General features: G+C 44.5%; 1 protein-coding gene across 3 annotated transcripts; it reads left to right on the plus strand.

The window, feature by feature from the left end:
• Positions 1–10,709: 10,709 nt before the first annotated feature.
• Positions 10,710–48,853, plus strand: LOC138303589 (zinc finger protein ZFP2-like). 3 transcript variants are annotated; one of them, XM_069242858.1, is made up of 11 exons: positions 10,710–10,906; positions 20,237–20,363; positions 20,978–21,091; positions 26,968–27,084; positions 35,539–35,625; positions 37,821–37,910; positions 39,328–39,417; positions 40,094–40,183; positions 42,734–42,850; positions 45,412–45,486; positions 47,559–48,853. In XM_069242858.1, the coding sequence occupies exons 1-11, from the start codon at positions 10,883–10,885 to the stop codon at positions 48,788–48,790; spliced, it is 2,163 nt and encodes a 720-aa protein (XP_069098959.1). In that variant the 5' UTR covers positions 10,710–10,882; the 3' UTR covers positions 48,791–48,853. The 3 variants fall into 3 exon arrangements, with proteins under 3 accessions (XP_069098959.1, XP_069098960.1, XP_069098961.1); XM_069242859.1 differs by lacking the exon at positions 45,412–45,486; XM_069242860.1 differs by lacking the exon at positions 26,968–27,084 and having other exon boundaries at positions 10,758–10,906.
• The last annotated feature ends 23,236 nt before the right edge of the window (positions 48,854–72,089 follow it).

Raw genomic sequence — 72,089 nt, forward strand, 5'->3', positions numbered from 1 at the left:
GTGCAAACTGACTGCCAACCAGAGACCTCATTTCTAACAGTGTCCTTTGGGGTTTTGTCTGTAATTGGCCCTCAGTTCCAAAGGTAATATATCAGGGATTGTGCTAAAGAAAAGTGTTTTGTTTTTAGAGTTATTAATTTTATTCCCCCCAGTCTAGTGTATCTCTGTATTGCTAGCAAGGCTGTCTCAATAGTTTCTCTCCCTGAAAGTAAATAAAAAGCTACATCATCTGCATGAAATTTTATTTTAGAGCTGCCCATCAAAGGAGAGTGTATTTCTGCATGCGAGAAAGTATGTTGGGCTAAAGGCTCTATAAATAAAGCAATCAAAATAGGGATTAAGCAGCAGCCTTGACACGTAGCTCTACTAGGAAATATGGTGCCCAACCATTTTTTATTTATAATGATTTGTGATGATGTATTTTCATACAATGTAGCAATAGACCTGTTGAGCAATGGAGATAAAGGATTGGATAACAGACCTGCCAACTCTACGGTGCCACTGTGTGTCACTCAATTTCGGCTCCTGTCACACGATCACCAAGTGAGGATCTGAAATCACACGGGGGCAGAGAAGGCGAGCTGGAAATCACTTCACAAAAGTGGTTTTTCAGCTCATTTTTGCTGGAGGTAAGCAGTCGATGTCTATTAAGGGGTGTCAAAACACCTTGGACCAGGGCTTGATGCACTTTTCCACCATCATGGCTGGTGCTGGCACTTTAGGTGTACTTGTCAATTGGCAGGCTGTGCACTCCCTCACCAGATCATCCACTGTGGTTTCAAGGCAGGGAAACCATACCTTTTCTCACAAGAGTGCCTTCTTTTTCGCTGTGCATTGACATCACCATGCCCTAAAATTGTCTCTTGTTGTTGAAGGCTAACAGGAATCACCAGCCGGTGTCCACACAGTATAAGACCATCCTGGGCTGTGCTGAGTTCATGCAAACCTTCCAAAATTTTTATAAGACTGTTCTTGTCCGAGCTTGTCCAGTCATTGGCGTCTTTGAGGAAGTCTTGCCACTAGCCACCATCCAGAATGCGTCTCACTTTCTCCATTACAGTATCATCTGTGGCAGCGGCCGAAATCTCCTTCAGGTTCAGGGCTCTGGAATAAGTGTTGTTAGCTAGCACTCATACATATTCCTTGATTGCCTCATCAGCGGTCATGTTTTCTTCAGCCGGTTGTAGGGAGTGTCAGGATAAGAAATCAGCCAGATTCCTTGCTCCAGGATGGTATGTGACCTCCATGCAGTAGCGTTGAAGCTTAATTGCCCAGTGTTTTATTGGCAGGGGAGGATGTGGAGTTGTACCCTTGAACAATAGCATTAGTGGTTGGTGTTCGGTGACCACTCTGAAAGGCCTTCCACAGAGGTAGAAGTAAAAATGTCCACAAGCCCATTTTATAGTAAGGGCTTCTCTCTCAATCTGTGCATAGCACTTCTCAGTTTGTTAGGGCTTTAGTTGCAAAAGCGAGTGGTGCCCACTGGCCTGCTCTACTTCCAGAGTCAAAACAGCTCCCAAGCCTACTGGACTGGCATCCACCATGAGCTATATCTTTTTTGTTGGATCAAAATACTCCATTGTGGTCCTAAACAGCAAGGCTTCTTTGAGTGCCTGAACTGCCTCTTCTTTTTTGCATCCCTACATCCAGGGAGCATCTGTCTTGGTGAGGTCTTGGAGTGATTCAGCCAGTGTGGCTAGATTTGATACGAATCATCCACAGTAGGTGGTTATCCCAAAGAAGCTCCTCACTTCAGTTACAGTTATTGGCACTAGAGCCTGCTTGATTTCCTGGGACTTCTACAGGTCTACTTGTACACCTTCTTGAAAACGTTCCCAAAGAATTTAGCTGATGACTAGAAGAAGGAACACTTTTCTTTATGAAGAGTAAGGTCATGTTCTACCAGGCCCGTGAGAGTGGTCCTCAGATGTTGGTGGAGTTCCTCTGCAGTGGTGGAGTGAATAAGGATGTCATCACATACATTCATAACACCTTGAAGACTTAATAATGTCTCTGGATTGCATCCTGGAATACTTGTGCTGTGGAGGAGATGCTGAAGCTTTGGAATTCATATTGCCTCATTCTCATATGTGTTGAGAAGGTGGTTATGTACCTACTCTCCTCAGCTAAGCACAATTTATGGTAGCCTGCATGTAATTGTAATTAGGAAAACCACCAGGAACCATTTATGTCAGTGATCATGTCCCCTTTGGTAGGCATTATGCGTCTCTCCCTCTTGATTACTTGGTTGGGGAGGCTGATGTTGATATATAGCCATATCTTCCCTGATTGTTTTGACTCCTCTACGATCACCTTGGGGGATACCTATGGGGTTGGCCCTGACACCCTCTCTCTCATCCTCCAACTTATTCAGTTCTTGTTCCACCAGCGGACGGTGATGAAACAGGAAGTGCTGGTGTTGCAGGAAAGTGGGCTTTACTGATTTATGAATGTGTAACTTGATAGGTGACACCTTCACACACCCTAGGCCAACTGACTGCTCCGGGAATTGGTTCAATAGTTCTTTCAGCTGGAATGCTTTCACACATTTGGCAAACGAGATCAGTTCCGAATCTTCTGCTGAGTGACTGCCTAGAAGGGTGTCAGATCCCCTATCGACAATGTGGAATGTGGCTTGAATCTCCTTGTCCTCAGACTGGGCGCTTACTGCCACATCCTTTCAGTGGTGGGGTGTGAGACTTCCATATGTGAGAATCTTTGTGGTAGATGGTGCTAATGTTGGCTGTGGTTGAGGGCACCAATATGGATGCATGCCCATTACATTGATCGCAGCATATGTGTCTATGACGGCTTTTATCTTGGACCCCACTACTTCAATCACTCATTTTGGATGTGGTCTCCAGTGGTGCTTTAGGTAATTTCTGAACAAGCTGAGGAAGACTTCCTCTTCATCAGGAATAGGGGTGTACTTTGATGCCTGATAGCGTGTTTCCTGCAACTGCCATTCTTCCAGCTACAGTTGTTTTGATTCCCCTATGAGGGGAGGTGCATCTTCCTACTGCTCCTCCCTCTTGGGTGCCTCCTCTGCAGAGAGTCACGTAGAGTGATTCAATTACCCACAGTTGGAGCATTACCTTCCTTGTGCTGGGCAACCTTTTGGGGCATGTTCTTCTCATCCACAATTTGCGCTGCATGCCCCTTGTTTCGCTGTGGTGTAAAGCCTGGGTTTCCCTCCTGAGCTTTGTGTTTGTATCATGCTGGCACATTCCAACTTTATCATGGGAGTCTTTTCAGGTGTCTTTGTTATCGCCATGTCCATTTTGGTGGCCCTGGTTGCTGATAGGTCATGTGACCATGGCATTATTAGAATGCCATTCAGGCTGATGTTTGGCTGCCTCAAGATAGGCCTCTGAGTGTTTTGTCTCAGCACCCCTGGATTGTCTGCACTCACTATTTGGGTTGGCCATCTGCTGTGCACATGTTGCAAAGCTCCCTGAGCAGAGCATAACATTGATCCTTCTCTCTGGTGCACCTGGCAGAGATTAAAAGACTCAAAGTTTGGGTTCAGTTGTGGGTCAAAGTGAGAGTTAAGTGCCCTCTCTGCAGCTTCATAGTCATCAATGGCGATGGTGTTAGGGATGTTGGAAAGTAGATTATTGGTAAGGGCAGCCTGGTACCTACACCCCTTGCTGGGTCAGAAGGCCCTTGGCTCACTGGACCTCTATTTAAGAGTGGCCTACCCATTTTCTTTTTTCCCTTTTCTTGGGGACCCCTGTCTCCTATCTGTAGGGGCTGGCTCCCCAGAAAACTTTGGTTTGGGGAGCACCCTGGGTGATCTCTTCATCTGGCATCAGACTAACCTCTGGGAGGTCATTGCCCAGGATATAATCTAAGGGGAGGTCAGCACTGACCACCACCTTATACCAGTCAAAGGTACTATCTCCCTCTCACGGCACTACAGCTACAGGTTTAGTTGTGATCTCACCTGGAGTTACCATTACCCTCTTGGTTTATCCTGGCAAATACATGTCTGAACTGTATCCTAGGACTTGGCTCTAGTTGTATGGTGTTAGCTGCCTCACTGTAGCTTATGAGACAATGTAGTTAGTGAACAAGTATATAGACTAGTGGACAAGGGTAGTATCCACCCGGCCTGATTATTAGGCTTAGATGTGTTTTCATGGTTTGCTGTCAGTGGATGTACATCTCCTATATCAGGACATCTCCATGCCTGCATGTGGAGATGGTCACATATCAATGGCACATGTGTGACTCCTTCCTGACTTTTCTATGGATGTGAGCCTGTGTTTTACCCTACCCATTGCATATGACCTGGTCCATCCATCAGCATTTGAGCATTAGTGGCTCTAAGGTGTCAGTCCACTCCCATAGGTATTGCTCACCCGTATTAGCAACAGGGTGACTCTTGTTTTTTCACAGGGACTATAGACATCAAGTACTGGTACTGGTATTGACTCAATGTGTGGCAGCCATTACACTTCCACCACTAATATGGGCTGTATGAGACTGGACTCATGGCTTGGTAGTTGTCTCCTCATATGATGTTCATCTTCTATCTATGGAATATGTGAAGGTTGCAACAGTAGGACAATTTGAATTAGGTGTTTGATTTGGTACGATTGCAATCATCATGCATTTCAATGTGCCAGACTTGTGGGGATGCAACCTTGAACTAGTACTAGAGGTGGCAAGTGCCTAGGCAGACCTCGCCATTGACAATATGTAATGTAAATGCCACGTATGCCAATGCCCTAGCAATTACAGTGCGGCATAGCTTAGTTGCAGCCTACATCATGTCTCAGTGGTTACCTGGGGGCACATCTGATGGAGTGGAACAATGACTGCTACCCTTGGCCTAGCTGAAGTATGTGAATTGAACAGGATTCAGTATTGTTTGACTTATGAGATGTTGATGTAAAATATTTCTTGTTTCTTCTTTCATGAAGCAGTCCTATGTACAAGTGGGATCTGTTGTCAGAGCTATGGCAGTCGTGTTTAGTCCATGTGTGCATAATGCTTACATGTCTTTTTCATCTGTCATGTGTGTTGTCAGGACTTAGGCACAGGTATTCACATGTCAGGAATGATGTGAGTGATGGTGGTGTCATCATGTTGTAAAGTTCAACTAATGATACTGCTTGTCTGGTGGAATTGTATGAGGACCATGATGTCAGATGTGTGTTCCTGAAGTTTATCAGCTGTGACATTGCACTCATTGATTGAGTATAGATGTTTAATAGGTGCAATTTGGGCCATTGTAGATTAACTTAGTTGTATGAATAAAGGTGGTATAAATGGGTTTGGTGTCTGCAGATCTTCCTCTGTGATTGGATCTGACCTATGACATTCATGTGCCCCAGACCTGTATTTTACATATCAGATGTCACCTATATGGGTGTCGAACTTCTAGTGGTACATCAGTTATCAGTACACTATTGGATTTTCTGTACATAGGCCCTCATTATGATATTGGCAGTAAAAACTGCCTACTGCCGCGGTGAAGGCCGCCAAAAGACCATTGCCGTGGCTACCAGCCATCCACCGTATAATGACCACAGCCGGATTTCTGGCAGAATAAGGACGGAAATCCGGCTGCGGCCATGCCGGCGGATGGCAGTAAGGTGGCGCTACTGCCACCAGCAGCGCCAAGCCAATAGACCTCAGCCAGCTGTATTATGACCCATAATACGACCTGGCGGTGTTCTGCTGGTGGAAGCTGGTGTGGCAGCAGCGCCCCATCCCGTCTCCTGCCAGAGTACCCCCTGAACACTGGTAAGTGGGTGCTCCGCCAGGGGAGGGGGGTGGTGTGTGTGTGAATGTCTATGCATGTATGCTGGTGTGTGTGTCATGTTGAATGTGTGTGCATGTATGGAGGTGTGAGTGCATGTATGTTGTGCTGTGTGAATGCGTGTCTGCGTGCATGTATGAAAGTGTGTGCGGATGTGTGTGTGAATGGATGTGTGCATGCGTGGATGCATGGGGGAATGGGTGTGTGTATGCGTGTGTGTGCAGGGGGTGTGTGAATGTAGGGGGGGTTTGGAGAGGAAGGTGGTTGGGGGTATCTGGAGACGGGGGTGGGGGTGGGGAAGACCTCTATCAGTGACAGGGAAGGGATTCCCTGTCACTGATAGTGCCTACCGCCAGGGTTTTCGTGGCGGTAAGGAAGCCACGAAAACCATGGCGGTAGGTGGGGTCATTATCTCGCAGGCGGTACAGTGACAGCCACCGGGCTGGAGATTGATATCTCCAGCCTGGTGGCTGTTGCTGCGGTGGCAGATGGTGTGGTACATTGGCAGTTTGGCTTCAGCCAAACCGCCAATGTTATAATATGGTGGAAAATACCGTCAGCCTGTTGGCAGTACTTTCCGCCATATTACCGCCGTCCGCCACGGTCATAATGAGGGCCATAGTGTCATCTCAGCCATGTTATGTGACAGGCATGTGCTGTGGTGTGTGAGTGGAGTAGTCTTCACTATTGTGGAACTTCACAAAGGACATGGAGTGATTAGGTGTAGTAACTGTACAGGCGGAATGTGCTTTGTTCAGTGAACTGCACTTCCAATAGGTGATAGAAATATGGAAAGGTATGATGATGACTCAGGTAGTCATTTGTACTTCAGCCAGGGCATGATGTGCATGCACACATGGCTTTGGTGGTGATAATGTGGATGGCGCCAGTCGTGCTTACTTACTTGGATGTAGATGTGGGTGTGAGGGTTGGCATACAGGGATGGGTAGTAGTGACATGTTGTAACATGGTGTAGGATATGTTTTGGCACCAGAGATAGCCTAGCCAGGATGTGTATTCCTACAGATGTGCATGTCTAAATGTGGGTATGTGAGATATATGTTGACCCTCTCTCTCCCTCTCTCTCCCTCTACCTCCCTCTTTCTCTCTATTTGTGTTCATCAGCATTGGCAAGCAAAGGAGACGGGACCCAGACAAATGGGGATGCTGCAGGCCATGGGACCCGAAGTGCTGCTACCAGCGACAGCGAGGGAGCAAGTGGCATGGAGGGCTAGAGGAGTGCCATGGGGACAATGGATCTTTAATATCATCATTGGAATCATCCTTGAGTGGGCACTCCCTGGCAGTGGCAGACACTTCCGGGACTACCACAGCACCATCTAAGTTCACTACCCCTCTTACTAGCAACACCCTCCTTGTAGCTCCCCACCAAGTTGCCTGTGCCTGCTCACTCAAGAGGGTGGGTGTCTCCTTTGCCACAGGCACCTCTGCCCCTGCCACAGTCAGCCCTGCTGCCCTCAGTGAGGAGGCTATTGACCTCCTGAGGTTGATCTCTCTGGGTCAGTCGACCATCGTGAATGCCATCCAGGGACTGGCAGCTCATGCTCAACAGAGCAATGCTTTTCTCGAGGGGTGTCCCTGAGACTTTCAACAGGAGGCAAGCTCTACTCCCAGCCCTTGGAGAACTTTGTCAAGCAGGATACACAGCAAAGATCACCCTTTGCACCCTTTTCAGGCAGAAGCCGCAACTGATGGTCAGTCTAGCAAAGCAACACAGCAAAGGGACAGTACTCCTCCTCCAGCCCTTCAGCTCTTCTCTTTGGAAGAGGTTCCTCTTGATTCCTGGAAGATTCTAAAGTATGGGGTTTTGGGTCCAATACTTATACCCCTTTCTGCCTTCGAAGTTAGAAAACTTCAAAGCAAAGTCTCAAGTGTTTGTAAGATCCTTCCTTGTCCAGGCCAGGCCCCAGACACACACCAGGGGGTGAAGACTGCATTGTGTGAGGGCAGGCACAGTCCTTTCAGGTGTGAGTGACGACTCCTCCTCTCCCTTCCAACACAAATGGCTCATCAGGATATGCAGGCTACACCCCAGCTACCTTTGCGTCACTGTCTAGAGAGAGGTGAAAACAGCCCAACTGTGAAACTGACCCAGACAGGGAATTCACAAACAAGCAGAGTCACAGAATGGTTTAAGCAAGAAAATGCCTACTTTCTAAAAGTGAACACACTTAGGGGCAACCCAGTATTCCCCTAGGAACTGGGTACAGACAATGTCTACTTAAAAATGCTCCTAGAGGAATTATTTAGATATAGTAAGGGTACATATGATCCAGTCTTCAATTAATGAATAAGACAACTCTGTACTGTTAAAATTCAATATATAACTCAATAGGATTCAGGACGTTCAAAAACACTGTATATAACCCCTCCAGATCCCAGCTGCAGATCCAGGAAGGGATTATAACCCTCCTCATGACACAGGTCTGCACAATATTTGCCTGGTTTTCAGTACCAGTTCAAGCAACATCATGGACTTTCAATTCAGATTGTCAAATGTACTTTATCATTTGACAAGCTGAATTGAAAGTCCATGATATTGCTTGAACTTATGATCTAGAAGGGTTATATATGGTGTTGTTGTTGATGAGATGGACATTCCCTGGAATTGTTATACATTTGAGTTGAACTTTCTGAATCCTATTGAGTAATATATTGAATTTTAACAGTACGGAGTTGCCTTATTTATTAATTGAAGACAGGATCATATGTACGCATACTATAGCTAAATAGTTCCTCTAGGAGCATTTTTAAGTGAGACATACTTTCTAAAAGTTGCATTTTCAAACACACTATCTAAAAAACAACTTCACTAAAATATGTATTTTTAAATTGTGAATTTAGAGACCCTCACCTCCAGATTTCTATCTGCTCCCAAAGGCAATCTGCACTTTAACAATATTTAAAGGCAGCCCTTGTATTAACCTATGGGAGAGATAGGCCTTGCATAGTGAAAACCGAATTTGGCAGTATTTCACTGTTAGGACATAAAAAACACATTAGTATATATCCTACCTTAAACATACACTGCACCCTGCCCTTGGGGCTACCTAGGGCCTACCTTAGGGGTGCCTTACATGTATGAAAAGGAAAGGTTTAGATCTTGCAAGTGGGTACACTTGCCAAGTCGAATTGGCAGTTGAAAACTGCACACACACACACACTGCAGTGGCAGATCTGAGTCATGGCTATAGGGCTACTAATGTGGGTGGCACAACCAGAGCTGCAGGCCCACTAGTATAATTTGATTTACAGGCTCTGGGCACCTCTAGTGCACTTTTACAAGGGGCTTACTAGTAAATCAAATATGCCAATAATGGAAAACCCAATCACCAATATAATTTACACAGACAGCATATGCACTTTAGCACTGGTTGGCAATGGCAAGGTGCCCAGAGTCCTAAAGCCAACACAAACAGGTCAGAAAAATTAGGAGGAAGGAGGCAAAAAGTTTAGGGATGACCCTGCAAAAAGGGCCATTTCCAACTGTCAAGCTAACCAGTGATCCTCAGCTGTTGTGCTCCACAAAGTCTCCGGCGGTCACACCTCTGTTTTGCAGTCTGGGTGTGTGTTGTAAGCTGCTCTCTTCCACTTCTGCACCTGTGCAGCAGACAAAACGGACGTCACGAAGAATGGCGATCAGCAGGCACCACATCATCCGCTGGGATGTGCGAGCTGGCAGCAGGCCGCGATGGGTCCAGGGATGCCCAGTAAGCATGCTTTGCAGAGACAAGTGCGTGATGAGGAGAGACACTCATTTGCTTCAGCCAGCATACGTGGTGGGCATATTAGCTACATATACTCAGGAACAACAGTAAATGCAGGCACAATCTCAACATTACAGGCCTGATGGATGCGGAAGCCTGGGGCCTGCTGTGTAAGGCTTTTCAGGGCCTTCGGCTGCCCCTCATCGCCAATGTGGTGGCAGCGATAGCAGGGTCAAAGACCAATGCCACAACCGTAGGGCATCGGAGGCCCATCAATAAAGGTACACACAGTGCTTTGCAACTCGGGTGGAAGTCCCCGAATAGTCACCCCCATTTATTTATAGTCTCTGGCCACGCTTGGCCAGAGGATGTAATTAGTGCACATCCGGGGCATACTGGTGACAATAGGTCATGTCCCTGGGAACTAGGGGCCAGATGTACCAAAGGATTTTACCCATTCTGTGTCTATGGGAAAAAGCTTTCGTACATATGGCCCTAGATTACACCATTGCACAGTCTAAAAATATTTATGACATATTGACAATGTAAGAAACTGGTGCTGGCGTCGGCCTCATCTGCAAAGGTTTCAATCTGTACCCCATCATGAACACCTGGAGGGAACAACTTCACATTATACACGGTGCAAAGAGTAAATGGAAGAAACAGTACTGAAAAACACAATCCAGAAAAGCAAACACTTTTAGGAACTTCGGGAACTTCAGGGTGCAGAGTTATGTACATCCAGGCATATCACCTCGCATGCATTGGGAAGAACCTCGCTTACTCCACATGGGTAGAGGGCCAGGGACAACCGGAGCAGCAATGCTGTCTGAGCAGAGAGAACGTGCTCACATCTTGCACATGCGCGGTGGATCTGCGACTCGACTAATTAGAGCATGTCAGGATGCTTAGTACACATCCGTAAACATGGGCAATGGATCAATGACCGGAGGATGCGGTGAGTCCGGGCATTAACATCCCAGCTGCCCACATGGGCAGCGGATCCCGGGGTGCCAGGATGCGGCAGTGCCTTCTGAACGAGGCTGCCTGGATGTTGCACTGCCTACTGCCAGGATGTAACAGTGCCCTCTGAACTCATCCAGTAGATTAGTGGCTGGGCTGGTGCAATGTGTGATGGATCTGTGGGTGACACTGGCAGCATTTTCCGACCTGTGTGGGTGATTAGTATCCCCTCTGTGCGCGTGCGCAGTGCATCCGTGCGGCCCGATGCACAGAGGATGCTGTTGCTCTGTGTTTGCTACATCCATCGCCTTTGTCTCTCCCCAACTAACCCTTCTTAGGGCCACTTTCACTCCCGCCTGCTTGCTTAGTGCTTAGATTACAGCACGTTCACCGCGAGAGTGAAGCCACGCACGAGGCGGAAATGTCTGAGCAGGATTCACGGAAGGTATGTCAATAAAAGTGTCAATTCGAGCGCTTCGACGCCTCCTCAGGGTTAGTTAGCGCTATAAAGATGCAATTTGCAATTACAAAGCTCTCTGGCATGACGTGGGCTGTGTATTGCATTTAATCCTGCACGATTGTACTGCGTGGTCTTTTTACAGTACTGTGACAACATATTTAGTGATCCACTTTTGACAGTTTTATTACGGAGTAGAGGTAATGTTTATTAATATGGTGTATGGATGTGATAAAGTGTAATGTTACGCCGAATATCTGATTTATTGAAGTAACTGCATTCAGAGGTCTTCTGGCGTCACCAGTAGGTCACGAGTTCCTAAGACTAGCACAGCCTTTCATCCTTCTCATGTCGTTACATTGATTGACATTAAATACCGTCACACAAAATCCAGTGAAACTATGTAATAGTAGTTATCATGTTTATAACTAATATTATTATTGTTAAAGTTTATTATTGTTACTAATAATATTTTGTTTTCACAAACAGTGCCAGTATCTGGCTTCTGCTTGTTTAAAACCATTTCGAATAAAACTCAAAACAATCCGTAAATGAGTACCGGGCTTAATTTGGCTTCGTTTTATTTTGTAAGCTGTACATTCACTTTTTATGGGTGTTTCGGTTAAATAAACCTCGCCCTCTCTTGCCAGATTGAATTTTGACTTTAATTGCGCTGTTCAGGGGAATTTACAAGGTTTATTAAGACACCTCAGAGCTTTTCACCTGTTTCCTATTCGACTGGGAGTCTGGCCAACATGGATTGCATTTGGTATTTATCTTGGGTGCAGCATTTGTGTTTTCTTCATGTCCTTCTCAGTGCACAAAGATGCTTTTGGCAAACTAGAGACCCCTTCTGCCCTTGACTTGCACCCGTGATGCAGTCCCGTTTAGGTGTAGGCTGGAGCGGCTGACTGCAAGGCCTGTTCCTACCAGTTCTGTGGTATGTACACAAGGAGGGCTTAGGCTCAGCTGGGAGGAATGTTTATCTTTGAATTCGAGCTGTCGTCCACTTTATATAGAGGACTTACATTGCAGTGCATGAGGGGTTATTTTACAGCTTAATCTGCATTCATTCCTCACATCTTAAAACCCTGATGTAATAGTCCTATTTTCAAACCAATTAAGTGCAGTTTTCACTCCAGCTGGTTTGCAAATGGAAATGCAGTTTGCGATATGACATATACGAATAGATCGCATCGCAAATCATACAAATACAGGGGTAACAACATGGCCTGCCTTATGAATAATAATTAGGTACGTCACAGCTTGTGACTCCCTATTATTGGCTGCAAATGCAGGAATGGAGGTCTACATGGGACAGTGAACATCCGTCCCTGTATTTGCATTCCCAAACAGGAAGCACTTATTCTTAAATGTGGTCTTTGTCCACTAAACGGACCGGCGCTACTTTATAGAAAAGTTTTTGAATTTTAGGAGATATTGGAGAAAGATGGCAGCAGTCCTTTATTTCACTACCTATTCTCCCCAAAGATGCAATCATCATCCTAAATGGGAAAATGTCTCACATGGATACATTCCTCTTTGAGAATCAGGTACCACACCCTGTGTGGTGTTGGTGTCTGATTCACCCACACATTATTGACAGATTGCTCTCTAAATCGCAGGCAGGAGGGGCACATCCCTTTCAAGCCCTGTCTTGTTTGTTATTCTGACAGGATACAACAACCTTTTTCAGAAGTCAGAAAGACTCTTCAGACTTGTAAAAGAGGGTTTATAGGATATTAATCTGTGATTTTGTAAACCAGATTCCAGCCTATAAGTCTGAGGTGCTGAACCAGTAGCAAAAAACAAGGAGGCCGGTGACAGATGTGCTGTACAACAATACTGCTTGTGTGCAGTATGTGCTCTGTTGTCCTGACCAGACCAGACCAGGTGGCCTGACATCACTGGTGTGTGAATGCATGCGTTCCGGCCCATCAGTCTTTGTTCTGAAACGGCTAATACCGCCGAGTCTAACGTAGCCTGGATGATAATGTATCCAGGCGGAGTGTGTGTGTGAAATGGGGTCCAAAGGTCTACCGATTCCTTCTCAATAATAACACCTGACCGGTTGAAGCAGAACATTATGTACTCCATCCCCTCACACAGTGCAGACAAGACATCAGTATGAAGGATAAGCATTTGAAATCGTGCTGCGTGGCAAGTAGTTTCAGGATTTTAGATCAAGGTTATGAATTTACATTCTGAAAACTCCTTGTTCGATTATAAGCCCTCATGAAGCTCGATGTATGTGAGCGAAACACGTTGGCTGTGTTTTATGAAGTGTATTGGAAAGATAATAAAGGGTTGGATTTTATCATCACCATTTCAAGACATGTGAAGCTTTAATTTCTGTACTCATGAATTAGTTGCCTCTCATTTGGTTGTATTAAAAAAAAATATATATATATATATATCCCACAATAATGGGCACCAGGACAGAGCAGAACAATCTGTTGTACAAAGAGCAATATACAAGTTATTATAATGAGGTCTAGGATATTACTATATCCCTCCAGTGCTTCTCCTTTTTATATTTTACTGAACACCTCATGAATTAGTTGCCTCTCATTTGGTTGTATTAAAAAAAATATATATATATATATATATATATATATATATATATCCCACAATAATGGGCACCAGGACAGAGCAGAACAATCTGTTGTACAAAGAGCAATATACAAGTTATTATAATGAGGTCTAGGATATTACTATATCCCTCCAGTGCTTCTCCTTTTTATATTTTACTGAACACCAGCTTTGACATCAAAACATGCTTAAAAGAAGGTAAAACATCACTAGTTAGATGCCCTCAAGTATGCTACCAAGCTCCTGCAGTCATAGGCAGTGCATAACTCTCTGAGGTCCCAGAGGCAGAGAGCAAACTGCTACACTCTACAGAAAGAAAACAAAATGCTTTCAAGTGGCACATTCCCACCACGCCTCTGAAGAGGGGGCACATTGGCCCTCATTCCGACCCTGGCGGTAAAATCCGCCAGGGCCGCGAACGACGGAAAGCACCGCCAACAGGCTGGCGGTGCTTCCTGGGCTATTCTGACCGCGGCGGTAAAGCCGCGGTCAGAAAACCGGGTCCGGCGGTTTCCCGCCAGATTAACCCCGGTTGGCCCAATCCGCCATGGCGGCGCTGATGGGGATTCTGACCACCTTCCCGCCAGCCTGTTTCTGGCGGTTTTTACCGCCAGGAACAGGCTGGCGGGAACGGGTGTCCTGGGGCCCCTGGGGTCCCCTGCATTGCCCATGCCATTGGCATGGGCAGTGCAGGGGCCCCCTAACAGGGCCCCATTAGGCTTTTCACTGTCTGCCCAGCACACAGTGAAAAGCGCGACGGGTGCAACTACACCCGTCGCACACCTGCAACACCGCCGGCTCCATTCGGAGCCGGCTTCAGTGTTGCAGGCCGCTTTCCCGCTGGGCCGGCGGGCGCTATATTGGCTAGCGCCGCCGGCCCAGCGGGAGAGTCAGAATGGCCCCAGCGGTCTCTCGACCGCGGAGCGGCCATATGGCGGTTCCCGCCTGGCGGGCGGCGACTGCCGCCCACCAGTGTTGGAATGAGGACCATTGTTTTTTTAAAATTCTATTACATCTGGTGTTTGGCGTGAATGCACAAATTCTATCTGGTTTCCTCTGTTCCTGGACAATAAAAGGAAAAGAAGAAGAAAGATCTGTGTTAGGAGATGTCTCCCATGCTGTGGCATACACCTGAGCCTTACAGGGCTTGCACCAGAATAGATGCGTTCCTGTGCTATGGGGATCATGTCTTCACTGATTCTTTTTGGGCATGGGCAGAGATTGCTTGCAAATTCTGACTATTCTAGATAGGTGGCGCTTGCTTGGATGTCACCTTTTGGATGTCAGCTTTTCTGGCCATGAGGTCTTTCCATCTCCTGAATTTCTGCAGTATTAGCTGATAAGGATCAACATCTAGGACACTGCAACATGGCCCAATGACACGAGGATGGGTAGGTCCCAAACTTATCTTGCTTATTTCCTGGTTGGAGTTCTGTTTCAGCCTTAAGATAATTTCCTGATCAGCACCTTCTTCATTTTTCACCTCTGAAGGGTAGAGTTGATGTTGTGGTTTGGTGATCAGTGGCTGAGAGTCTCCGTTTCTGTTTTGCTGCTGGTTGACTTCTCTTCTCTGTTGGTGTTAAAGCCCAGCAGATCATGTGCAGTGGTAGGACAAATGCATTAGAGGCATCTGGGTCTAAAATGTAGGATGTTGCTTTGGCGTGTATGTGCAAGTCCTCATAAATAAATATGGCAAGAGTCTGTAAGGATGATGAGGAGTTAATATGTTGTTTACCTATAATGTCACAGTTTGTATCTCCTTTATCGTATTCCATATGCCTTATATGGGCAATAAACCTCAGAGGTACCATGGGTGAGATGTTTCCACTGCAGCTTAAATTGACTCACAGATAATTAAGGACTAAGGGCCAGATGTATGAACTTCCTATTTTGCATTTCTAAAATAGCGAATCCTAAGAAATCGCTGTTTAGGAAATGCAAAATGCAATGTACAAAAATCGAGATTTGCTAATAGTGATTCCTACAGACAATGAATCATTATTAGGAAATCGGTATTTAAGAAATGCTACACTATTCTTACCTATGGGCCTAAAGGGCCATTGGTACAAATGGTTTTGCATTTCCAAATTTGCAATTTCCAAATAGAAAATAGCAAATTGGGAAATTGCAAAAGCAAGGGTGCCTAGGTGCTTACGACCCCCTTTGGTGTCCCCCCCCAAAAAAGTGGTGCCCATGTAAAGCGCACAAATGCCCTAGGGGCATTTGCGCTAGATGGCACCTTAAAAAATGCATTTTCTAAACTTGCACAAGGTTACCATCAACTCCCAAGTCGATGGTAACAGCATTTCCTAAGTGGCCACTTTGCATTTAGGAAATGCTTTGTACATGTGCTTAGGAAATCACAAATAGGAAATCTCTATTTGCGATTCCCCTTTTGGCCTTTGTACATCTCAAAAGGCAATTTAGCATTTCTTAACCGAAATTGTGACTCAGGGCCATATGTATGAAAACTGGAGCTTGCGAATCCCAAATAGCGATTTTTAAGAAATCGCTGTTTCCGAGTCACAATTTGCCACGTAACAAAATTGCGATTCGGAAATAGCAATTTCTTTAAAATCGCTATTTGTGGTTTGCGAGGCCAATTTACCAAATCGCAATTTGCATTATCGCAAATTGCGATTTTTTTGCGATTCGGTAAAAAATCGCAAATTGCGAGAAAGTTCGAGAATGCACACCTGGAGGAGCCTGATGATGTCACCAGCAGGAAATTAGTCATCCCAGGCAGTTTCAGGTGCCACACCCAAACCAGCATCCTGAGAGAGAGCAGCCTAGCCACATAGAGCAGCACTCAGAAGGAGCAAGAACACCTGAGCCAGGATGGACACCCCAGGACAAGCACAGGAGAAGGCTGAAAGGAAGCGCAAACTGAAATTCAGCAAACAGGAGCTTGAGGTTCTAACTGAGGAGGTGGTGAGGAGCCATGACCGCCTGTTTGGAAAAAGCTCACTCCAGGTGCCTGAGAGTGAAAAGAGGAGATTATGGCTGGACATACAGTCCAAAATCTGCACCATTGGAGTGGCACAGCGATCCATCGAAGAGATCAAAAAAAGGTGGTACGACCTGCGCTCCCGTGCAAATGAGAGGGTGACAAGGAGACTTGCGGAGGCCAGGGGTACAGGTGGCGGACCACCAACAGAGGCATCATCAACACCATTGGAGGACCTAGTGGAGTCCACACTCCTCCCTGAAGCTGTGACTGGGGTCACAGACATCGACACCTCTGGCACACCGAGTACCAGCCAAAGTAGGCGCAATATTGTATATGTATATGCAGAAAAGCCCCTTAGGAATTAGCATGTAATGTGCAACAGTGTGTGAAGTAGTCTAGTCCACATCTTAGAAGCAGCACAACAATGCATTATGGGAGTGGCAGTCCACAAACTAGAACTGAAAGTAGCACAACAATGTAATTAAGTATAGTGACACCCAAAGTAACACAACACACACAACACCGTGTAGAGCAGTACCTGTCCCTTTATTGCCATTTTCTGACAGATCATGTAACATACAGAACTGACATGCTGCATATTGTTGTTGCAGGTGGGCCAGGCCCAGCAGCCACACCATCTAAATGTGTAGGAGAGACAGACACCCATCAGCCCTCAGATTCCAACACCAGTGGATCCCTCCACATGTCAACTGTCCGACGCAGGCCCAGGGCACTGCCACTGCCAGAGCTCAGCAATGACTCTGATGAGCAGCAGGAAGGGCCAAGCACACCATCAGCACCAGACAGGCGCAGCCAGATTCCGGAGGGCAGGGGTCAGCCAACCACAGCACCACGCAGGATTGCGACGGAGTTTCGGGCTCACCAGCATGAGGCAGGTGAGGGTCCCTCCTTATTCGGGGGCCTTGAAGCTGCTATGTTGCAGCAGCAGCGTCTGCAAAATAAGCGGATCCTTAGTTTAGACCGAAACCTGCGCAAACACAACCGCAGCATGATGGGCCTGCATCGCCAACTGGACGCACTCAATGGTAATATTGTACAGGTGCGTGAGGGACAGGTGCAGGCTTCACAGGACACCAGGGACCTTACAAGTGCTGTCCGTGACCTCTGCCAGGAGGTGCGCCATGAGAGGGTGAGCCGGCGCAGACAGGAGCACAGATTCCGGACAATGTTTGGCAGCTACTGCCGGTCCTCTAACAGGATGGCAAATTCTACTGCATTGATCACCCGTCGCGCAGTGGCTGCGCAAGTGGAGGCTGCACATAGCAGCAGGGCCGTTGTCCAGAGACTTGTTCAGATCACAAATGTGATAGAACACATAATGGGACAAAGATCAGCCACTCCAAGTGAGGTAGCACTGGGGGACACTGAGGACAGTTCCAGCCTCAGCAGTGCTGCCGTACCAGCAGCAGACACCAGACGGCACAGTGCCAGGCACAGCACTGCCACTGAAGGTGACAATAGAGGTGCCAGTGACGTAACTGGGCACCCGAGTGGTGTGCGTGGGAGAAAAAAATGACTCTTGCTGCCATTAGACTGCTGTTGCCACTATGAGGAAATAGTGCAATACTCTGGTCATTAGTTGTTTTGCGTTTGTCACATCACCTGTTTCATTTATTACTCACTCATACATTACCTGACGTAAGGTAATACATTTATATCACTACAGGTACAGTTGTCAGTGGATTTGTGTCATTCATACTCACGTCTGAAATGGTTGTGTGTGATGTCGACACGCCTCTGCCTTTCCTCTGCTGCACTGGTCCTGTCTGCTGGCTGTAGAGGTGGTATGGGATCGTCATCCTCATCTGATTCAGTGTGGCTGATGTCTACAGGTATGCCCCTGGTTGTAGCTATATTGTGCAAGATTGCACAAGTAGCCACTATTCTACATATTATCTCTGGACTGTACTGTAGTGCCCCTCCACTTTTGTGGAGGCACCGGAAGCGACTCTTCAGCAGTCCAAATGTGCGCTCCACCACGTTGTGGGTTGCCCTGTGTGCTGCATTGTATCTTCGTTCAGCTGGTGTTGTAGGATTGAGGTAGGGCGTCTGCGTAGGCACTGTCTCCTGGAAGGAACAGAGGGTATAATGAGTAAGTGAGCCATCTGACGTCACAACAGCATCAATGCGCCAGTGTACAGAGGGACAATACCTAGTAGATATCCTTCACCAAACTCCCCAGCTAGCAGTCTTGTGTGAATACCGCTGTGGCGAAAGATGTACAAATCATGTGTGCTCCCTGGCCACGAGATCAGTTATGATGTAGGAGGCATTGCATATCACCTGAATATTCATAGAATGTTGGTATTTATGGTTTCGGTACACATACTCTGTGGCTGATGGTGGACATATTGCCACATGTGTGCCATCTATGGCACCTAGGACGTGGGGGAACTGTGCTATCTGGTAAAACTCTATTTTTGTCTGCTGTATTTCCTGTGGGTGTGGGGGAATCTGATGTACTGTTGTAGTTTGCGCAGCATGGCGTTGATGAAAGAAGTAAAAAATATGGAGAGGGTACTCTGTGAGACCCCTCCAGCTGCTGCTATGTCCCATTGATAGCTCCCTGAGGTGAGTAGGTGTAGGGAGCATAATACCTGCACATGGGTGGGTATGCTATGACTCCTATGTGTTGCGCGCTGCAGTATGGGTTGTAGCTGAGCTATCAGGTCAAGTATCATGGCTGAGTTCAACCTATACCTCTCATATATTTCCTCCTTTGTCAGGTCAAAAAGTTTAATGCGCACTCTGAAAATGCGCTCCTGTCTCATCCTCCCTCTCCTCAAACCTGCCATGATCCTCATCCTCCTCGCCATTACGTAGAGTGCAGCCATTGTTGGGAAGAGTCTGAGGCATTCTGGGCCTCTTTATATATGTTGCACCTGGTTACCACCTGGTTTCAGTGCATGGTATTTTGCATGTGGAAAATGCCATTCTGCGAAAAATCGCAATTTGCGATTTTTTGATGCATCTCTTTGCAATTTGGATTTTGCGAATCGCATTTTGCACCTCGCAATTTCCTACTGGAAATACCGAATCGCAAAATGCGACTTGCAAAACCAGCTCGGAACGCAAAAAATCGCAAAAATTGCGATTTCTTATTTTTGGTCTGCGAATGCCTTTCATGCATCGCAGACCACGTTTTTGCACTCGCAAACGGCCGATTTTTGTGATTCGCACCGTTTGCAAGTGCAAAACCTTTTCATACATCTGGCCCTCAGTCCATGAAGGAATGCTAAATCCTTTTATACATCTGGCCCACTGATCTCAGTTTAAAGAGGGGAGAATATGGACAATGTAATTACTGGTACATAAACGTCCATTAACGCCTTTGACCATGTCAACTAATGCAGAAAGCCCTGATGCACTGTTTGTTGCATCCTTCAATATGGACCACCTGTGCTGAGTTAGTGGGCATTGTAAAAGTTGTGTGAGTCTGGAGTTAGCGTCATGCATGTGACATGTACAGCTGGAATTCATTAAGGTTCAGAAATAGCGATGTTGCCTGACTCTCCGCCCTCCCTACCCCATACCATATTATGCTTGTCTATTGCAAAGAGATCTGTGTTAGCTACAGTTGCTGTCTTTTATGTATGTTTATGTTCACACGAGTAATGCATCACAGCCATGAGGAGAGACACATTTCATTTATTGTGAGAAAAATAAAAGAGATCTAACTTCTGTGATCACCATTTTCTTTTTGCATTCATTAAAGTGCATCTTCTGAGTGTCTGTTGTCTAACATGTTATTTCAGGCATCAGTTATCTTTCGTGATGTTGTTGCCTATTTCACTGAAGAGGAGTGGACACACCTATATGAGTGGCAGAAGGAGTTTTATAAGGGTGTGATGATGGAAGTTCACCAAGCCTTACTCTCTCTTGGTAAGAAAAAAACATACTTAAAGCTAGAATCAGAAACATGGTCTCCCAGAACAAGTTTAGGAGGACCCAGTACATTGCAGATTTTCAGGATCTCCACAAACAAAACACACATTTGCTGTGAATCTCAATAGAATCAGCTTACCTGTTTGTAGATCTGGTCTATCTGGACCTACACTGGATACTAAACACCTTAAATAAGTTTAAAGAACACCTTACATGCACAGACAATTTCATTATTTGCCATCATTTGATCAGTGTAGAATAAATATTATGAAGCCCCTTTTGGACAACATATGTAACTAGGTTTGACAATTCATGTTACATTTATGATGAACCATAAATCTAGCACCAATCTCCAGTCAAAAGGGTTACATGTTTTCACACTTTGAGCAGGTACATGGAGATAGTCATTTGCCCAAAATCAGATTTGTGGTCAGCGTCTTAGGCTTGGATATAAACCCTGATGTGTGAGTTTTATGTTCTGCAATTTTACCACATTTACCCTTCTAGATAACTAATCAATGAAGGGTAATATCCACAATACAGCTCATTTTAGCCATCCGCACATAACACAAGGTTACTAATGACAGCTTTACCTATGTTTACAATGACAGGCTACACAATTGTTAATCGTGACATTTTACTCCGGATTAATAGAGAAAAAGAGGCATCCTTCCTCGACCCTCCACTTCCAGAAAGAGAAGCAGACGAGAAGGAACCCGCTGCATGTAAGTTGGAATTTTTATGAAAGTCCCTTTGACCGATGAGCAAAATACTGGCTAAACAGGCACACGATGGGTGTAAAGATTGCTACTGTGCCTGATAAATACCCTGGTTCCTTACTGGTAATCTTCATTACTCCGAGTCAAGTCTTCCTTGCCACAGTATAGTTTTCCGTCCCTCTCGTCTCTAATGTAGTTGGCTTCATTTTTTTGTTTAAGGCTTTGGGAAACAGGGTGGGGTGGGGTTGACCTCTCTTTTATATGACACGGGGTAGAGGAAGTCGGCCATCTTGAAGAGATGAGATGGGAAGCTAGCAGGTAAAGCTTTGGGAGGTTTCTGATTGGAGGCTAATGCTCATCATGTAATTACTGTGGCAAGGAAAACAGATGAGGAGGTGTTAGAAATGGAGTCTCTAGTTGGAAGAGGTATACACTCTTGTCCAAGTAGGGACCACAATCCTAGTCAGGGTAAGTCACACACAATCCAAATAATCCTTTGCCCGCCCTCTGGTAGCTTGGCATTGAGCAGGCAGGCTTATTTTAGAAGCTAATGTGTAAAGTATTTGTGCAGTAAATCATACAGTAACACAGTGAAAACACCACAAAAATACACCACATAGGTTTAGAGACTTAGATATTATTTATCTGAATAAAATAAGGTAAAAATGACAAACATCCAATAAGCAAAAGTTGAAAGATCACTTTTTAAAAGGTTTAAAAGAGTCTGAATCCTTAGAAATGAACATTTGTCTGTTTGTTACACACAGTACCTGGTATGTGTCAAAAATATCACGCATGGAGACCGCAGAGGAGGAGATGCGTGGAAAAATAAGGTGTTGTGTCAGATTTTCTGTCGCAGCACAGACGATGCGTCATTTTTTCTACGCTACAAGGGGTTTGTGTCGTTTTTCTGCACACAGTCCTGGTTCCTCACTGCGATGCGGGGATCTTTTGATGCACAGGGATGATGCAGGGAAAATCCTTGACGCACTGGAAGAAGGCACGGGCGCTAGTCGATCCAGTAGGCGATGCATCAAATTTTCCCACACAAAGCAGGCGCTGTGTCGAATTTCCAGTCAGGAAGTTGGGCTGCATCGTTCCAGTCAGCTGTGCGGCGATTTCTCGATTGCAATGGAGGCTTCGCATTGATTCAGGCAGGCGGTACGTCGATTTTCGATGCAGAAGGAGGTTCCTAAGGAGATGAAGGTTTTTTGGCCCTGAGACTTCAGAAAACAGGAGGCAGGCTCAATCCAAGCCATTGGAGAGCCCTTTTGGGGATGGCAGATTCTTTCTCAGCACAGTGAGAGGCCAGCAGGGCACAGCTGGCCAGAGGTCCTTCGCAGCAAAGCAGTCCAGATGAGTCCTTTGGGCAGTCAGGCAGTTCTTATTGACAAGGTGCAGGTCGAGAAGTGTCTGAGTTGGTGGGGTCAAAGATCCAGTTTATATACACAAAAATGCCTTTGAAGTGGGGGAGACTTCAAAGAGTGGTTTTGAAGTGCACACGTTCCCCTTTCAGCCACGTCCTGTCTGCCAGGGTCCCAGTAGGGGGTTATCAGCCCTATTGTGTGAGGGCAGGCCACTGGCCATTGAAATGTAAGTGTCAGGCCCTCCACCCTTCCAGCCCAGGAAGATCCATTCAAAATGCAGATAAATGCAGGTGTGACTGGGTGTCCTGTGTTTGTGGCTGTCTGGGTAAAATGCACAAGTGAGCTGTCTACCAGCACAGGTCAGATGTTGATTGGAGGCAGGCTGTGAGGCACAGATGGGTTTATGTTCAGAGAAATGTTCACTTTCTAAAAGTGCCATTTCTAAAATAGTAGTATGAAATCCAACCTCACCAATAAGCAGGATTTGCTATGAGCATTGTGGCCATACTAAACATGACCTGATTACCCCTTTCAGATCAGAATCTACCACTCAAAAAGTATGTGAGGGCAGTCCTGATTCTAGTCTATGAAATGAGAAGGCCTCACAGTAGCGGAAACTAATTTAGGGGTTTTTCACTTCCAGGACGTATAAAACACATGTTGCACATGTCCTGCCTATTACCTACATAGTACCCTGTCCTATCGGTTACCTAGGGCCTACCTTAGGGGTGACTTATATGTAGAAAAAAGGGGAGTTTAAAGCTTGGCAAGTACTTTTAAATACTGAGTTGAAGTGGCAGTGAAACCGCACACATAGGCCTTGCAATGGCAGGCCTTAAACATGGTTAAGGGGCTACTTATGTGATTGGCACAATCAGTGCTGCAGCCCACTAGTAGCATTTAATTTACAGGCCCTGGGCACATGTAGTGCAGTTTACTAGGGACTTATAAGTCAATCAAATATGCCAATTGGGAATGAACCAATGTCACCTTGTTTAAGGTAGAGAACATATGTATTTTGGCACTGGTTAGCAGTGGTGAAGTGCCTAGAGTCCTAACACCAGCCAAAACAGTATACAAAAAGTGGAGGGAGGCAGGCAAACATTTGGAGGATGTCCACCCTAAGGCTGTCAGGTTGAGTAGGAGGCAATGAAATAAATCCACTCACAACTGTGTGTACCTGTAAAACCATTGTGCATGCTATCCTGGAACAAATGTTGCTGAAAATTCATATATAAGTGATTACTGTAACATACACAAGCAGCATCTGATACTTTCTTGGGATTTTATTAATATTTCCCTTTGATTGTCACCCGTACCACATCATGGTATTCTTACTAGGGCTTCATAGGTGTGACTATGCATGCAGGTTGATATACATATTTTGTGTCATGGTAGGAGTATATCTATATCTGCATTCATGAGCTATATAGAAGAGGCATAAGAAGATTACCCTGGTGGCTTGGTAGTTCCTAAAATTATGTTTACCAGGCAGCAATATCCAGTTATTACAAATTGAGCTCCCATCACAGAGGGCAGTTGCATGGCTCAGTGCCACTCTAGTGAATGAGATTTGCTTCCCTGCTATTGGTGATCAGTGACATAAATTACAAGCTACCACTAATGCTGCAAAGTAAAGCAGACACTGTCAAGGTAGATTGGAAGAGCAGTGTTTGACCCCTTTTGCCACTGCTCAGTGTCAGGCCGATCTAAGGACCGCTCACCCATTAACCCTTCTCCTGTCACTATGTTGAAAAGTATGGTCTCTTGCAATTAGGGTTCAATAGCCTGCAGTCTCCTGTGTTGTCAGTTTGGTGACATTTAAGAGGGAAATACTCTTGCAACAAAATGCTTGTTAAACCGTTGCTTTGTGGAACTGCACATATAGGGAGCACAGCCTTCGAATCTGAAAAAGGAACATTAGTTAGAAAGCAATGGACTTTGTGTGTATGCACTGTTATTAAATGGCCCTTTGGGTGCAAAAATGTAGAACCAAGGGTCAGATGTACGACCCTCAGTGTTTGTGACTCACAATTTCTGTTTTTTTGCAACTCACAAATTGCGAGTCACAAACACTGATGTACATTAGTGTCTGAGACACTGTGATGCCTAAATGGGTCGCAAGTGACCTGCCTCATTAACATTCATGAGGCGGGTCACAATTTGCAAGCAACCCATTGGGAATGGCCATCACTCACAGGGAGGGTGGCCTGCTGGGGTCAGCAGAGCACCATGTCTGTGACTGCCTTATAAATAAAGAAGTCTTCTTTTTTTTTTTTAAACGAAGCCTGTTTTCCTTAAAGGAAAGCGGGATGTATTTCAAAAATGAAAAATAAATGTTTTCTTGTAATTTTTATTTTAGAGTGGGCAGTGGTCCTGTGAGACCACTGCGTGCTGTGGACAATTTTTGGTGCCCCCATTCACAAATGGGAAGGGGGCCCTTGGAGACCCCTTGCCATTTGCAAATAGGTTACTGCCTCTTTCAAGGAGTCGGTAAAGTATGTTTTGCAACCGCATTCCTGGTTGCAAAACATTCATACATACCAATGAGACTTATTATTAGGAAGAGATGCCCTTTACACACCCCTTTGTGATAGCGACTCACGAACTCAGTTTTGTGAGTCAGTAATAAATACTGACTAACAAAATATGATTGGTACCTAGGGAAATGTATTTTACCAGTCAGAAACGGCCTAATGGGCCATTTGTGACTGAAAAAATGTGTCGTACATCTTGTCCTAAATCCCATAGTCCAAAACACAAGATCATTCAAATGAAATTCTATATCTTAGCTTACTAAATTATGATCATTGTATTTACCCTTAATGATGATCAATATCACTTCCCCACAATGATGTCAAGTAGGCTCACATCCTTTTACGTAGCCTTGATTATTTTGGGTAGCCTGCAAAGTCATATTTTGTAGCTTTAGCACTGCTGGTCATTCTGTTCTGTACTTGTGCTTAGGGTACCTTATGATGTGTTTTTGAAATAAGCCCCTGAGGTTGTGTGGAGAATGCTGCATGAGAGGAAACTGGGGGACTGTGCACTTATGTAGTAAGCCTGCCATTGCCTCAGGGTCTGTCCACCTGGGCTTTTTATATCCTCAATGCTACTTCCCTCATGTTTTGTTGTCTCAGTCTATAAATATGTGAAGCAGCCAGAAGTTACTCTACCTTACTGGCACACTTGGTGTGATGTAGTCTTTAAGTTTTCAGGTATCCAGAGTTTGCATTTGCTGTGTGGTGGTACATGATTTACTATTGCACTGATCAGACAGGCTCTGGGTGGGTCTGAGGCAATCAGGAGTTACTGGGCTCCAGTTGTAACAGCTAGAGTAATTTATCACTGATTTTCTGGGCTTACGCACTGTGCCAGAGGCAGACTAAATTAAGGCTTTCTGTAGGAGGTGGCGTGCGTCAGAAAGGTGTTACACGATAAAACACTTTACTATCACTCAATAAAGTTAACGCTTGAGTCACTGTTTTAATTTGTAAAATAAAAAGTGCCTGATACACATATGCCAAAGACTATGTATAAAATAAGGATAAAGGGGAAAGCACACGCTCTTCCTGGCCATAGAGCAGACACTAAGCATTATTACAGTGCCTAAGTGCTAAGCACTAATGTGGCCTCAGTGCTGGAGCCTTTGTGCAGTGTATTTAACACACTCTGTAACCTCAACAATTACAGGGGGGGTTCAGATCAGTGTGCTGGACCTATCCATTTGCAAAATACTGTCTGTGCTGCATAGGAGTATTGATAAACCCTCACTTTTTATGGGTCTGTTTTACACTCAACTATTTTAAATAAATATCTCATGGCCTCTAAAGGTGTATTACATCATCTTCCACTAGATGTTTGGTCACTCCATTGAAAAGACTGTAACCTGCAGTCAATGATATTTGATTATTTGACCTGAATGGATTCTGGGCACTTGTGGTGGTCCCACTATATTTCATGGTACTGAAAATATATTCGGATGTCAATGTGGAACCAGTAAAGGTGTGTATTAGCACTACTGTACATGTCCGATAAAGAATATGGTTATTTTCAGGAAAGTTAGGCCCCGGTTAGTGTATTACAGATATATAGTATTTCATTAGGAATACTTGAAATCCATATTTTTTAGGGAGGGATAGAATATTTCTAGGACATACATGTACACACAATTATTACCATACCTTCTTTTTTAACAAATATACAACTTTGGGAGTCTTTATTCATGCTCATTGTTGCTGCCTTCTACTTACAAATTGTAGCATTGTGTGAAGAATTTAAGCCCACCACCCATTCCATACGTACATGGTGTACCTCTCGCTGACCACCCAAACCATTCCCAATCATTTCCATTATCAGATTGTCAACAGAGTCGAATACTCCTATAGCATCACTTCTCTATTACGCAGTGTTGCTATGCGTGATGCTGTACATTGTTCAGTGATCTGTATGTTCACAATCTGAGAAGTGACTTTGTATTGTGTGTGATTGCACATTGCAAATCTTTTTCTGTAGGCCGTTATCCAGCTGTCATTCCAGATATATTGTTGAGGATAAAGCATGATGAAGAATTATATTGCAGTGATTGGCATGATTCACTGGAAGCCCAAATCAAGACTAGTTACAGCACAGGTGAGTTGGATATTATTAGGTTATTACCTGTCTTGTTCCATAATGGAGAAACGTGAGAGTGTGGATGCAGAGATACACTTAAGACATGCAAATGTAATTTGGAAATTGACCTTCTCCTTGTCCCACCTCTGCACAGTGCCCCATGTCACCCATGGTTCTGGGATTGAGGTCTACAGATGATAAAGATACTGTTAGCTCCATCTCTGTTGCCCACCAGGCCATATCAGCTGTTTACCACTATTTAATACCCATGCCATGGGCCTTTCATCCCACAAGGCTTCTGACAGCAGCCAAAGAAAGCAGCACTCAACAGCAGGGAACTCTCTTTAAGAGACTACCCAAGGAGACAGATGTAGAAGTTGCAGGCTCACCAAGGACAACGGAAGGCCTTAAGACAGCACAGTGGAAAAGCAATGAGGCCATTCTAGTCTAGGAGGACCTCTCTATTCTCAGACCTTTTGTCTCTTCACCTGTACACGTGTCTGCATGGGTCTGCAGCCTGCTGAAGAGGTTCCAAACCCTTTACACTCAGTATAAAATGGAATATATTGCTTATAGGTAATTACAGTTTACACCATGTCTCCAAAGGAAAAGCGTTTTTTGACTCGCCTAAATCTTTGGTGCCATTTGACAGATCGTCACAAATTTTTTTTTTAAAAAGTGTGCTGGTAATTCGTGTTGCGGATAGAAACTTTTGGGGTGATCCGTCAAGCAGAGGCCAAGGGGGGAAGGGTAAAAAAAAGTGTGTTTCCCTTGTTAATCCAATAGGAGTTTTGAACATGAATACAGCCAAACCCGCGGGATGGAATTCTACCCTCAGCCGTATGCTCTTCCCACACAAGGTAGAGCTTTGACACGCTCCCTTCAAGCTTTGTGTCACTCACTTGCAGCCTCTGCACTCCACCCTCAGTGTACTGCCTGCGTATACCCCTCATCACTCAAAGAGGAACTCTTCCTGAGCCACAGGGCCTCTCGGCGCTGTGTAACACCCCTGGATGTCCAGCTCCTCTAAGCACTATATCCATCTCCTTTACATATTCTTTGGGGGCGGGCGTGTGCTGTGAGGTGAGCAAAAGGCCTCACTTCTATAAAGCGAGCTTCAGCAGTCTGAGTTTAGCAGACATGAGGCGGGAATACTGACCACCAAAGAAAACACTCATTCTTAGTTAAATGTAACACTGCAGCTGCACCACAACTACAAAGTGTCAACAACTGCGAGAATCACAGACACACTTTTGCTTTTTCCCTCCACTCCTTTCTCCGATTTTCTTTTTCCCTTCTCCCCTCACTCTCTATTTCTTTTGTTGCATTTTTATCCTGCTTCACTTTGTTCCTCTCCAACCTTTTTTCTCTTCTGTAATTCCGAGTTTCTTCTTTTATTATGTCTTATTTTCCTTTTTATTTTCTCTTTAATATTTGTTTTGACTCTTACCATCCTCCTCTAATGTTTCTTTCGGTCTCTTTTTTTCCTATTGTGGTTCTGTTAGATGAATATTGTAGGTGAACCCTACCCAAATAACTCCAGTTCACTTTTTTTTTAAAGAAGTGCTGACACTTTAATCAACTCTATAAAAACTGCTTAAGTTTTTGAAAGTGCACCTCCCTTGGAGAAACCTTTTTCCGAAATTAACGTTTATAAGCCTGTGGTACAGTCCGCTTCTCCTATAGTACGGGCTATGCTCCAGGCTCGTTCTTCTGTCTCTCTTTTCACGGGCCCGAGGTCATTTCGGTTTTATTAGGTTAAACTGGAGGAGTAAGCTATTGATTTATTAAGAGTTAGAAAAGGAAAGGGTTAGCATAATCAACTAATACTCAGGGCGTGCAAGACCTGAAAGGGCTGTGCTTCTATGCTCCCAGTAAATGCAGGTGAGGCGGTGTGCCAGGTCCCGGTACATTGCGCCTGGCTGCCAACACCTGCAGGCAAAGTGGCCTCGTCAGCCAGGAATGTGCTGAGCTACTCTTGCCAGCCAGTCCCAGGGCTGGCATGAAAGTAGCACAGGTGGGGCAGGTGGAGGCTGTTTCGCTTTATTTAGGCTTATACATGAATTTTGACAGGACATAGCTCATTGAAGAAACAACAAGTGTGACCTGCTGTTTTTCTATGCCCTGCAATGTGGGTTAGTCCTATTCTGTTTCGAAAACCTTCCAGTTCTTTGCTGTTTGACGTTTATTCCATTCTGAAGGAACACATAAGACGCCTGGGTGACGTCCTGTAAAGCTGTCTGGCTATTATGTAGTATTGTGTTGTATCAATGTTGGCCAACATTCTCCCTCTACTGGTAGAACCCACAAATCACGTGAAAGTGGCGCAACATAGGTTCTCCCATGTATGTTCACACGTTTCTTCTTAAAGCATAGCCAGCTCATGTGTTGTGTGAAAAAGGACACTATAATGAGACATGTCTGCAATAACAATTACCCCTGGCCACACCTTAAAGATGAATGCAAACATCATTAAACAGTTGCATACCTAACAATAAAACACCACCCCCTAAACCACTGAAGACAACACCTTAAAAAAACTCATGCAGTGTCTCAGCAGCCTATCATCCCTAAACATTTCCGTGTGACCTTCCTAACGTCACCGGTCCGATATTTTCCTTTTTACCTATACTCCAGCCCATTCCCAGATCATCTTCTCCTGGGCTCAGAGCTCATCTGAGCCCCTCACCCTCCAACCGCTCTTGAAGCCAATCCTTCTGTGATTTCTCAAAGCTGTCCAACAACTGGATTTGCTAAACCACAAACAAGCCTGCTCCCCAAACAGTGGGATTTGTTAAGTGTTAACATACACCCCTAGTGGAGTGTCCTGGCGCTATACCACCGTCAAGAAGCTAATTGCTAAAAAGTGAAATCTTAAACACTTGGGGAAAAACAGGTTTTAAAAGCATCTGATGTACACATAAAGAGTTTGTCCATGTTTAGCAGTGGCATTTTAGCAGCACCTGCAGTATTTGGTCTGGGTGGAAAATAGCATTTGAATCCGACATGCAACAAAGAAGAGTGTACACCACTTTGTGGCTCAGGTGCAATGCCTTACAGAAACTCTCCAATGGAGATATACTGCTGTTGAAATATGGTCCCTACAATGGAGACCCAGAGCTCTCAACTAATTGTAGTCTACGTAGATGATAAAGAAGAAAGCCTGGATCAATCAAGTGGTGGTAGTCCAGCCTCCATGATATCAACATATTCAGTGTGTAATCTCCCAAAAATTAAAGCTGGAACAATCATGATTTTACCAATTCTGTGATTTGCTCAGGAGAGTTAGCAGACTGTCAATTTTTGCACCCAAGTGTTTCACCGTTGATACTGCAGGGAGTACTGGCCCAGACTGCTCTGGCCAGAAGCGCAAACCCCAGAATGGTGAAGGGATAATGGGACATAGTTTCTCAGTCTTGCTACCATTTCATTTCAAATGGTTCGTCCCATCTGAACTGAATATTTTTACTGAACAACTCTGTAGCTAGATAGCAATCATCTCTTCATGAGCAGAGATCTGCACCGTACTCTGAATATCGTTGTCATATAAATATACCGTGGAGATACTAGGGGCCTGACATCTTAGGTCTTAATGCTTCTTGGTTTGCTGTATGTACCTTGTTCAGTACTGTACATTGGAAAGACTTAATGAAAAATTCTAACCCTCCACCAGGTCGCCACAAACAATGTTTTATGAATAATGCATATCCAGATCTGAAATGGGATGGAGTTCCACACCAAAGGTGCATATTATTTGAGGGTTGGCATCTTGGTTTTTAACCTTCACCAGGACAAGGAGGCAGTGTTAATTTAGAGGTCCTTGGGAATGTCTTTCTGACCAATCAGCACAGTGATGGAGGGCCAGTCCCAGGACGTGGATCAGAGAAATGACTCACATAAAGCAGAGTTTCTGGACTGTTCTGTGAAACCATCAATCTTGGCATCTCCTGGCAGTCATTTTTGTACCTATATTTTAAAATCTTTTACTAGAATTGACCATGAGAAGATCTTTTCCCAATAAGTTTTAATGCTTCCAGGCTTGGTTTATAGGTTCGCTTTTCCTTTCACAAGTAGGTGTCTATTCAGCGCTAGCTGTTTCATTGGCTGAAGGTCGCTCTTGTCTCATGGCCATGAGTCTTAGCCTGCTGTGTGCATACAACTTTTGAAATTTCAACCATAAACTATATTTTGAGCATTTGAAGAGAAAATCATTCATCCTTGTCACCGCTGCTACACCTTTTGTTGTTTCTCTATGCAAATTACAGAAATGTGAGTTTAGGGTTGAGTGCTTTGCAACTGGTGCAAGGACATGAATAAAATAGTATGATGTACGAAATTAGTGTACTCCCCACTCATTAGTGACGGTGGGGCCAACAAAGGTAAGGAGACCAGGTGAATTCATGTTTGGTTAAAATGCTCTTATTCAGGGCATTTCTTTTACAAGTCGTTGTTTCCAGGTTTTAGTTCAGTTGAGCAAATGAAGTAAACTCGAACTACGACTAGCAGAGTGCAGTAGATTGTTAAACAAAAACCTAGAACTCTAGCACAGCATCATTAGTGACGTGGACTCGCATGGGCCACAAAACAAATATTCGCTTGCTAATAATCTAAGCCGCTGGCAATCGCTCCAATTAGTTCTCTGCCCCATTCTAGACCAAGGTCCACCTTTGTTAGGTCGAGCATAGCAGTGTAGACGCACTGCTTTTCCGATGTGTTGTTATCTATTTGGGCTTTTAGCAACGTCCACCTCACGCCCATCACTATCGCTTGTTTATGGGCTTGCCCTTCAAAAATACTTTGTTATCATTGGTAGATGCTTTACGTTTGTCCCTCCTTGGGGCGGTTTGGTTACCTCCTTGGACATCGACCCTGTTACATGACTAATTCCACTTTTGCTGATACGTTTGACTGCAAGCAAACTTCTTTTTACTTTTGAGTCTCTCCTTCACGCTCATGCCGTGGCACTTTGAATCGGCTCGCTTATGTGAAACTGTTTTACTTTTCATTTTCAATTTATGTGGCAAGAAAAGTCAGGTTAGGAGTTTACAACGCTAACTCTAACTCTAGAAAATGCAAGACCCATCAGGAAGTGTGGGCAGCCATCTTGGGACTCTACTTCAGCCGAGTCCCACAAAAAAGTTGAAAAAAAAGGGGACAGGGTACAATATCCTACCCCCAAACCTTGTTCTTGGGGTCATTGGCAAAGCCCCAAAACATTTTTTTTTACATTTTGCCATGAATTTGTAAAATTTCGGGAAAAGTGAAAAAAGACTATAGTGCAGTCTCTCGTGCTAGTTTTTATTACAGCCCCCAGCGGGACCAGTTCCAGGGGGCTTTTTTAAAAGAGGAAGGGGGGCATGTGGCCCCCCACCTAAAGCTGTCCAAGCCACTGGAACCACCACCTCCCTGGGGATTTATTTAAATATTAGAGTGGGGCTGCGCTGATCCCCCCTCCATGGGTTCAAATAATCCCCAGGGACCACCATCTCCCTGGGCTTTAATGAATAAATGGAGGAGGGGGTACATAGACCCCACCTCATGGGACTGATTGAAGCCCCGGGGACCACCATCTCCCTGGAGCTTTATGAAAAATAAGGGGCATGAGGACCCCCCTCCATGGACTGCAGGAGTTGCGGGGACCACAAACTCCTTGGGGCATTCTTTCTTTTTTACAAGAAGGGGGGCAGTGCAGCCCCATCTTGGTCTGTTATCGGTCCCGGGGATAACCACCTCCCTGGGGGAAGCCCTTGAAACTGAAAGAAGACGGGTGGGCGTGCGGCTCCCCTCCTGGAGCCATATATGGCCCTGGGTTGCCACCCCCTTGGGCCACCAGGAGGCCAGGGTGAGCCCTAGGGGATGGGGTCGCCGGGGCTGAACTCAGCCCAGGGTGGGGGCGGGTACGGCCCCCTTGACCTACCAAATGAAGAACAGGCCCTGGGGATGGGTTCCCTGGGGCAGAGATCGGCCCAGGGAGGGCAGCCATGCAGCCCCCTCCTCTATTAAAATATGGAATCCTTTGTGGAGGTAAATGCAATGCTGATCTATTGGAACACAATCTGTAGGTGATTGCACCAGGTGGGTTCTTTCTTGTCCTCTCTTGGTGAGAACAGAGTCCAAGGTTCTCAATTTAACGTGCTATGAGTATGCAAATGTGAAAATCACCTGGAAGCTCTGCCTGCCTGACCTGCACCATTCACCTTTAGTAGTATGCAAAGGTCTTCCCACATTTTGCCAGGATAATGACAGCTTACCAAAGGGTACCCCAGTGTGTTTGCCGCCAGTTTTGGTGGCACGTTCTTGATGCTGAGGAATACGAGGACATCTCCACAAAACAAAGAAGCACTTATGTCATATAGATAACTGGAAGGACCCTGGTTTGGTGGAACACACAAGGTCACTGTTGACATTTCATTGTGCTCCATTCCATAGATATAATGTAGCATACATACTGGACATTTACCTAAGGAGGCAGAAAGAACTTGGGTAGATATTTTGTGCAAGGCTGTGGAGTCCTGTTGGATAAAAGAGCAGGTGAGGTTCCTTTGTGGCCGAGTCACTCACACAGCTACTGACACACCCACACAGTCACGCACACACCCACTCACAGTCGTACTCAGACACTCAGTAAGACACTCATGCACCCATTCACAGAGCTACTCAGAGACTCATGTACTCACTTACAGACACACTCAGACACTCATGCACCCACTCTCAGACCCACTTAGACATTCATGCACCCACTCACAGACCCACTCTGGCTCATGCACCTACTCATAGACCCACTCAGAGACTCCTGCACTCACTCACAGACCCAATAAAAAACTCATGCACTCACTCTCAGATTCACTCAAAGACTCATGTACTCACTCACAGACCTACTTAAACAGTCATGCATCCACTCACACTTTCACTCAGAGACTCATGCACCCACTCACAGACCCATGCACTCACTGACAAACCCACTGAGGTATTCATGCACACACTCGCAGACCCACTCAGAGGCTTATGCATGCTGGGTTGTGTGGTTACAGTTGATTAGCTGCAAGGCCTGGCCACAGTCCAGGCCCTGCGGCCAACCGCTGCCAGGCATGGCCAAAGTCCATGTGCGGCCATGGTTGGATTAGCGTATAGTAATTAAAATTACTTTACGTTAAAAAAAAATTTAATTCACTGAAAAAAACAAAGGTTACATGGATGTTATAGTTAGGATCTGAATTTACTCACACAAAACCATTGAAATTCAGCAGTTATAGTTATGGTCAGCTCAAGTAACTATAACTCGTGCCCTAAGGTAACTATAAATCGCACACTCGCTATTCACTGCTGATTACCCAAGATATTACGTCACTCATGACATCTTTGATAACACCATTGATAATATCACTGTAACATTTGCAGTAAAATTATTTAAAATAAAACTGTACATGGTGGGGGCTCTTTTAATGTCTGAAGCGGAGCTTGTGTGCTCTGTGGGCCCATGAACTACAAGATGTTTCTCATCAGCTACATTTCAGGGATGTTTTAAGTCTCTTTGAAATGCAGCACATGAGCTTATTATCCATGGCAAAGTCATTTTCAGAAGAAAAGATCTCTACCATCTTGGTTGGACAGGACACGATCCTTGAGACTGATTCCCAAAGTTTTATATATCATGGGCATTTAATTATCAGTTTGATAAATAGGGGTAGGGCGTGGGCCACCTTGTAGGGAGGTAGAGGGTCAAGACTCCTGCTCAGTATCTCCAATACCCTTTAAATTTCATATTAGATATGGGGCTCAGCTGTGTCCTGACATTACACGAAACAATCTATGATGAGGCAAGCGGGAGATCTTTTTGTCCACATACCAACATCATACAGCATCACAGAGGATGGTCCAATGGGCAAGCCAAGCATCAGACAAGTAAATGTAATGCCCACAGGTCGTTATGTCAGTAAGCTCTAGATGGAATAATAAAGAATGTATACTCAAAGACCTCTTTCTAGAAAACTGTACATAGGCAGCCATAAATGCGATAGCCAGAGTCGAAAGCTCAGGCGTCAAGAACTTATAGCCTAGCATATGGCAAGTAGGAAAAAGATCAGTATCCAGGGCCATGCCACCTTTGACATTAGATAATGTGCCAAATATATCAGTCATTAAACATAAACAGATTAACCAGTGGGAGTTTTTCATTGAGGTGTGGGAATTTTTGTTGGCTTAAGAAGAGGGTTCATATTAGCCATTTGAGAGGAGCCCTCCAGAGGGATGCACAGATATGCCAGTTAGAGTATTGTGTCAGTGAGGCATGGTCTAGTTAAGTGACACTCCAAAAGAAGTGTCACTTTGGCTGGTGGAAGGCAGTAGCCAAGTCAGGCTGTAGAATGTGGCTTGTTGTACTTGCAGTTTTCTCTTCTTGTTCTGCTTCTTTTGTTTGATTGCTGTGGGGTTTAGACATGTACTTTAATAAGAAGTATGTTGTCCCTGCACTAGCGGTTGCATCCTGCAAGATCTCGGAAGAAGAGAGGAACTCTGTGGGCTATCACCAGACTGAGAAAAGAGAATGTGCCAGTCCTAAAGGTAGGAAAATAATGCTTACTTTATTATGAATGTTAAGTAAAGGTGCCACAGATGGTGTAAAATAAAATCTCAGGCTGCAATACCATGACATCTAAAACCACATTGTTGGTATTTTATGTGTTAGTGCTGGTGTTGGGAGAGTTGAGAATGTGTTAGTACAACATCTAGTTGTCTGCTTTTACTTCTGTGTGGTTTCCCCTGTGCAGACTCGTCCCCTGAGTAGGACATTTCTATTGGAAGTGAAATACAACCCTTCTTTTGAACTCTCACCCTTTCTTGTTACCGTCTCCTGTTTCCTTCAGTGTTGTTTCATACGCATCACTGCTTCTTTCTCCTCCCTTTGCATTTGGAGTACTTTTGTGTTTTTCCCTCTTGCCATACACCTATACTATGAAACTTTTCTTTTTGTTTTTGATTTTCATTAAATGCTTTGAATGTTTTCATAAATGCAAACAATTATTTTAAGCAACATCAACCTATATGCATTCTTATTATGGGTCTCACTATGTTCTTCTAGTATTTTTTCAAAAACATATTTTTAATAGTCTGCCTTCCAGGGTCATTAGATCCCTGTGATAAACTCAACGCAAGAGCCACATTTCTGAAAAGCTACTTTAGAGGGTGGCACTTACATTGCATACATCTTTCAGACCTCGCCAATCACTTCCTGGACGGGCACCTGGACCTAACCTTTGAACCTGATGTTTCTTTTAATTAATTTAATTAGGGCATTGCGGCAGGCTTTTTCAGCATGGCAAATTCTAAATAATACCTAATTTGAATACCAGAAGACCACTTCCTAGTGTCTCTGATGTTCATGTTACAAATTCCTACTCTGCTGTGCCTAGCAGAGGGGGAGTGGCTTGACCTCTCTCAAAAGGCTAAGATCTAGTAGTCATATCAGTTCCTTGATCAATGTGTGGCTTCTGCACCAGTTACCCATGGGAAGATGAGTTTCAGAATCTTATTAAGAGGGACTGAATGAGGAAATGTCTCTTCTTTCTTTCTACTGGTTACCAGAAACCAGTACATTTGATTATAAGGGTTAGTTTGTGGTTGTCAATTTATAGTGACATCGTTGAGTCAGTTTTGCAGACCTTTTAGTGTTCTTGATAGCACGATTGGGGCATCTACTCCGAAGAGTAGAGGGGCATCTCTAGCTTTAATTGCAATGCGGTCTGCCAATATCTTCATGAGCTTCCCAAGAACACAGTAACAAATGAACGTTGAATAATCATGTTGCCAGTATGCAGGAGGCCGTCTGTGAATTGGGTCCAAGGTGATCCAGATAATTCAAATATTACTACCTACGACCTCATGAAAGGTGATCATCTGTGCTGTGGTATTTTAAGTAAAACTATTTCCACGTGAGCGGTGCTAGAAACAAATATTAATTTGTATGCAAGGAACACGCCTTGGGAAGGAACATTAATTTATGGGCTGCTTGTGTGAGAAGACAGGCTCCAGTCCTGGAAAACTGTAGGACAAGTCTAAAGGTACAGGTGAATACAACTAGATCAAACTAAGGGTTTATAGAATAAAGGGTAATAAATTAAGGACAAAAACAAAATGAGCCTCTGAGCACAGAAATTATGAGTCACCTTAATAATTTACTAACAGTAGACATGAGTGGTGATTTGACTAATTTGACTCTGTGTTTGCTGCTAACTCAGTAACAGTAGAGGCACAAGCTTGTCTCACCTTCCCATTACTGATACTCATGGAGTGTGCCCTGCAGAGGCTGTGTGTCTGCTCAGATGTATCTGCTTGAAAGAGACACGCAGCAGAGTTATCTTCACCACCTCTTGCAAGGGAAAATAAAATTCCACTTGACCACTTTATTCACTATGCCAAGTAGGGAAATCTCTTCTTTGCAGCTTGATGAGTAACTTGAATGGTTTGGTATGTGTGCAGATATTTCATTGTGGATTTGGTATGTTCAAGTGATTTGAAAGATGTATTAGTTCCTGTGGCAAGTAAGCCACTTCTGCATTAAATTCTTAATATTATTTTATCAGTGTCTTTAATTTTGTGAAGTAAACCTTTATCTTTCAGTCAATTGAATGAACTAATTGAATTATTTGAGCAAGAGTGCAGAATTCCTAGTAGAAACTATGTAGATGCATTAGTAATATTTTTTTATCAAACATGCTTTATTATTTCCCAGATTACGTTTTATGTTCTCCCCATTACAGGCTCACCACCAGTACTGTCTGCATGTTCACTGACTGTCACTCCAAAGGGTGAATCACATTTCCAAGAAAGCAGAGAGGCAGCAGCTACAGGTAGGTAAGAAGTAAGTGCTTTTGCTCTACCCATCAGTGCTCGCCTTGATCTAACGTCTGCCTTTTTGGGAGACTCTTTGGTAGAGAGTAGAATACACTGTTCAATGAGCATGAACCTGGAGAAGATGTACTATCACTTTTGCTTGTAAGGTATGCTTTATAGACAACCACACGGGAGCACAACAATTAATAAATACTCAATGCATTTGCTTGAGTCAGAATCAGAATTCTCTTATGCTTCTATAGTTGATAGTTACTGTTTCAGCTAATATTTAAATATAATTGAGGCTCCTCCGCAAAGAACCTTATCACCACACCACTAATCAAAACGTTCCTGTAAGGAACAAAGAGAATATCACTCTCGAGGTCAGTTCCCGCTTCCATGTAAAGCCTCAACCTGGTACTTTTACAGTTAAGGAAACATCCCTTTGAACCCGTGTCCAATGCAAGAGTCAGATGTCTATCACTTAAAAAGGCCTTAATGATCATAATCCCTTGATAGCGTGAAGTGAGTGAACAACAGGCCTTAGCTACCCAAGAACACTGTTTACAAGCCCACAAATATAGGGTCTAATTTACAGGGCCTATGGCACAGAGCTGACCTGTCAAATCACATTCCCACATAAACTATTTAATGCAGTTGTCTGCCTTTCTGCAGAATACAGAAACAGAACTGAAGAAAGCACTATGTACTCTAGATGTGAGGAACTAAAACACTGGTGCGCCTCACCAGTAAGTTATAATGCAAATGTTGTGCTGTAATGCTTCTGGAGACATGCTTTTTTTAACAGTGTGTCTGTTGCTTTGATGTGGGCCAATAATCAAAAGTAAATGTTAGTAGAATACAAATGAATGTTCAGTGATACAGCAGCCCTGACATCATGTTCTCTATCTATGTTTTCCTGTATAGTGTCTCTGATGCCATCACACAAATGTGCATCCATTGTTGGTCAGAATGCCAACAGCTTCCTGAGCAAATCTCTCTTATGGCTTTTTCTTTCTGGTCACTTTTATAATGTACATAGTTTTTGTTCATTCAATTTTGGGGGAATGATGGTGTGCAAAATGTGTTACAGTTGGTGGCGTATTTTATGGAGAATTGCATCAACATGTCCACCTTCGATGGAAGGATGCATTTTGCTCTAAAAATGAGTGCAAAAAAAAAACAAAGCACTGCTAGCAACAGCTGCTCGCACTCTGTCATTTGTATTGAGTACAGAGGATTTGTCGACAGCAAAATATTGCTATTGTTTTGAATATTCTGGCAGTATCTGAACTTGTAAGCACACATTCCATTCCATTTACAACTAGGAAAGCAGGCTACCGTGGATTAGAATATGTAATTGCTATTCATGTTATACCATATGTTGATTTATTGTTTATCATGATGATAGGTATTATATTTACTTTGCTACAGGTGGTATGACTAGTACATCTGTATGTTCATGGATTCCTAGACCACATGATGAAACAAACTGTCAGAAAAACATTGAGCAGTATACTTCAGGTATGTGTGATCCGCATGGTCTCTCGCCAGTCAAGATTATCCATTTAATCTCCCTTTCCCTGATTGGAAACAATTTGACAGTAAACCTGGTTTAACATAATTTGATTAGCTGCATATCAGGAGTCTAGCTTAAGTGGGTGATATAGGGGTGTGTAGCTCCTACAACGAAAAAATTAAAACCTAGCCCAAAAAAACAAAATCCTCAGCATGTTGGTACTTTACGAACTCACAGCAGTACTCACACAGAGAACTGAAGTCTAAGTTTAAACCTGAGGTCAAGAGGCCCAGTTCACAAAGGTAAACTTCATGTCTAAGTTTACCTGTGTGAATTGGGCACTCAGGCTGCAGATAAGAAAATCAGTGGAAAACATGGTTTCATTTCCTAGACTTGTTATTATAACGGCTAAGATAACATATTACAAATCAACCATCATGAAAGCACTAAACAAAACAAAGCCCATGGTGTTCAGATTAAATATACAGAAAAAATTTGCATTTCGGTGGCTAGGGCTGTATGATAAATCAGCTAGAAATGAAACTCTAGCTTTTGATGCAGAAATATAATGGAAACAACATGCAACCTGAGAACATAGGGAAGAATTAGGGAAAAAGACTCCAACTTGTAAGATATGCTTTGTTATTAAAAATAATATGTTTTATATTCTCCTTATCACAGGCTCACCGCCAGTACTGTCTGCATGCTCACTAAGTATCACTCCAAAGGGTGAATCACATTTCCAAGGAAGCAGAGAGGAAGTAGTTACAGGTAGGTACAAAGTAAGTGCTTTCCCTAAACCCATCAATGCTCACCTTAAATTACCTTCTTCCTTCTTGGGAGATTCTTGAACTGTAAGAAAATAGTGTTACATGAGCATGAACCTGGAGAAGGTGCACTATCACTATTCCTTGTAGATAATCCTTAATAAACAGCCTCACAGGTGACACAACCATTATCAAATTGTTAATGCATTTACTTGATTCAAAATTATCTTATTCTCCTATATCAGTTCATGTTTCAACTACAAGATAAATGGAACTGAGGTTTCTCTGCAAGGAACCTTTTCACCACACCACTAATCAAAAAGGTCCTATAAGTAACAAAGAGAACATCCCCACCAAGTTCAGCCCCCAGTTCCACATGGAGCCTCAACCTGTTACTGTTACACTTAAGGAAACATCCTTTTGAACCAGTGTCCAATGCAGACTCTAGTATCTGGCACTTAAATTGACCTTCGTGATTGCAATCACCCTTATCTGACCAAGGGCACTACCTACATTTATACAAGGATAGAGTGGTCATGAAAACTATCCCAAAATTAATCATAATAGCCTGGCATTGCCATGCATCTGGTTGATGTTCCGAAGAGTGCCTTAATCTGACCTACATGGACGAAGACTGAGCAAGACTAATGGAGCCCCACAACTGTGCCCTTAGAGATGCCAGGCTAAAATGATTGTATTTTAAAATACTGCACAACTGGTACTGGCACTGATACAGGCTAAAAAAAGCACAGTTGATTTCTGAACACTTCAGGATGTGACATTACTCATGCTTTATGGTCATGTGTGCAACTCCGGGCAAATTGGACTTCAGTTTGACACACAGTGGATAACACCAGTTTTTACCCCGCTGTGGAATCAGCCAAGCTGGCATTGTTACATAATGCCTTTGAAAATGATGATGCTACTTTCCGATGGTGCCACTGGATGGTGACAGCACTGTTGGTTGCTGAAATCTATGTATTATGACACTGGAGCACACCACATATTCTGACACGTACTAAATTGACCAGTGACTACTAACCTACAAGACACATATAGTTAGACTCCAGGACAGCTTACCATCTGGGGCTCATTTCTGGACACCAGCGCACCACAGAATGGAAACGTCCAGTCCCGCCCACGGAACTAGAGCCTAACCCGAACTTTGAGCTGCCCCAATACAACGGGCAAGGTTCACAGGTGAGGTTAGAGCCTATATGCCATGTACATACATATGCCCTTTCCCCCCTTTTTTCACACTTCTTATATCCCTATGAGCCAACCTGGGTGTTTTAACCATGAACCCTCCCCCGCCTTCTCTTCTTATCTCTCCTTTCTCAGGGCACACTTCTATTAACTGCAATGCACAATGCAAGTAGGATGGTATGGTAGGGTAGGATAGGGATAGATATTGCAGTGAGCATTGCTACATAATAATGCAAAAGAGCACATTAAACTATGTTGGTACAGTGAGGCACATGAATGATTTCTATATTTGGGAATGTGACTGAGGCATACGGCTCCAAAAATATTGTCATTCATTCTTATTCATGCGATATTTGAAAATAAGAAATTTAATAAAGAAATGATACAAAAAAACAACATGCAACAGTGCTGAAAAATATGTATGTTAATATGAGGTATAATTGTGAATTTGGGAGCCAATTTTTGATCCCATTCATGAGAGTATAAAAAACAAAGATTAAATAGAGTCAAGCCTTCAGGCAGCAATCAAAATTGTAGACACTTGTTTTGCTGCAGTATAAAGGTGGAAACAAATATTATCTCTGAGAATGTTTAGTTCTTGTCAGGAATGGGAGCAGGTATATTTGCACTTACAGTAGAATACTTTTAGAAAACAAGAGTTAGTTTGTTTATTGCACCTAACATGCTGTAACCAAACCAACAGAGAAGACTTTCAAGCAGGATAGCCCTTCCGTTCTACGTGATGTGACTGTAGAATCACACTGTGAATAGAAAAATCCCCATACTGTAAGTGCACACACCAATGAAGAACCGCTTGCTACTTATGTTTTATGAGTTAATATACTATGTTGCCAAGTATCACTCTTTCTATGATATTTCTCATCATCCTGTGAAGGAAGACCACCCTTGAGTGAAAACATATGTATACTCTATACATTAGAAGTGGCCTGGTTACTTCTTTGAGGTTAGGACCGAGATAATGGGAATTGTTGTTGAGTGTATGTAGATACATTTCAGCGTGCTGTCTGAGGAGTGGCGGGAGGTTGATAGTTTTTAAATCAGCAAGTGACAAGTTCTGTATTGAGTCAAAATGTTTGTGTAACTTCAGTCTGATCACCAATGTCTGTGTTCCAAATTCATGGTGTGTCATGCCACTCAGTTGTGAAGTTCTATGCTATTTCTAGCAGTTAACCACAGATAGTTTCCATAACTTTGTTAAATATAGTGAGAGTTTAGATTCCTCTGTAGGTTGCATGTTTACAACTGGGTGGCTGAAAGATTTGGATTCACATTCTATGGAATAAAACTCACATTGCATGCTGTAACACTTTGGGACATGTTTTTATAGCCTGCAAGCCAACTAACATCCCTGACGTAGTACTAATGATAAAGGCTGAGGAACTATCCATTTGCAAAAAGGAGATGAAATCAGAGGAATCCGGAATCCACAGTGTTCAGACTGCAGGTCAGTTGAATGCTCTTAGATGATGACACATTCCTATTTGAGGAAAAAGGTAGATGTTGTTTTTTAGACTTGTGTGAGTTGGATGACATGTCAATTGTTGGTATCTATCATGTAAAGACTGCCCTTTTCAAATCAAAATTCTGCCCCTATTTTCTCTTGCCAAGCACAATTTGATCAATAGAGAGGACAAAATGCTATTCTGGCTGCTTCACATTGGGTCACTCTTAAAGGTCTTGGTGCCTGATGTAGAGTTAAGCTTTAAAGAAAAGTCTTTTCATTTGTGGAGAAAATACATAATTAAGTGCAACACATCCACTGGCAGTATTTGCAATGCTTTAGCAATGGCATTCTGGAAAAAAAAATCAGTTGTAGACTCTCATGTGGTTGTACCATATTTTCCCCAATTTGGAGGATTCTTCTTTACCACCAACGCATCTGACATTTAAAGTCTTGATCCACAGGAAATCTCTAGTGTCAATCTGTGATTTTACACTAGAAGGTTTCCCGGTAGATCACAATGATCATTTATACCTAATCTTGATAGTGGTTTCAAGGTGCTGCTGCATAACACCAAGGCAACTATGACTGTACCCAACTCCCCCTTGAAAATTAATAATCCTGGTTTCAGTCTCCCAGTCTTATATGCCACCTACCCTAATGCAGTTGGCTGTTAGGGTATATTCCATTCTGTGTCCACAGAAGGTTTGCATAATCGTAACCCTGACAGAAAGAGTCCTTCTAATACAGCTGCACTACCAATGACATTGCTTTCCAGGGTTACACCTTTAAGCTACACATGACCTTACCTGCGGTAAAAACAGTGGTTCCTAGTTCTGCCTTGGCACATCTGCTCTTCACCCAGAGCCACTGACAGACATGTACTTGAATTCATTGTTACTTACCAAAGTCCCTCCAGTTGTCCCAGTCCCCTTACCAGAATGGCCTTGTGCTTCTGACCAGCTTACATCTCGCCCCACCAAGTATCTAGTGATAGTGTGATCTTTGCTGGAACTGACCTCTATTATCCAATTCAAGCCCCATCATGCTTTGACCAGAAGTGTCATGTTCTGTAGGTCACAGTTCATCCCTAGAAATTGGGCCTGTCTATGCGAGAAGCGAGGTCAACTAGGGTAAGTTGGACTCCATTTTTGTGACACATCCTCCATCATCGAACTGAAATCCTTGTGGCGAGCATCCTAAATAGCATTCTTTCACAGTGGAAAATGTAGTGAGAAACTCTGTTGGCTGCAACACATGGGAAGCCCTAGCAACTTCCAACTCACCTCTAATCATGGCAACTTCAAAGACAGTGTATATACTTCATGGGGGAGTGAGAGGACATGGCAGTGATATTACTATCCTCCCAATCTGAGTTGTGAAGCTAAGTAGGTGATTTTACCCAAAGAGGACCCTGTAGAACCAGCAGAATCTTAATCTTGTGCAAGGCTTGTGAAAGTTGAGATGTAAGCATTGTCTCAAAGAACAACTAACCCTGTATGCACTGTGTATGCTCCCTCATCCTTGCCAATTTCTTTAATCTCCCTTAAAAGCTGATCACTCCACCTTTGAATGATTTTTAGATATAGATCCCTACAACCTTCAGATGAGGTGGTAGCCAAGAGGAAATTCCCTCAGGGCCCAGCATTCCACAACATGTTCATCCACCAGGAAATCGGTTACCTTAGCTCCCTCCTCCATATCTTGCATTGCTGCAAGCGGACCTGACATATCCAGCAGATTGAGCTTAGCATACCTCCATGAACAATGCATCATTTGTTTTGGATATATAAAGGATTCTCTCTTATCTTCTCTATCAGTCACTCTATCAATCTTGTGCGCCCTCTGACATTCTTATCAACCAGATTTTAGATCATCTAGGTAAATATGTTCGGTCACACTGATAGATGGGTCCATTGGGTCAAGCCAGAAGAGTGTACCTTATATGTTCCTTTTCAAATATACCATCACCTGGGTGTTCACTAACGTTCTCAGAAAGGGGATTTTAATGCCTACAGACAACTCTTGCCATGTGGTGACAGGCTTTAAGCTGGAAACCCATTTTGGCATTTCAAAGTGTATTTGTACCTGTTTTCCAGCTCAGTGTGCAACAGTGTTTGTACCTGTTTACAATCTACAGATGTTCACAACATGCCTGTGAAACTCACGTGTGATACATGCTTTTCCTGACATGACTGCAGATAGTCCTGTAGTCACCATGTCTCCTCAGGGGAATTGTGGTCGATCAGTTCTCATCCCTTTCTCTCAGTTACATTAGTCTCACACAGGCAAAGACAAACAGAAGCAGAGTATAGTGCAATAAGGTTTATTGAAATAACTGCATCTTAGATAAAATGTCACGTACTGCAATAACTAGGATGATAACACGTGCTAGAAGCAAAATTGTGACAAGAAGACAAACACAAAAACAGTCCCACCATAATGTCCCTAAGAATAATATATATATATATATATATATCTATATATATATATATATATCTTTCCTACCTAAGATATGTTGAGCATAGTGTGATAAGCACTAATCTGCCTAATCTGCCTTTCAGGTTTCCCCCCTGGAAAGACGTCATCCCCCATACCTGAGCAAGGAAGCCTGTTGACTCAAAAGACACCGTCCCCAGGTAGGCTGGGTATCCAGCAGTCAAAACAAGCAGCTGTAGAAAAGACATTCATCAATCAGCATGCAGTTGTGTTCATCTGGCTAGAATCTTCCTCTAACATGTATGGGACAGGAAGGTGTTTTTATAATAGAAGAGCGGATGTTCTGAGAAAATTTCCCCACATAAGGATGTGTACGTTTCTATGAATGTTGGAGACACAGTGTACCACTTTTGCAGGCAAACCTGTCTGTCTGCAGCCTTGAGGAAAGCACAAAGTGAAATGAATGCTGTGCTAAGAACACAACTTTTTCCTGGGGGAAAGAACAACAAAATAGAAAAAATAAAACAACACCGCAAGCGTGGCTAATGCTAGAAAAGCAAAGCGATGCTGAATAAAATGTAGCTGGGCTAAAGTGCAAAAACAGCAGGCCTAGTTTGCTAAAATAACATGTCTAAAACATGGTTATATTAGCTATGCAACACCCATACTTTCAATTCTGTCATTCTTTGTTTCTATGACAAAAGAAGATTTAGTGGCAAGGAGGCCCTACACTGTAGTCCTTCATTTCTTTCAATGTTGTAGAAAGTAAGGAAGGATGACAGTGAAGGTTATCGTGCCTTCTGACATTATTTTAAATAGAAAGATTAATACAACTGTACCAAAGGCCAGGATGCCTTTAGTATTGTTTGTCTCTTTGTTTCTTTTGCTGGCTTTATTGTACTTACACTACATGCTTTCGCACAATAAACCCAGACCTATTAGTTTTGCCAGTGCTTATCTTATTTTGAATACCTACCATGCAAAAACCCATGAACCTTCTGCTGTTTATTGGCTTTTAAAATCTAAATCTTGACTAGTAAATTTGATCACAACTTCTATGCCTTTAATGCAGCACTGAGCATATGGCGATTTGTGTCATTCCTTTTCAACTCTCAGATCACTCTTTGTGATTGTACATGATTATTTACCCACTTCTGGGTCATTGAGAAGTAACCATTACCTTCTGGCTTAAGGCCTCACTTTAATACATTTAAATCTACATGTAGATTTGTGACCATTTTGGTTGGACATGTGTTACCTTCTCTTCCATACTTTGCATTCTGCTGAGTTCTCCCTATCACTTAGCCCCCATACCATTGTCTTCAATAAGAAGGAGCTGTGTGTAGTTCAGTAGTCTTCTGTGTGGAACTATGTAGAAGGGTTCACTGAGCTGAGGATAAGCCACCTTAAAGGCTAAACCTTGATAGATTTCTCTGAATTCCCATGCAGACAAAAGCTATATGCCAGACATGTATTCCAAATGAGAACCCACTGTGGCATTTATTTCTTTAACTAAGAGGTTATAATATTGTGGACACTATGGATGTCCGCTAGCTGATAGGCAATTGTTGGCATCCTCCATGAATGGCCAGTTTTAGATTGGAAATGCGTTTGCATACCTATAGATGTTTTGCTAGTTTTAATTCTTGATTGGAGAGCATTGCAAGTGTTTTTGTACTACATTTCAAAGTTCTTGATTAATTTCTTGTCTAATGTATCTCAACATTGTAAAGCCCCAGAATGATTCCTATTATAATTAAGCTGTGATACACAATACTACATCTGAAGGTCATCCTTGGTTTTATAGTTTTTGCTTTCTGCTGTTTAATCTGCTCAAACTATTGCTTAGAGTGTTGTAATTAATGTGCTTTTTTTCTCTTTGCTTCTTCCATCCTCATGATCCAATTTGGACATAACCCTTTCACTCACTTAAGAGTTTTTATCCAGTCTTTATAGATGTGCAATTTTTTAGCTAGTCACAAATATATGTGAAATTGTTTCTCCTTATGGCATTCCTTTGCTTTCCTAGTCACGTTTTCCATGGAGATGCCAATATAACTTTTCCAAATTGTTGTGGTGATGAATTGTACATCTGAAGTGCTGCCCTTCTTATCTGTCCTAGTCTTTCTACTTTTGAGTATTGCTATATGTTTGTACCTTCTTTTTCTCTTTTTTCATACCATTGTATACAAAAAGCATGTTGGACATGATTTGTTTTGAATTTCCATACCTATAATTATATAATGCCTTGATCTGTCTTTTCATCCTACAGGTCATGGAACCATAAACCCAAACACAAAAGTAGAAGACTCAGTGTATTCTATTGAAGCAACAGAGATATTTGAAACAACAACAAAATTTGAAAATGAGTGGCCCCGCAACAGTGACAATGAAGAAGGGCAGTATAGTTGCACTGAATATGACCAGAGTCTCAATCAAAGTGAAATTTGTGTCAACCTCCAAAGGACCCGTACTGGTGTGCGACCATTTCAGTGTACTGAGTGTACCAAAAGCTTTGCGCAGAAAGCAGGACTTATTTTCCACCTGAGGACACATTCAGGAGAGAAACCTTACAAATGCAATCAATGTGGAAAAAGCTTCAGTCGAAAGGGGGTTCTTATGACTCACCAGAGAACACATATGGTAGAGAAACCTTACCAGTGCACCTTGTGCAACAAAAGCTTTGATCACCGTGATAGTCTAATTTGTCATAAGAATTGGCATTCTAGACTATTGAAACATGAACGCAGAAAAAAAGCACTAGGCTCTTCTAGCTATCCCAATGTGAGAAAATTTCAGTGTACTCAATGCGAACAGAGTTTTAGTCGTAAAGGCGTTCTTATGAATCATCAGATGACACATATGGAAGTGAGGCCATATCAATGTACTGAATGTAACAAAAGCTTTGCTCAGAAAGCAGTTCTTATAAACCACCTCAGAATTCATTCAGGAGAGAGACCTTATAAATGCAGTCAGTGCAACCAGAGCTTTAGTCGGAAAGGGATACTTGTAATTCACCAGAGAACACATACTGGAGAGAGGCCGTACCAGTGTTCTCTTTGTAACAAAAGCTTTACTCAGAGTGGAAGTCTCCGTTATCATGAGAAATGGCATTCCAAGGTTAAAGAGAGAGAGACCACTAAAAGAACAAAAATACAAACCTTTCCATGTACTATATGTGGGAAAGTCTTCAGGCTCAAAAGAGTTCTCATGAATCACCAAAGTACACACATGGAGGTAAAGCCATATCAATGTAATGAATGTGACAAAAGCTTTGCACAGAAAGGAAGCCTGATTAGCCATCAGAGAAAACATTCAGGAGAGCGACCATATAAATGTACTCGGTGTAACCTCAGCTTCAGTCGGAAGGGTATTCTAGTATCTCACGAGAGAACTCATACCGGCGAGAGACCCTACCGTTGTACTCTTTGTAATAAAGGCTTTTCTCAGAGTGGAGGTCTCAGGAGTCATGAAAGATGGCATTCAAGATGTATAGATCTTTAATATTGAGCCCCCTGAATCATTTTCATTGTGCTGGATGTGAATAAAGGATCATTTACTATGGTGTTAATATTGTCTATCTCAGGATACACCTGTTTTGGTTTTAGATCAACGTAATAAGTGTGTTGTCAGCACTGATTCTGAAAGTCGTGCAATCTACTATAGCACATATTTAGTAACAAAGCATTACAATGTAATTAATTTGAACAAAGCTTCAATCTCAAAAGATGACTTGTAGTTCAACAGAAAAGTTGTATGAGAGAGAAATATCTGATTATCATGTGCTAAAAGTGAAATAGTCACCTGCTAGAAAGCAGATTTTATTAGTCATCAGGAAACCCATGTGGCAGTGAGAGTATTTTATTAAAGGTGTAATAAGACATTACACTCTCAATCAATCAATGAATTCATACTTGATCTGATGTCCAAGGCTCACACACATAAAAAACATAAAAGTACATAAAACACTCCAAAAGAAATATATATACATATATATATATATACACACACACATATATATATATACATCCAAACGAACAGAGTAATGCTCACTCTGGAACAATGTGCAAGGATTTATTCAACCAGACGTGTTTCAGCCATCACCGCAGGTCAACTGATCCCAATATATTTACCCCTTCATCAAATAAGTGTAATAGACATTAAAAAATGGACATCTTGTACATATAAACATCACCGCCATCTTAAATGGCTATTGCTGACACAGTAGATATATACCAGATATCTTAAAGTGCATAGTCCGATCCTTTTTTCCAGTACAGCATGATGGCAATCAAAATCCATTCACAATACTCAATTATCACATTCAATCTCGTCCTTAGTGGGCCAATTATGATTAGAATATATCTAGATCATGTAATGATTAGACATACACAAAATGTATGACATAAAATGATGATTTTCAGAGGGCTCAGTCGATCATTCACTATTATCAATGCATAGTATAGTGAAAAAGTGAAAACAAAATCAACATAACTCACGTAGATAGTTATTGAAATTCTATAAAAAATATCTTTAAAATGTGTACTTTTTTGTAGCAATCTCCCATACTGTTGCCATCAAACAATTAAAACTATTGTGCACCAACTCATAATATGCAAATAATTGTTTAGTAATTGTTTCTTAACATTCAAAATGTAGCGGTCATTACATTGCACCTAATGGGGCTACATTAAGTCCCCGTTATCAATGTGAATCAATGTATACTGATCTCTTATGGCGTCCCATCACACACATAGCGTGCAAAATGCTAACACATGTGCCTGTCACAGTGCCCTTTCCTAGGGATCTGCACTCTGCTGAACAAAAGGCCCACCTCCCGGCGTCACCAACTCAGAAAGCTATCAGAGCACAGAGTTATGATGAAGCCAGGCGGGGGAAGGGAATTAGGGTAGGGAACTGCAGGGAGAGAGATCTGAAAAGAAACGGTTAGAACAAATATGCATATACTCATTCACAACATTATAAACTCACCAATAGACTCTTGAATAAAGGCGCCTCTGTGGTATCAGAGACCCTTTGTGAATTGGGCGTAGCCCCTTCTTTGAATCATGGAACAAGAACAAACTGCAACTTCTGAACTTAGAGATGGCAAGAGCTTTGGACTATGGTCATACTCTGAATATCAATCATGTAACAATTATGCATTCATAACATAAACGTTTGATCTCAGCCTAGAAATTCCCAACGACTTAAATATGTATCTCACTTATCAATCTTCCCAAAAAACAATGAAACTATAATTTGCTTATCTCCAAAATGTTTTCACATTTACTACTAAGGCCTGAAAGTTTTACTCATTGAACTTGAAGCACCTTGTTCGTTGGGCAGAAGCACCTTGTTTGTTGTTCATGAAGCGCTATGATCATTATACATGAAATGCTTTGTTCATTATGCCAGAGAGCGCTTTTACTTGCCTTGTCTGAAGCGCTACGCTCGTTGTGCTAAGGGGCGCTTTACTCATGTGGCCTGAAGCATTTTGATCCTTGTGCCAAGAATGCTTTACTCATGTGTCCTGAAACACTTTGATTGTCGTGCCAAGGGCACTTTACTCTTGTGACCTGAAGCGCTTTGACCGTCGTGCCAAGGTCGCTTTACTCGTGTGGCCTGAAGCGCTTTGACCGTCGTGCCAAGGTCGCTTTACTCGCGTGGCCTGAAATGCTTTTGATTGTCGTGCCAAGGGCGCTTTACTCGTGTGGCCTAAAGCGCCTTTGATTGTCTTGCCAAGAGCGCTTTATTCATGTGGACTGAAGCGCTTTGATTATCGTGCCAAGGGTGCTTTACACGTGTGGCCTGAAGCCCTTTGCTCATTGTGGTAAGGGGCGCTTTACTCATTGGGTACGAAGCGCTTTTATCATCGTGCCAGGAACGCTTTACTCTTTGGACTGAAAGTGCTTTGCTCATTGTGCTAAGGGGCGCTTTACTTTTGGAATTAACGACTCCCTTCAAGATTGGACTCATCAAGACCTTACCGCTACAAGTACGACCTACTCGTATCTGAATTCACCATGGAAACAAGGATACTCCGATTTGATGTCAATCTGGCATGCAGGAAATCTGCTGTTCTTCAGAGGAACCCCCACGAGGTCTGACTGCATCTAAGTTTTCAACATAGTGAGCAATGTGCTTGGGTGTGGCTGGGCTTTATAGGCCTGCCACACCCCAAGATGGCTGCTGCCTCTAGAAACCTGGGAATTGTAGTACATTCATAGAATAGCACTGATAAGTGCATCTTGTTCACCAATGTCCTGACCCTGCAGCTACATGAGCTTTACAACAGGGCAGGTGACGCTGATAACCACTTCTAGAATAAGAGGGGATGACAAGTGGTGCGCATGAAGTGCGGCAAAGACGTGCAGTGGAGTTGCGGGCGGGACCTGGACTGTGCACAGCCTTATTCCTGACATTGCACCCCTCTCCCAAGTGTGGTCCAGGGCCCGGCTTATCAGGATGGAGGAGATGAAAGCGTTGCACCTAACGTGGTGCATGGACATGTCTTGCAGGTTCACGTGAGTCATCTTCCAGTCCGTATCCCTTCCAGGACACTAAGTGCCAAAGGGAAGACCCACAATATCTAGAGTCTAAGATAGATCGCACCTCATACTCCCAATGACCTTGGACTAATAGAGGAGCAGGTTGTGTGACACTTGAGGCCGAAGCAGGTTTAAGAAGTGAAGTGTAAAACACCGGATGAATTTTCAAGGACGGTGGCAATTTTAGTTTATATTTTACAGGGTTCACTTGTCACAGAACTTCATAGGGCCCTATGAATCTTGGATGAAACATATTTTTAATTTTGAATACAAAGTTTTTCGTGGAAAACCAAACTCTATCTTTGTCTGTATACTGAGGACCAGGCTGGTGTTTTTTGTCCTATTGCATTTTATATTTTGTCTTTGCTTTGTGTAGATTTGTTTGCAATTGTGAATGTACCTTTTTCATGTTGTTAACATGTCCATGACTGCTGGAGTGGTTTGAGTAGAAGCAGGTAGTGTAACTGGCAAAATGTGCGGATGACGCCCATACAAACCATAGAAAGGAGTTGAGTTTATTGAAGAGTGGTGAGAGTTGTTATAAGCCAGTTCTGCAAGCCACAAGAGACCCAGCCAGGTTTTAGGAGACTTTGTTGCATAACATCGTAAGTATTGTTTTAGAGTTTGGTTCAGTCGCTCTGTTTGACCATCCGTTTGTGGATGATAACTAGTGGATGAAGTCGAATCAATTCGTAAAGCCTTGCACCATTGCTGCCAAAACCCTGCAGAAAATTGTGTTCTTCTATCAAGGAGGATGACTCTTGGGAGTCCTTGAAGGTGAACAATGTTTTCTAAGATGATAGTTGCTAAGGTGTCGGACGTTGGGAGACTCTTACATGCAATTAAATGAGCATATTTGGTAAGACTATCCACCACCACTAAAATGGTTGAAAATTGCTTCACTTGAGGAAGACCAGTAAAAGAAAACTGTAGAGATATGTTCTCATGGATGATTGGGAATGGGTAGAGGTATCAATAGACCTTTAGGCTTGCTATGTTTGCTTTTGCATCTTGCACATACTTCACATGATTGTAGCATTTGCTTTAAGTCATGAACAAATGTAGGCCACCAAAAATACCTTTTCATGAGTTCTAGTGTTTTTGAGGACCTGGATGACCTGCCAGAGGATGACTATGCAACCAATGAAAAGCTGTCTCTCTTAACTCCTCAGTATGGAGGAATACTCGAGATTCATATAGAGGTAGGCCTTGTTGAATGGATCTTTTTGTGTCTTGTAGTAACCACTCTTGCCATTTGGTGATGTGAAAATGATTACGAATAAGATCAAATAACTTTTCGTCTGCTATTAAACACAACACTTTTGAAGGCGTTATAATAGGCATGGGTTTTTGTTCAGTATGTGTGCCTGAAGAATCTTGTCTAGACAATGCATCAGCCTTACCATTATCTACTCCTGGTCTAAAAGTCACTATAAAATCTAATTCTGCAAAGAATAACATCCATCTCAGTTTCCTGGGAGTTAATAGCCAGACAGAGCATATAAACTGAAAATTTCTATGGTCACAGTATACAGTTATGGTGTGTTTTGCTCCCAATAGATAATGTCTCCATTCTTTGAAAGCATTGTGAATTGCTAGTAATTATTTTTCTGCTATGGTGTAATTCTGTTCTGTTTCATTCAGTTTTCTTGACACATATGCTATGGGATGCAATTGTCCAGTTTCTCAGTGACGTTGCGATAGGATGGCCCCAACAGCGACATCGGATGCATCGGCTTCCACAATGAATGGTTCCTCCACATTGAGATGAGGTAGAATGGAAGCTAAAGTTAAGGCCTTTTTTAAGCTTCCTCTGTTTCTTGGGACCAGTTGAAGACAGCCTTTTTCCTTAGCAATTTGGTAATTGGTGCCACCTTTTGGGAGAAGTGATGGGTGAAGCATCGATAAAAATTCGCAAAACCCAAAAAACATTGGATGTCACGTACTGATTTTGGTGTGGGCCATTCTGAGACAGCTTGTATTTTTATTTCAGTCATTTGCATGCCGTCAGGTGTTAAAATGACTTCCAAAAATTCAACCTCTTTGGTATGGAATCCGCATTTACTTAATTTGCAAAACAAATTATGGTTTCGTAGAGTTTGCAATACCTTTTTTTACATGTTCTTCATGTATTTCTTCAGAGTTTGAATTGATCAATATATCGTCAAAATATAAACGATGACAAAGATGTCTAGGTATTCTCTCAGAACATAGTATATGAAATATTGGAAAGCTGCTGGGGCATTACATAGACCAAACGGCATCACTAGATACTCAAAAAGACCATAATGTGTCTTAAAAGCGGTTTTCCACTTATCTCCCTCTCGAATTCGAACTAGGTGAAAAGCACCTCGTGAGTCAAGTTTGGTGTTAATAATGGCGGATTTGACCTGGTCTAACAAGACTGGTATGAGAGTTAGTGGTTATTTATTTTTAACAGTGATCTTGTTCATCGCTCTAAAGTCAATACAAGGTCTCAATTCACCATAAGCTTTGGGTACGAAAAACAGCGGAGAAGCCGCTGGAGATCGTGATGGCTGAATAAGCTCGTTGGCTAAGCATTGATCAAGGTATTCTCGTATGATTTGATTTTCTTTCTCTGATAATGCATAGATTCTACAATTTGGTATATTGGCGCCGGGTACAAGGTCAATCTGACCATCGTACTGCCTGTGAGGTGGTAAGGAGCTCGCTTTCTTTTCACAGAAACATCAGTATATTTTGAATACTGTGGTGGCAGATTAATTTCCTTCTTGACTGCAGTAGCAATAGAGTGTTGAAGATTTCCTTCTTTGTCTCGTCTTGGTTGAAGACATTTTTTTAAACAAGAGGAAGAAGAAAAACGCAAAACCAGGTTGTGCCACTCTATAAATGTATTGTGACACATTAACCAAGGCATTCCTAGGATAAAAACATATTGGGGTGCTTGGATTATATCGAAACAAATTATCTCACAGTGGTTCAGATTCCATCATCTTTGCAAATCATTTGCATTCGTGAGGTTTGTTTAGTAACAGGGCCTCCTGTCAATTCACTACCATCAACTGCATAAACAACTTCAGGAACCTTTTTCTTGACACTGAGTATATGCATGTCTAGTGCAGTTTGTTGTTCCACAAAATTTCCTGTTGCCCCTGAATCAATTAGAACCTGTACATTATGGGGGTCATTACAACATTGGTGGTAAATGCCGCTTACCGCTGTACAGAAGACCGCAAACACACCGCAGCGGCCGCGTAGTTCCGCCACAGCTATTATGACCCACAGCTCGGAATCCGCCAAAATTTAGACACCCACACAAGTCCGCCACACCAAAGGTCAGTGATAAACTGGCAATACCAAAAACCGACACACTCACACCAACAGAAATACGCCCACACTATCACGACCCACGAATCCACACGGCGGTCTTTCATCTGCGGTATTTGCGCTCAAAATACACACACATTTACAAAACACTACCACATTGGACCAATCGAAATACACACACCTGATACACATACACACACCACTCCCACACATCCAATACAATATAAATCACACACCCACATCACCCACAAACCCTTACGACCACAATTGCGACTGAAGGCCAGAGAGAGACACCACCATCTACAAACTAGCATCCACAGGCACTCAACACCATCACTCACACAACATCCACGCACAAAACACCACATACCCCTAAACATCACCCCACACATCACAACACACACCACCCCACACATCACCCACACCACCCCATGGCACCGCAAAGACACCCTAGGTTCTCTGAGGAGGAGCTCAGGGTCCTGGTGGAGGAAATCATCTGGGTAGAGCCACAGCTATTCGGATCACAGGTGCAGCACACCACCATAGCTAGGAAGATGGAGCTTTGGCGCAGATTCGTGGACAGGGTCAATGCAGTGGGACAGCACCCAAGAACATGGGATGACATCAGGAAGAGGTGGAACGACCTACGGGGGAAGGTACGTTCCGTGGTCTCAAGACACCACATTGCAGTTCAGAGGACTGGCGGCGGACCTCCACCTCCTCCCCCACAACTAACAACATGGGAGGAGCAGGTCTTGGCTATACTGCATCCTGAGGGCCTCGCTGGAGTAGCTGGAGGAAGGACTCTGGTAAGTCAAATCTTAACTATTACATCCCCCACCCTACCTGCATGCTATCACATACCCCCACCCTCACCCTCACCCTCACCCCCATCACTCCAACTCCTCACATATGTACCACTGTCACAACCCACCCATCCCAACACCAAGCCCTGCATGCAACACCAAAGCATGGACACCCATCACCAATGCATGGCCACTGCACATTCCCACATACACCCCTAAACAATTATCACACAAGGTCCCACACAAGAATGCAAGCACTGGGGTACAGGGTCACTCACCCATTGCACACCATGGCACACACAGATGCAATAATTATGCCTTTACACCCCTGCAGGACCCCTACCCAATGTCACCGGACAGGAGGGTCCAGACATGTCCACTCCACCTACAGAAGAGGCCCACAGTAGCTCTGTACAACTGGATCTAGATGACCAGCCGGCTCATCTGGGACCTCGGGACAGTTGGTTCCCCTCACACTGGCACAAGCTACAACAGAGCCTCCCCCCTCTGGAAACACCAGCACAGCACCCACCCAGTGGGCCCTTACCTTTGTCCCCAGGACACGTCAAGCAGCAGTGTGTCCACCACTACAGGGAACCCAGGCTAACCCACCACTGCAACAACACTAGGGACCTGGGGGCAGTGGTAGTGGGCACACGGTTCAGGGGGCAGAGGCCCCGGAACACAGGGGAACTGGGAGGGCTGCTGTGCGACAGGGGGAGGACAGGCCCAGGGAACCCACTCTCCATGAGGCCCTCTCCAACATCATGGGAGCCTACCACCATTCCCAGGAGACAACAGTACTGGCCAAGTTTCAGGAGACCCAGCGGCTGCAGGAGGAACAGTATTTGGGGTTCAGGGAGGAACTCAAATCCATCAACACCACCCTGGGTACCATTGTAGGGGTGCTAAAGGAACTCGTCAACACTAGGAGGGAGACTGTGGTACAACAAGGGGCCCCTGACACTAGCCTGGACGATGAACTGCCCACCACCTCCGCCGGCGCTAGTGGACAGGAGGCACCGCCACAGGACCACGACACCAGCACCCCACCCCCTGCAGATGGAGAATCACCCCGAAAGCGGTCCCTGAGATCCAGGACAAAGACAGAGAACAATGCCAAGACCCCCGCCAAGAAATGAGACCACCCTGATTGTCATCCTTCTGTCCCACTTTGTCACCCTGTCCATCCTTAAACTGCCCCAGCTCCACTTCCCATGCCCCTTTGGACAATGCACCTGTGAGAATAATAGACTGTACTCTGCCATAGACATTCCTCAACCATCACCGCTGACCATTTTACAACACCCTCCAATATTTAGCACTTAAATAAACACCCTTAAAGCACAAAACAATCTGGAGTCAGTCTGTGCTTTCGAAAATGTGTATTTGCTATAACTGTGTAAGAATGCTATATCCATTGTATTGTCAACATACCTATGTCACACAGCTCTAGTCCATGCAGAAAAAAAGCAGATATCACACAGTGGGACCCACATCTGTGAAATTGAAAGGGAAAGTGACAACTCAGGGTCCATACACTTGGTGAAAGTGACCGACAGATGAGAGGTCGAACAATTATATCTGATGTAGCAGGCACTGATGTCTTCTTACCTGTGTCTCACTGAAAGTATTAATGAATCACTGTGTTTCTGTTGTCGATGTCCTCTTCTTCTGCTTCCTCTTCTTCACTGTCCACAGGCTCCACAGCTGCCACAACACCTTCATCTGGACCATCCTCCTGCAGAAAAGGCACCTGTCGTCGCAAAGCCAAGTTGTGAAGCATACAGCAGGCCACGATGATCTGGCACACCTTCTTTGGTGAGTAGAATAGGGAACCACCTGTCATATGGAGGCACCTGAACCTGAACGTTGGAGAACATAGGCTGGGACATCCCTGATGCTATGGCCACTGTAGTTTGAAAAGACCCACTTGCCAAGAAATGGAGTACTGACAGCACCTGCACTAGAGGGGGGATTCCTGTGGGATGGCAGATAGCTGACATCAGGTCTGGCTCCAACTGTGCACACAGTTCCAGGATTGTGGCAAGATCAAGTCTGTAGGTGACAATTAAATGTCGCTCCTCCATTGTCGACAGGTCCACCAGCGGTCTGCACACCAGAGGATGCCGCCACCTCCTCACCTGCCCCAGCGGATATGCTCTATGGAGAAGAACAGCGAGCAGAGAGTCAACCAACACTGAGGTACGTAAACACAACTTTATTACTCAATTCTTTCAAACCGCTATGTGCCTTTATTAGTGTGTATGCAAGGTCTAGATATGTGTGACGCATTTAAAATTAATCCCATGTGGCCCGCTGAAATGGCGTCTGCCTGACCTGGAATGTGGGACAAGGGGATATGAGGTAACTGCGCTGGCGCTGTACATCGTCGTGGTAGGCGGTCGAAGACTGCAGCGCAATCCTGCATTGGTTAACATTGGACCCTATGGGTCTGAGGAGTCAATGACGATGTATGCCGGTGTTGACAGTACGCACTGCCGCGGACGTCACTGCCATTTTCTCTCTGTTAACTCACTTGATACCTGATCTTCTACAGGAGAGGACCTACACTGCAAGTGCTGCTGTGACCTCAGTCTGGAAGAGACAATGGCTCGTGTGTCTGGGGAAAGGGCCCCTGCCTTCAGCACGGAGGAGTTGGAGAAACTAGTGGATGGGGTCCTCCCCCAGTACACGCTACTCTACGGTCCTCCAGACAAACAGGTAAATACATTGTGAGCATGCCGAATGGGCAATGCCTGTGTGGAGTGGTGTGGATGGAAGATGGGGGGGATAGAATGAGACGTGCATGAAACGACGGTGAGTGCATGTGCGTCATGGCAAGGGTAGGGATGCGGGCCAATGACTGTGATGCTGCGGACGGTTATATCTTCTCCTTTTCCCCTGTACTATTCCTGTAGGTCAGCGCCCATCAGAAGAACTATATTTGGTGTGCCATCGCCAAGGAAGTCCGGACCCTTGGGGTCCACCACAGACGGAGCACCCACTGCCGGAAAAGATGGGAGGACATTCGCCGCTGGAGCAAGAAGATGGTGGAGGCCCAGCTGGGGATGGCCTCCCAACGTGGGAGGGGTACCCGTCGCACCATGACCCCCCTGATGTTCCGGATCCTGGCTGTGGTGTATCCGGAGTTGGATGGGTGCTTGAGGGCATCATAGCAGCCACAAGGGGGTGAGTACACTCTCATTCAGCTGATTCTGAATGCAGTGGAGGTGTCTGGGTGGGGGAGGTGGGCTGTGAGTTTCACTAGGCCAGGGCGAGTTTAGTATGCAGGGTCCCGTCATAAGGCAGGCCATGTGGCACCCCTCCACAGCTGTGTTCAGAGCCAACTACACCTAGGGGGTCATTCCTACATTGGCGGGCGGCGGTCGCCGCCCGCCAAGCGGGAACCGCTGAATGACCGCACCGCGGTCAAAAGACCGCGGCGGCCATTCTGGCATTCCCGCTGGGCCGGCGGGCGACCGCCAGAAGGCCGCCCACCGGCCCAGCGGGAAACCCCCTTCTACGAGGATGCCGGCTCCGAATGGAGCCGGCGGAGTCGAAGGGGTGCGACGGGTGCAGTGCCACCCGTCGCGATTTTCAGTGTCTGCAAAGCAGACACTGAAAATCTTTATGGAGCCCTGTTAGGGGGCCCCTGCACTGCCCATGCCAGTGGCAAGGGCAGTGCAGGGGCCCCCAGGGGCCCCACGACACCCGTTACCGCCATCCTGTTCCTGGTGGTGAAAACCGCCAGGAACAGGATGGCGGTAAGGGGGTCGGAATCCCCATGGCGGTGCTGCAAGCAGCATCGCCATGGAGGATTCCCTGGGCCAGGGGTAAACCGGCGGGAAACCGCTGGTTGCCCTTTTCTGACCGCGGCTTTACCGCCGCGGTCAGAATGGCCCAGGAAGCACCGCCAGCCTGTTGGCGGTGCTTCCTCCGTCCCCTGCCCTGGCGGTCCATGACCGCCAGGGTAGGAATTACCCCCCTAGTCAGGCTCCTGTGACTTCCATGTGTGCAGCAATCGGGCATAGGCCTTGTAACCCATGTCCCTGTGATTAAATAGGGAACTCAAAGTGCATGGCGTAGTGCAGGGGGCATCTTTGTAGTGTTTGCCAACGGTAGCGGTATTGCATGCACTCAACATGTCTTTCTTCTGTCTCCCCCCCCTTTTTGTGGTCTCCCTGTTCTTGTGTGCATTAGCATCATCAGGCGGAGGAGCAGTGGCACCCCACATGGCCCTGGAGGGTGACACAATGGTGTCTGAAGCCACCAGTAGGACGGAGGGCGAGGGGAGCTTCATGGCAGGGACAGGAGCTGAGACCAGCGACACAGACTCCTCCTCTTATGGGAGCTCCCTTGTGGTAGCGTGCCCCTCTGTGCCCACCGCATCTACAGGTACAGCCGCCACCCCCGACCAGCACCACCCTCCCAGCAGCCCCTCAGCGTGTGCCCCGTGGCCACTCACCTAGGAGGGTGGGCATCTCTTTCGCCCCAGGCACCTCAGCCCCTGCCCCAGTCAGCACTGCTGCCCTCAGTGAGGAGGCCATTGACCTCCTCAGGTCCTTCACTGTTGGGTAGTCTACCATTTTGAATACCATCTAGGGTGTAGAGAGGCAGTTGCAACAGACCAATGCATACCTGGAGGGCATTCATTCTGGTCAGGCAGCCCAACAGCAAGCTTTTCAGACTCTGGCCTCAGCACTGATGGCAGCCATTGTCCCTGTGTCCAGCCTCCCCCTCCAACTTCCTCTACCCAAACCCAAACCTCTGTACCTCAACCTATCCCAAGCCCACCATCAGACCAGCCTGCACACACCTCAACACACAAGGGAAGCTCTGGCAAACATAAGCACCACACACACCCCACAGGCACTCACACAAACATACCCATGCACACATACCAACATCCACTGCCTCCACTGTGTCCCCCTCCTCCATGTCTCCCTCCTCCCTCCCTGTCTCGTCTCCACTCACACCTGCATTCACTACATCTTCAGCCACTACGTCCATCACCAGCACACCCATCACCACACCCCGCTCACGTGCACTCACCACCCCCACTACCATTCACACATCCCCTGTGTCCTCTCCCATTGTGTCTCTGAGCCCACCTCCCAAGGTACACAAACGCAGACACACACCCACCCAACAGCCATCTACCTCACGACAGCCTCCAGCCCATGCACCTTCACCCAAAGTCAGCAAATGTACACCTCCTACAACCACTACCTCTCCCTCCACTCCCAAACCCCCTCCATCTACCCGTCCCAGTGTGTCCCAAAAACATTTCCTGTCCAACCTTGACCTCTTCCCCTCACCTCCCCCACCCCTTCAGTCCCCTAGGGCCCACCTTTCCAGCTCCCAACCCAGCACCTCAGCCACAACATTAGCGGGAACAGAGGTGCCTGCAGTAACCGGCTTCTGGAGTGCGCCAAGCAGCAGGGCAGCCAGTGTGCCAAGGAGCCAGACCACGGACAGTCCCCCACCTCAAAAGCATAAAAAGTTGGCCAGTGCCTGGCGGGAGAAAGGCAAAACATCTACCACCAAAGCCTCTCCCAGGAGTACAGTTGGGAGTGGGAAGACAGCTGCGCCACCATCCAAGGTGGGGAAGGGGCACAGAAAGACAGGCAAGTCACCAAAAACCTGCACGGCGGACAAGACCGTCACAAGCACCACTGCCAAGGACACCGCTGCCACCAGCACCGCTGCCAAGGACACCGTCACCACCAGCACCGCTGTCAAGGACACTGCCGCCACAAGCACAACTTCACAGGACACCGCCACCACTAGCACCGCTGCCAAGGACACCGCCGCCACAGGCCCCACTTCACAGGACACCATCGCCACAAGCACCACTACACAGGAAACCGCCGCCACCAGCACCGCAGGCCAATGAGCGCCAAAATCTCCAACGCTACTGGGGCTGCCATGAGCAGGATGAAGCACTCTAGGCACCAAGCCCCCTCCAGAACCAGTGGAGTATCACATCCACTACCTCAGTCCTTGGCAGGATGAAGCACTCTGGGCACCAAGCCCCCTCCAGAACCAGTGGAGCATCACATCCACTACCTCAGTCCTTGGCAGGATGAAGTACTCTGGGCACCAAGCCCCCTCCAGAACCAGTGGAGTATCACATCCACTACCTCAGTCCTTGGCAGGATGAAGCACTCTGGGCACCAAGCCCCCTCCAGAACCAGTGGAGAAACGCATCCACTACCACAGTCCTTGGCAGGGTGAAGCACTCTGGGCACCAAGCCCCCTCCAGAACCAGTGGAGTATCACATCCACTACCTCAGTCCTTGGCAGGATGAAGCACTCTGGGCACCAAGCACCCTCCAGAACCAGTGGAGACTGTTATCCACTGTGAGAGACTGTGGCTTTGCACTCCGCAGGATAACGCAGTGGGCAAACCACCCACTTGAGAGACTTGTGAGACTGTGGCTTTGCACACCCCAGGATAAAGCAGTGGGCAAACCACCCACTGGAGAGACGTGTGAGACTGTGGCTTTGCACTCCCCAGGATAAAGCAGTGGGCAAACCAGCCACTGTAGAGACTTGAGAGACTGTGGCTTTGCACTCCCCAGGATACATCAATGGGCATGGAGCCCCCTCGTGGATCTGGCGTCGTGCACTCATCCAGCTGAAGTGCCCCCCTTCCCTTCCCCCTGAGGTGCCTGTTGTATTTCGATCTGATGCCCCAGCAGTGTTCTCTCCGTTTTGATCAGGTATCTTGTGTGGGCCTCACCCATGCATTTTGGGCCCAGTGGTCCACGGACTTTAATGGTGGAATACCTTGGACTTGTATTCTTGGTGTACATATTTGCTTATAGTGTATATATATACTGTATATATTTTTGAGTACTGGATTTTAATAGATTACAAACATTCAAATCATTTCCTTTTGTCTTTGCATTCTTCCAGGGGGGTTGGTGGGGTGTAACTGTAATGTATCATGATCTATTAGTGTGTGTGTTGTCGTGGGTGAGGGTGGGGGTGTTGCGTGTTGCGTGTGCGTGTGTCACTCTTTTTTCCCTCCCCCCTCCCCTGTGTCGTAGGTGCAGTACTCACTGTGGTCTTCGCCGCCGGCGTTCGTGCTCCTGGTAGAGGAGCAGGAAGACAAAGGCAGGGAGTATCTGGAGTTCCAGTTCCATAGCGTCCTGGTTCCTCATAGGGTGTGTAGAGGTGAGCGTTTTCCCTTCCAAGTCCTGTTTCCGCCGTGTTTTTGTTCGCAGTGAATCTGCCCTGGAAAAGGTGGCGGATTGGACTGTTGTAATACTGTGGGCGGTACATTGTCTTCCGCATGTCTGTTGGCGGCTATGACACGGTGTTTGTTTGTACCGCCGTGGCAGTCGGAGTGTTAAAGTGGCAGTCTATGTTGGCGGTTTCCGCCACGGTCGTGATTCCATTTTTTTTACCGCCGACCTGTTGGCGGTTTTACCGCCACTTTAACACCAACCGCCATGGTTGTAATGACCACCTATGTCTTTTTCCCTGTACAGTCAATTTTGCTAGAATTTGAAAATGTTTGACATAATGATTTGTGCAAGGACACACTGAAGGGATTGTCAATTTGCCCAAGAGGTCCACTTAGTTTTTTCTTGGGCACTTTAGTTTTCCTGTGAATTTTTCCAAAGCAATCGCTATCTTTTTCTTTGTCACAAATGTTGGATCAATTTTACCTTTGGGTTTCTTTTGACATTCCTTTACGAAATTACCCTTTTTTCCACAATACAAACATTGTCCATTTCTTTGCTGCATGTCTCTCTCCTTTCTGGTCAATGATGGGCGAACAGCTCTGATATCCATCGGTTCTATAATAGCATCTGGGGACAACTGAAGGTGTCTGGACCTTTCCATTCGCCAGTTGGGTTTTTCCCATTTTTTTCTTAGTCCTTTTCTTTCTGAGAGTCTATGATCTAGCCGCTGGGCTAGATGAATTAAATCAGTACAAGTTTCCAGTTGCGGTACAACTTGGGCCAATACGTCTTTCACTTCGTCTTTTAGCCCTTGATAAAATACTGCTGACCTTTTTTCCTCTGGCCAAGCGGTTTCTACTAATAACCGGTTGAAGTGTGACAAATACGTAATTCTAGTAAATCTTTGTCTGCAGACATAGTTATTGCGCACCTGTCACATACCTTTTCAAATTATTCTACAAAACAATGCCAATTATACAAAAGGGGACTGTCTAATCAGACTAAAGGCACTGCCCAAGTAGCTGCATCACCATTCAGGTAGGATATAAGGAATGCAATTCTAGATTGTGCGTCCGGTAAGGCACTGGGACGACACGTAAAATGTAGTTCCACCTGTGTGAGAAACACTTGAACCTTATTGGGGTCCCCAGAAAACCTTTCTGGTGCAGCTAGAGGAATCTGTGTCGGCACGCTCACAGCTATGTTAGTAGGTGTGGAAAGCGTAGGACGAGACTCAGATTCAGAACCATCCACCTTACTCTGTAAATGGGTTACTTTGTTAACTAAATCGGCTGTAACATTTTTTGAGTCTGTCAAATCTCTTTGCATTTGAGTGTCTACTTGCATAAGGGTGTCTAAGGTGGTCATCTTGCGCAGCTCTCGTAGAGACCAAGTGGAAAGTATAAACTTGTGGGCTCACTATTCTGTCACAGTGTCCTTTCCTAGGGATCTGCTCGCTGCTGAACAAAAGGCCCACCTCCCGGTGTCACCAACTCAGAAAGCTATCAGAGGACAGAGTTATGATGAAGCCAGGCAGGGGGAAGGGAATTAGGGCAGGGAACTGTAGGGAGAGAGATCTGAAAAGAAACGGTTAGAACAAATAAGCATATACTCATTCATAATAGTTTAAGCTTGCCAACAGACTCTTGAATAAAGGCGTCTCCGTGGTATCAGATTGAGACCCTTTGTGAATTGGGCGTAGCCCCTTCTTTGAATCATCGAACAAGAAAAAACTGCAACCTCTGAACTTAGAAATGGCAAGAGCTTTGGACTGTGGTCATACTCTGAATATCAATCATGTAACAACTATGCATTCATAACATAAACGTTTGATCTCAGCCTAGAAATTCTCAAAGACTTAAATATGTATCTCACATATTATGCTTCCCAAAAAAACAATGAAACTATAATTTGCTTATCTCCAAAACGTTTTCACATTTACTACTAAGGCCTGAAGGTTTTACTCATTGAACTTGAAGCGCCTTGTTGGTTGGGCAGAAGCGCCTTGTTTGTTGTTCAGGAAGTGCTTTGATCATCATACATGAAGCGATTTGTTCATTATGCCAGAGAGCGTTTTTACTTGCTTTGTCTGAAGCGCTACGCTCATTGTGCTAAGGGGCACTTCACTCATGTGGCTTGAAGCGTTTTTATCCTCGTGCCAAGACCGCTTTACTCTTTGTGTCCCCTCACCCCCCAGCGCCTCGGCTCCCCGAGCCGTCTCCCCTTTCCCGCAGATGCATTGGATGCACAAAGCTTTTTTAATGGTAATGGAAAAGAGATTTCATTTATTAGCCCAACACAATATTAGTTTATCTATTCTGCCCGTTTCCTCTTAAAGCACCTATCACTCCAACGTCAGGGAGATAATTTAAATTATCTGTCTACAGAACTTAGCTGATACGTTTTAGAGGTGGCTGAGCTAAGAAATTACAGAAAGAGCAGAGGCTTCACAGCTTGTGCATGGGCTGAGCTTTGATATGTTTTGCCATGTAAATTATGCAACAACCACAATTTAAAACTGGGCTGTGATGATCTGAGTTAAAATGTAATGGAATGTCCAGGGTAGATGTCTGCTCCTTGGTTCTCTTTGCGGAATTTCATATGAATTCCAAAGGTGCTAAAAGTGATTCCCTCACTGTATGTGACTTATCACAACATGCACAGGCTAAACAACCTTGTACGTTCCTGTCAATATCTTTATCCATGCCTGATCATCACAATCCATCCAAGTGTTCCTCTTCATGGCAGAAATTCCACCATGGCCCTCATGCTACAATGCCACCAGTCTGTTACGCAGCTTCTTAGGTACCACTTCCTGTCACATCGTCTGACCACACCAGATCCAGAATTATACTCCAATCCTTTTAACAAGCAGTTGCATGCATTCATCTTCAACAACTGCTTGCTTCCATTCTTCTTCAGCAATTTCACCCCATGGGAATTCTCATTATTAGCCATATCCATTTATTATCCTCATCCATGGACTTTTGTGCTTCTAAAGGTAATCTGTACAACCAATCGTCATTCACGTTTCAATTTCAGGATTATACTTGATATCAAATGAATATTCTTGAGAACAGAACAACCATTTTGCAGTATGTGGTGTTGTCTAGCTGCCCATCTTGTAGAGAACAATTCCACCAATGGCTTGTGGTCAGTCGATAAATCAAATCTTGTGCTCAAAGTATACTTTATGAAGTATTGTACACCACACCAGCAAGCAAACACTTATTTTTCTAATATGGAATAGGTATGTTCTGCACCCGTTAAAGTTCTTGAAGCAAAAGCTACCACTCTTTCTTGTCCACCCACAAATTGCGTAAGCACCGCACCCAAACGATATGCACTGGTATCCGTGTGTTTTATCATTTGCATCAAATGTTTTCAGAACAAACATTTTTGCTTTGTTCTCATATATCTTATCAAATTCCGGTTGACATTCCTTTGACCATTCAAATTTGAACCCTTTCTTCAATAAAGCCATTAGTGGCTGAACCCAATTAGCAAAATGATCTTCATGTTTCATATAATATTCAGCTCAACTTGAAAAGGAATTAAGTGATCCTTGTCACTCAGGGAAGGTGCTTTTTAGGTCGAGCACGCAATCACTTTGACCCGTTGTAAGTATTGTGGGCTTTTAACCATGCTGACCTCACACCCATCCCTTTAACTCGTTCGTGGACTTGCCTTTCAAAAATCCCTTGATGTCATTGGTAAATGCTTTACGTTTGTGGTGGTGGTGGTTTTGTTACCGCCTTGCAGACTGACCCTGTAACATGGATATTTCCAAGATTGCTGATATACTTCAGCATGGGTGAACTATTTTTTCTTTTATTTCTCCCCTCAGCATAAAGCCCATCTGCATTATTGGAGCACTGGTCACTTTGTTCACACTGTTACCTAATCAGAGTAATTTCTTTTGGCTCTCCCCTTCACCCTCCATAACTTTCCAAAAAACACCTGTAATTGATAAATGCTTTACACACAAATCTGCAACGCAGCTCTCCCAGCATAGCGGGAGAGCTGATACTAATATATTCACTCCACTTAGGAAAAGTCGACCCATAATGCTTTGCAAGCATTCTTTTTCAAAACATTGTTGCCCATAACTCAGCTTGTGGTGGTCATAGGACAATGGGACCACCACCCAAACATTCAGCATAACACACTCTTTCTGTTAGGTGATCTTTGGGTTCCTTGGGTTACTGTGGACCCCAACATAATAACCCCTCCCACCATTCAGTCCCTTTTTCAGCTCTCTTATGGTGGAAACTTTTGTTTTACAGCGTGAAGTAGTTTGTGTTCTAAGGGCCTTAGTATTGCAATAGGTCTGCTAGGCCTGAAAATGTGTAAGGCACCATATCTTCTAGGAGCTTAATATATGGTTCCAATACATTACTTTGTGGCATTCTATTTTCATGTGGTTATGCTCTCTAGGATTACAGTCAACATACGCCAATATTTATTGCACTTGTCAGCCCATAATGCTTTGCAGGGCATACTTTTGCAAAACATGTCTGCTCATAACTCAGCCTATGGTGGTCCTAGAACAATGAGACCACCTTCAAACCGTTCACAACAACCCACTCTTTTTGTCTAGATCTTTTTTGGTTCCCCAAAATAATAACACCTCCCTCTATTCAGTGTCTTTTTACTTCTCTCATGGCTAGAACTGCCCGCTGAGAGTAGTTTGTGTTTTAAGGGTCTTGTTTGTAATATCATTGCAATAGGCCTGCTAGCTCTGAAAATGGGGCTAAATATATGGTTACACTGCAACACTTTCAGTCATTTTCTTTTCGTGTGGTTATGCCCTCTAGGGACTAACTATATGGTAACATGACCATGTTTATTACAAATTGTATTTTTATTGTGGTGTTCCCTAGGGGCTGTTTTGAGCTTTAAAATCTAATGCTAAACATTTATTTCTGATGACGTTTTTCAGCTGGGTGGATGCTGTGCTGGTGTTACCAGAGGGTGGAAGGTCAGTGTTGGGCTGTGCCTGTGCGAGGGGAACCGACTGTCCCGAGGCCCACGATGGTCCGAGCTGGTCATCTGGATCCAGTTGGCCAGAGCTGCTTTCATCACTGTGGGCCTCTTATGGGGGTGGAGTGGACATGTCTGGACCCTCCTGTCTGGTGACGTTACGTAGTGGTCCTGCAGGGGTATAAAAGCATGATTATTGCATCTGTGTGTGTCATGGTGTGCAATGGGTGGGTGCGCGTGTACCCCAGTGCAAGCATTCCTGTGTGGGGGCTTGTGTGATGATAGTTCGGGGGTGTTATGGGTATGTGCAGTGGGCATGCTTTAGTGATGGGTGTCCATGCTTAGTTGTGTCATGCAGGGCTTGGTGTTGGGATGGGTGGTTTATGTTATTAGTACATTAGTGATGAGTTGGAGTGATAAGGGAGGGGGTGAGGGTGGGGGTGTGTGATAGCATGCAGGTAGGGTGGGGGATATGATAGTTGAGATTTGACTTACCAGTGTCCATTCCTCCACCGACTCCTCCGAGGCCCTCTGGATGCATAATGGTCAAGACCTGCTGCTCCCATGTTGTTAGTTGTGGGGGAGGAGGTGGGCGTCCACCGCCAGTCCGCTGAATCGCGATGTTGTTCCTGGAGTCCACTGAACGCACCTTCCCCCGTAGGTCGGTCCACCTCTTCCTGATGTCCTCCCGATTTCTTGGGCGCTGTCCCACTGCGTTTACCCTGTCGACGATTCTTCGCCATAGCTCCATCCTCCTGGCTATAGAGGTGTGCTGCACCTGTGATCCAAATAGCTGTGGCTCTACTCGTACCATTTCCTCCACCGTAACCCTGAGCTCCTCCTCTGAAAACCTGTGGTGCCTTTGGCGTGCCATGGGGTGGTGTAGGTGATGTGTGGGGTGGTGTATGTGGTGATGAGTGTGGTGATGTGTAGTGGTGTGTGGAATTTTGTGCGTGGATGTTGTGTGGGTGATGGTGTTTTGTGCCTCTGTGAGGTGGTGTTCTCTATTGCTGTGCTCTCTCTCTGTCGCCTTTGTCTCTGATTTTTGGTCGTAGGGGTTTGTGGGTGATGTGGGTGTGTGTTTTATATTGTGCTGGGTGTGTGGGAGTGTTGTTTGTATGTGTATCAGGTGTGTGTATTTCGAATTGTCCAATATGGCAGTGTTTTGGAGATGTGTGTGTATTTTGAGCGCGGCGGTGTGTACCGCCAATGGAATACCGCGGTTGAAAGACCACCACGTGAATTCGTGGGTCGTAATAGCATGGGCGCGTTTCTGTTGGCGTGATGGTGGAGGATTTGTTTTCGCCAGTTTATCACTGACCTTTGGTGTGGCGGACTTGTGTGGGTGTCTGAATTTCGGCGAATTCCGAGATGTGGGTCATAATAGCTGTGGCGGAATTCCGCAGCTGCGGCGGTGTATCGGCGGGCTTCTGCACGGCGGTATTTCTGATGACGTTTTTTATTGGGTTTATATGATAATTCTATGTGTTTTATTAATCTCTCCTTATTGCAGTTATGACTATGTTTCGGGCAAACTTAACATACTTATTACACTATGACTGCTTGAACATGCTTGATGTGTTTGGGTGACACCTCTACTTTATTTCTCTCAATTCTCCTCCGTGGTTGTCTTGTTTTTGGAATTGTGTTAGCCAGCCAGCAAGTCTGATGGTGGGGTTGTGAAAGTGGTATTTTATTGGAAGTAGCATAGCAGATTTATATTAGGAATCTAAATGGCAACATTTTCATTTTTGGCTGCAGATAGAACAAGAAGGTATATGAAAGTGCTTTAGTTATATGCAGGGCCACTGGAATTATGTGGCAGGAAAAAACAAATTATGAGGAAGGGTTGACCAATTTATGTAAAAATCCAGTTATGAATTTATAATCCCAATAGCTCTACATCAAGAAAAAGCAAGACCCATTGCATTGCAAATGCTTGTTTATGCTATGCTTTGCAGTGAGGTACTGGGTTTTTCAGAACCGGTACTGATCCGGTAACCCAGCGGTGCCAGGGTACACCCAAAGACCTCGGGTACTTTCCTGATTCAGACTACAGAAACTCAGAGTCTTCTAGGTGAAGTCAAAGATCGAATTTATTGGCTGCAACCAATTGACAAGTGTCCTAGAAGTACAACAGCACGATTTGTATGTTCTCAGGAGACTGTGTTTCAATGCAAAGTCAGGTTTCCTTATATACAGTTTTTTAAGCTTCAGGCAAACATTCTTGACATTTTGGTTGGTCATTCACATGTTTTCACTACAAAGGAAAAAACAGTGTCATGATGAAACCTCATATTTCATGTCATCCAACCCATAATAAATTACCCGGCAAGGCCTAGTATTTTACATCAGATAAGTGTGGACCCCTAATAAAAACGGGCACCTCCCCCTCGTAAAGTAAGAAGAAGAAAAGAGCAGGTGCAGGTGTGAGCAAGTTAGGCAGGGTGTGTGAGCGATAATAAGGGTTTTATGGCCTGGTGTGCCTTGATGCTATCTGATTCGGCCACTGGGAGAGGGACTGACCAAACAGGTTTGGCCTGAGGCAATGGTTCCAGCTTGCCCAGGTCAGAGAAAAGTCAATCAAGGTGTACGTGTCCTTGGAATCAAATCTGACTGTATTATAAGCCTATGTGAGGGCAACTTTTAAAAATGGCTGCTGTGTATAAAATGGGAGCCACGAGTGCAGGACGAAAATGGCGATTTCGAGGTGAAAACGCTGCTGGAATTGAGCGAAAATGCTCATGCTTAGTGTACTAGTCATTATCGGTCTTTTGATACTAAAATCGTACTGCTGTGGCAAAGTAAATTACATGGGTCCAGAATTTTTAGAACCACAAACCCTCCTTTTGCCCTTACATAGGCAATAAACCTATTCTTATGCTAATCTGAGTCCAGGTCTATGTTTATAAGGCCATGGAGATGTTGCTGGAGCAAAATTCTAGTACTTGGTAACTCTCTCTGGACAGGTCTCCTCGAACATGAAGTAGCACAAAAAGGCCACATATGGCAGGACAAAATAAGGAATACCTCTATCTGCAGTAGGTGGCATAAGATCACACACCCAACAATTAGTGATGTTCACTACTAACTAGTGTTGATGCAGAAGCTGTACAAAAGAATTGCTTACGAATTCTGATCTTCTAACCTGCTCATGTTCAGGAAAAGGGTGAAAAGAGTGCAAAGAAACAATAGTAGGAAAAGACATAGGTTGGGAAGTGGGTTCAGAAGTCAATTGAGTAGAGAAAAACAATCCTACCCATAAATGACAACGTCATGTTTAAAAGACACTAGAAAACACGTTATTAAGAACATATAGACAACGGGAGAAAGTAGTGACCACTATGAAATAATAATTTTTCACAACCCTAACCAAAAAGCAAATCCTAAAATTATCTAGTAACATTTTTAGGGCTCCTCTGCATTTCAGTAATTTTTGTATGTTCAGGTGGAACAGTGGTGACTCTCATCAATGCTCTAAGGTGAAAAGGGGGTACTCTTTCCACAGAAAATGGACTTTATTCTGCTTTTACTAACCAGAATAGTACTTTAAAACAATGCCAGCAAAACAATCAATCTCCTAACACCTAGTCTATACAATCACACGGAAACCTCTTGTGAAACCAACTATGCCCAGAGTCCGTTCAAAAAGCCTCTCTGGCAGGCTTCTATTGTCCATCAAATTTTCTTTTGTTGTTTTCTTTCGCATGGGCCTCTCAATTCAGGCCTCTTCGTGAGAAAATACTGCTTAGTTGGAGTGCCCTCCTGGCAAACACCCACAGCTCACTCGAAAGTCTCAATGTCTTAAAGCAATGCACCAGTGTCTCTCCTCTGTGGCAGACACTACAAACAATGTGCTCTTCATTGATCAAGGGCACAAATCATCTCGTGCAGAGGCAAGCACCATTAATTGGGAAATAGCTCAAGCTCAGCAGCACTTTCAGACTCCAACACT

Source organism: Pleurodeles waltl, chromosome 7 (assembly GCF_031143425.1).
Source record: "Pleurodeles waltl isolate 20211129_DDA chromosome 7, aPleWal1.hap1.20221129, whole genome shotgun sequence".
Classification (NCBI taxonomy): domain Eukaryota; kingdom Metazoa; phylum Chordata; class Amphibia; order Caudata; family Salamandridae; genus Pleurodeles; species Pleurodeles waltl.

Coding starts and splice junctions, on each gene's coding strand:
- LOC138303589 (XM_069242858.1), top strand. CDS start 10,883: ATGTCTGAGCAGGATTCACGGAAG. Junction 27,085..35,538: donor CAAGACTAGTTACAGCACAG/GTGAGTTGGATA, acceptor TCCCTGCACTAG/CGGTTGCATCCTGCAAGATC. Junction 45,487..47,558: donor TCAAAAGACACCGTCCCCAG/GTAGGCTGGGTA, acceptor TTCATCCTACAG/GTCATGGAACCATAAACCCA.